Source organism: Myotis yumanensis, unplaced genomic scaffold (assembly GCF_028538775.1).
Source record: "Myotis yumanensis isolate MYYU_CA2020_CCGP unplaced genomic scaffold, mMyoYum1.0.hap1 SCAF_9, whole genome shotgun sequence".
Lineage (NCBI taxonomy): Eukaryota > Metazoa > Chordata > Mammalia > Chiroptera > Vespertilionidae > Myotis > Myotis yumanensis.
The window spans coordinates 54,552,738-54,624,826 of NW_027223760.1; positions in this window are offsets into that span (position 1 = coordinate 54,552,738).

Here is a 72,089-nt window from a genome sequence, read left to right on the forward strand (position 1 = left end):
GGCAGCCAATCAATGATTCTCTCTCATCATTGATGTTTCTATCTCTCTCCCTCTTCCTTCCTCTCTGAAATTAATAAAAATATATTTTAAAAAAAGAAAAGATTGTCAAGGGAGATAAAACAGTATACATGGACTTGAGGATGGAGAAAATTGAAGATTCAACACATATTTAGCAAAATTGTTTGGTTAGATCAGACCACATTTAATTTGCAGGATGACTAATTTCGCGTCAAGTGAAGACAGAATGATTGGCTTTGCCTGAATATTCTAACAACCTTAGTTTCTTCAGAAGCCTAATTTTAGGTCTAAACCAAAACTTCTTGTTCTCCTTCAGGGGAGAAGGAGAGGAAAACAATGCATGTGGTTGTTATTTCCATGCACCCGATTAAAATAATGGTTTTTTTTATGTCCATTCAAATGAACAAGTAAATGTTAAACAGTATATTTTTAAAGAGTGCTGCTCAGCGACTACTGCTTTGTCTGAACTCAGAGGAGAGAACTTGAGGGTGAACAAAGGCCTCTGAAGAGGGATCTGCAAGTTTGGGGAAACTGTGAATTGAAGTTAACTGCTGCCACTGGTACGGACAGCTGCGGCAGCAAGGATGGAGCACTGATACAGAAATAAGTCAGTAAAAATAGCAAATAAAATAAGAGTAGTCAGCAGATACAAAGGAGCACATCCCTTCTTCCTATACCAGTTACTCAGGCTCTTTCTAGCACTCTGTATTGGCAGAGCCAAAGAGGGTCAGGTGCACAGGAGAAATGTGGTTTGTGAAGTTCCTCCTCTAGGATCACACAGCAAAGTAAGACGGGTGGATCCAGAACAGGCATACCATAGATTAATAAGTGGCATATCTGTCAAATATATAACTGTCTACATACACTGTCTGAAATATTAACAGACAGGTTTTTTTCAACTAATATAATCACAATGATTTAGGCATAATGAGACAAAAATCAACAGCATTTCAAGATGTGATATCCAATTTGGCTATCTAAAAGATAGGACAAATCACACAGTTTAATAAATGACTATGAGCCTATATATAACAATAACAATAACACATAATATAAAATACTTATATTTTATAATACATAGCAGTTATAATATATATTATATATTAATATGTAATATATAACAGTTTTATGCTTATATCTCTATATAGAGATTAATATCATTGTTTCTTTTTCATGTTCTAATGATAGATAGGAAGTACATATAATCCTATCCTATATAATAAAAGGCTAATATGTAAATAGACCGAATGGCAGAATGACTGGTCACTATGACTCACACTGACCACCAGGGGCAGATGCTCAATGCAGGAGCTGCCCCCCTGGTGGTCAGTGTGCTCCCACAGGGGGAGCGCCGCTCAGACAGAAGCTGGGCTCACAGCTGGCAAGCGCAGCAGCGGTGGAGGGAGCCTCTCCTGTCTCTGCAACAGTGCTAAGGACTCCTTGGGGTTGTCTGCCTGCCGGCTTAGGGGTCCCGGACTGCAAGAGGGCTCAGGCCAAGCTGAGGGGCCCCCCCTCCAGTGCACAAATGTTGTGCACCAGGCCTCTAGTATATGTATATACAAAAGCCTAAGCGACTGACTGACTGACCAGCTGGCTGGCCGGTACCTATGATGTGCATGACCACCAGGGGGCAGACACTCAACACAGGAGCAGAAACCACAGGCATGGAAACATGGAACAGACTAATGAATCTTGGAGGGAAGAAAGGAGGGCGGAGGGTGGGAAGAGATTAACCAAAGATATTATGTGTGTACTAGATGCCCAGTGCATGGATTCGTGCACCAGTGGGGTCCCTCATCCTTGCCTGTGGGGATCAGGCCGAAACTGGCTCTCCGACATCCCCTGAGGGTCCTGGATTGTAAGGGGGTGCAGGCCAGGCCAAGGGAACCCACCGTTGCACAAATCCGTGCACCAGGCCTCTAGTTAATAATAAAACCCTGTTAAAAGATGTAAAGAATGTCTATTAAAGAACAACCACATGGATTGGGAGGCTCACTATTATAAAACTATCAATTTTCTGTAAATTGATCTAAAAATTTAATGCTGCCCTAGCTGGTTTGGTTCAGTGGATAGAGCCTTGACTGGGTTCAATTCAGTCACAGGGACATGCCTGGGTTGTGGACTCAATCCCCAGTAGGCTGGGGGGGGGGGTGGGGGGGAGAAGAGTGCAGGAGGCAGCTGGTCAATGACTCTCTCTTATCATTAACATTTCTATCTTTTGCTCCCTCTCCCTTACTCTCTGAAATCAATAAAAATATATTTGAAAAATAAATAAAAATAAAAATTTAATGCTATTGTAACCAAATTCTCAATAAATTCTTTTCAAGAAACTTAAAATAGAACAAAAAATGTACAAGAGAAAGAAAAATGTAAATTTTATTTTTTAAATACATTTCTATTGATTTTAGAAAGAAAGGAAGGGAAGAGGGAGAAGAAAAAAAATATTGATGTGAGAGAGAAACATCCATCAGTTGCCTCCCGTATGCACCCCGACAAGAGATTGAGCCTATAACCTGGTCATGTACCCTGACTGGGAACCCAACTAGAGACATTTTGGTGCATGGGATGGTGCTCAACTTTAGAACAGAGCCACACAAACTAACTGAGCCACAGCAGCCAGGGCAAAAAATGAACAATTTTAAAGAAAGAAAACAAGATGGGGAAACTTACTTTAGCAAATCTAAAAATATTTTTAAGGCAGTATGATTAAGATGTTATGATACTGACGTGTGGGTAGACACACCGACAAATAAGACAGAAAGGATATCTAAAGTCAGTCCCATGCATACTTGAAAGCTTGATCATGTCAGAGGCAGCATTACAAACGAAAGGGGAAGAGATTTACCATACTGTAAATGCTATTAGGGCAACTGGGAAAACAATGAAATTGGATCACTATTTTATAGCATGCACAATGACTAATTTTAGGTGAAAATAAAAACATTTTAAACTTTGAGAAGAAAATATAAAACATTTCCAATGGCTTCTTCTGACTCTATTCACATATACAGCTGAAATAATGTAAAATGTGACAATATTATCTGGTCACATTACAGGAGACCTCCTGTATTCTGAGTTTCCAGCTGTGGACTTTTTCTGTCAATTGAGGGGAAAAAATTATGTTGTGAATAATTGAAATCTGGTAAAAGTAATGGGCTTATCAGAAAACTTTCAGTAGAAAAAAAGAAAGAAAAAGTATGTACTATCCCATGTGATTCACTTGTCTTTGTTCTACACTGACTCTAAGGTATAGGTTTCCATGGGCTCTAGGCCCAGTATTTTTAAGCAACCATCATGAAAGCCTGCAGAGTTTTTGGAAGGTGAGGGTGACAGCAAAGTATGGTACCTAACCAAATGACTAAAATAAGCAAGACATAGAGCAGATGAATGTTAAATGTTAATGAATGAGTGATATATTGCATCCAGACTTCTATTTACATTAATTGATAAAGCTAATTAAAAATAGGTATAATATGATAATGAATTTCAAAAAAGAACACTGATATTTTTTGGAAACATTGCTTTTTATTTGTGTGTTTTTTTTTTTAAACAAACACTGTTTTTGATAGACATTCAAGCGTCTTTCAGAAAACACAGACATTATTTCTTCATATGCAAACCTAAAGGGAATTTGGAATAATTTTCTTGCTCCGTAGGAAGATGTTCCTTAGGGAAAGCGTATTTAATAGAGGAAATATGTTGATTTCAGTAATCACAGATGTTTATTCCAGTCTATTTATATTTGACTACATTTTTTATAATGTAAAAATAAATTTCATAAAATGTGGTGCTAATAGGAGTATGTGATGCTGATAATCTTGACTACAGTTAGAAAAAGTGCATATGGCTATTCTCCAGGTTTGCTCACACATCTCTACCCACACACACTTTCATACCAAATCTGTTAACATTCCTGCTATTCAGTTTCTTGGCATGTATTGTGCAAAGACGGTAACCTTACTAAATTATATAGTACTTTGGGGGAAAAAAAGACAAATTTCTCTCAAGGAATAGCTTGAGATCACTGTGCTTAAAAGCTATTACAGACTTGTTTCTTTCTTTATTATTTTTTAAATATTTTTTATTGATTTCAGGGAGGAAGGGAGAGGGAGAGAAGAGATAAAAATATCAGTGATGAGAGAGAATCATTGATTGACTGCCTCCTGCATGCCCCACACTGGGGATCGAGCCCATTACCCAGGAATCAAACCAGTGACCCTCCTGGTTCATAGGTTGACACTGAACCACACCGGCTGGGCTGTTTTCCTACTTTAAAAGGTAAAATGTGTCAGTGGCAAGCCATGGTTGCATTTCAGTGTTGATCTGCATCAGATTTATGACAAAGGCGGTATTGCAGGTAGGTGGAGAAATGGTAATATTTTCTATATACGTTACTGAATAATTTGGACATTCGTATGGAAAATATAAAACATGATTTTTTTCTTCATATCATAGAAATTTAATGCTAGTGAGACTATTAATGATCAAGTGAAAGAAAGAATAATAAATCTCTTGAAGATTAAATAAGGAAAAAATCTTTATAAACTTATGTAGATAAAAAGGTCCCAAACAGACATTAAAAACACTAAATGTAATGATTATAACTTACTTTTTATTAAAACCAATAATTATTGTTCACAGTAGAGAACCATTAAGAATGAAAAGGCTAACAGTAGAGAGAGTGAAGGCATAGTGTTTAGGAATGTATATTTACATTGGTAAACCTATCATTTATAGGAAGTTACACAGGATTTATTTTTTTTATCTTTGTCGTGATTGAAATGTTCTTTTTGTGAACATTTATTGAGCATACATTTCATTTTATACCCATTAATTTATGAGCAAATATTTTACTATAAAATGTTTCATGAAAAAATTATACAGTACTTATTTCTAGAATAATAAAATTTAGAGATTAAGAAGAAAAATATAAAATTAAAATTTTTGAAAGTGAGATCAAATACAATTTGAAATTACCTGTAATTGTAAGCTACGAACACTAAACGAAATCTTAAAAAAATAGTTTGTTTATTGGATGCAAAAAAAATATAGCATCCAAATAATATCTTCACATACAAATTATAAAAATGAAGAAAATAAATTTGTTTTCATAAAGAAATTATAACAGCTTTGTTCTTTCCAATATATTAATGCTCTAATATATTGACTGGAATAGTAAGACATTTTGGAAGTTTAATAAAAAGTCATGTTGCACTAATCAGATTCAGAAAACAAAAATATATCAATTATGACAAGTGTAGATAATTAAGTTATAATTGTAAGTTATCAAAGCAGAAAAAATATAGTTTTCATTTCTCTGTAGCCAAATATCCAGTTTCGCTTCCCACTACTACCACCACCAGAATCAGTTTTAAAAAATTGTGATTTATTTACCAAGTTTAGCAATTTTTATAAAATTAGCTATCATAAATAATGGTCTTTAATCAATAGAATGTTTCAATAGAGTGTTGTTCTGTTGAATGACAATTGTTATTTGTTATACACCACCACCCAGTACTGTGTAGTTTCCAGAGAGTTTTCTGTTACAAACTTGAATTTGCTTTATTTAAATCTTAAAACTGAAAATTAATCTGCCATTAAATTTAAAAAAATGATTACCTACATATTTTCTGTGGGTCCACCATATAAATATTAAAACATGATACTGGAATTGGATGAAACATAATTATGTATCAATTAGCACTGCCATTGTAAGGAAACACACATCTTCTTAGATGAGCAAAAGAGATGTACTCACCCAAAGTAAAATGAGTATTGATAGGTTCTTTTCACTTTAATTGCAATAAAGGTTCTAGAAATCATATAGACAAATACTATGAAGTGGTCCTTTTAAAATTATAGGCTATATCTAAATGTGATGAGTTAACTCTTCTCATATTTTTGGGGTAAAAGATTTTGTGGGCTTTATCATGATGGAAAGAAGTATGTTTCCAGGGCTCTCCCAGTGGATCAGGCTGACAATAACCTATCTTGTTATTCAGAAAAGCTCAGGAAGAGGTCTGCAGCCTTGAGTGTCAAATCAGCCTTTTAATCCAATTTTTATATTTTTACTTTAATCAAAAAATAGAGTTAAATCTCTACCCACCTTTTTTAAATACTCTTTTTCAAATTTCTTTTGAACATATATTTTTGTAGTCCACTGCTTCCCCCCCCCTCTATTTACCCATTTAAAAAATATAATTTGGTGATCCCCTAAGAGAAAGTGAAATTTTAGTTGAAAGAAAAGAAAATCTGCCTTGAAAGGCAGGACTTAAGAACTTACCTTTAAGTTGTCATCATGTGCCATAGCAAATATGTTTACAGCATAAACTATGTACTCTCTCAAATTTGCCTTTATCTTGTGTTCTCAGTAAGACATCAGCTCAATAGTGTGTAGTTTTTCTGTTTTTGTTTGTTTATATTTTGTTTTTCCTCTTACTAGAGTTCTACTTTATCAGGCAGGACAAATGTCATATCCCCTGGCCCTTTCCAAAACATAATGAAAATAGACCAATTTCCAGCTACACCTTGCTGATTACTTCCTACCTACTGCTCAGGGTAATTTGTTCTGTGTAAATGTAGACTTCAGCAGTTATTGAAGAAAAAAGGCACAAAAAGATACTGTTGTGCGGCATCTATACGAAGCTGTTGATATAAAACCAGTCCTGATTGAGCCAACCTATCTGAAGTCTATATGAGGTCTTTAGGGTTTCACAATTCTAATTAGAGCAGCCATCATCATAATTGCTACAATCTAGAAGATTAATGATATCTGACAAATTAAAATGCATTTGTTTGCTTGATTTTGTAAATGTATTTTTTACTTTCTTATTTCAATGTCTTGAAGTCAAATGCATTTGTTTTAAAAATCATTCCTAAAACTGGACCAACCTAAAATAATAAGAGTAATCACTGAATTGACAAAATCTTGAAAATTTATGAAAAAGAAGCAAAGTGATTATAAGCATTTAAAGCAGTAAACAGCATAATTTTACTTAGTAGATTCCAGGAGATGATCTGTACAGTAGACCCCCTTATCTGAGGAAAATATGTTCTAAGAACCCCAGTTGATGCCTGAAACTATGGATAGAACTGAACCTTCATATACTATTTTTTTTCTATACATACATATCTATGATAAGGTTTAATTCATAAATTAGGCAACTTAATAATATCTAATCATTAACAATAATATCTAATAATAACAGAATAATTATAACAATATACAATAATAAATGTTATGTGCATACGATCTCTCTCTCTCAAAATATGTTATTGGTCTGTACTTGCCTTTCTTCTTGTGAAGATGTGAGATGATAAATCTGTGTAACCATCCCCTATCTGGCAGTTAATGGCTTGCAGTCACTTGTTTCAGGGGATCCCTTGCAAAAGTCTTTGTTTAGGTGCAATGCTTTCTGGTATACAACGTTGTTGTCAACTGGGACACAACTTCCACCCTCAAAGTTAATTTCTTTTCTATCTTTTTTTTTTATTTTTTTATTTTTTTATTTTTTTTTATTTTTTTATTATTCGCTTAAAGTATTACAAAGGGTATTACATAAGTATCCTTTTCACCCCCCCGCCCTTGACAAACCCCTACCCTCCCTTACCCCCCAGTGTCTTATGTCTATTAGTTATGCTTATATGCATGCATACAAGTCCTTCGGTTGATCTCTTACTCCCCTCCCTCCTGCCCCCCAACTCTCTCTGGCCTTCCCACTGCAGTTTGACAATCAGTTTGAGGCAGCTCTGCCTCTGTATCTATTATTGTTCAAAAGTTTGTAATGGTCTTTATTATCCATGAATGAGTGAGATCATGTGGTATTTTTCCTTCATTGACTGGCTTGTTTCACTTAGCATAATGCTCTCCAGCTCCATCCATGATGTTGCAAATGGTAGGAGTTCCTTCTTTTTAACAGCAGCATAGTATTCCATCGTGTAGATGTACCACAGTTTTCTAATCCATTCATCTACTGATGGGCACTTAGGCTGTTTCCAGATCTTAGCTATGGTGAATTGTGCTGCTATGAACATCTGGGTGCATATATCCTTTCTGATTGGTGTTTCTGGTTTCTTGGGATATATTCCTAGAAGTGGGATCACAGGGTCAAATGGGAGTTCCATTTCCAATTTTTTGAGGAACCTCCATACTGCCTTCCATAATGGCTGCACCAGTCTGCATTCCCACCAGCAGTGCACAAGTGTTCCTTTTTCTCCACATCCTCTCCAGCACTTGTCGTTTGTTGATTTGTTGATGATGGCCATTCTGACAGGTGTGAGATGGTACCTCATTGTTGTTTTGATTTGCATCTCTCGGATGATTAGTGACTTTGAGCATGTTTTCATATGTCTCTTGGCTTTCTGAATGTCCTCTTTTGAAAGGTGTCTATTTAGATCCTTTGCCCATTTTTTGATTGGATTGTTTATCTTCTTTTTGTTAAGTTGTATGAGTTCCCTATAAATTTTGGAGATTAAGCCCTTATCAGATATGACGTTGACAAATATGTTTTCCCACGAGGTGGGTTTTCTTGTTGTTTTGTTGATGGTTTCTTTTGCTGTGCAGAAGCTTTTTATTTTGATGTAGTCCCATTTGTTCAGTTTCTCTTTAGTTTCAACTGCCCTAGGAGCTGTATCAGTGAAGAAATTGTTTTGGCATATGTCTGAGATTTTGTTGCCTTTGTATTCTTCTAGAATTTTTATGGTTTCCTGTCGTACATTTAAGTCCTTTATCCATTTTGAGTTTATTCTTGTGTATGGTGTAAGTTGGTGGTCTAGTTTCATTTTCTTGCATATGTCTGTCCAATTTTCCCAACACCATTTATTGAAGAGACTATCTTGGCTCCATTGTATGTTCATGCCTCCTTTGTCAAAAATTAATTGAGCATATTGGTTCGGGCTAATTTCTGGACTCTCTATTCTATTCCACTGATCTATATGTCTGTTCTTGTGCCAGTACCAGGCAGTTTTGAGAACAGTGGCTTTGTAATACAGCTTGATATCTGGCATTGAGATCCCACCTACTTTGTTCTTTCTCAGGATCGTTGCAGCTATTCGGGGTCTTTTTTTATTCCAGATGAATTTTTGGAGAGTTCGTTCTAGATCTTTGAAGAAGGCCATTGGTATTTTAATGGGAAGTGCGTTGAATGTATAGATTGCTTTGGGTAGTATGGACATTTTAATGATGTTGATTCTACCAATCCAAGAACATGGTATGTTCTTCCATCTGTTTATGTCTTCCTCTATCTCTTTTTTCAACGTCCTGTAGTTTTCTGAGTAGAGGTCTTTAACCTCTTTAGTTAAGTTTATTCCTAGGTATCTTAATTTTTTTGGTGCGATGGTAAATGGGATTGTTTTTCTGATCTCCCTTTCTGAAAGTTCACTGTTGGTGTATAGAAATGCCTCAGATTTCTTGGGGTTAATTTTGTATCCTGCTACATTGCCAAATTCATGTATTAAGTCTAGTAGCTTTTTGATGGAATCTCTAGGGTTTTGTATGTATAATATCATGTCATCTGCAAATAAGGACAGTTTTACTTCCTCTTTTCCAATTTGGATGCCTTTTATTCCTTCTTCTTGCCTAATTGCAATGGCTAATACTTCCAGTACTATGTTGAACAGGAGTGGTGAGAGTGGGCATCCCTGTCTTGTTCCTGTTCTTAGGGGAAATGGTGTTAGTTTTTGTCCATTGAGTATGATGTTGGCTGTGGGCCTGTCATATATGGCTTTTATTATGTTGAGGTATGATCCTTCTATTCCCACCTTTCTGAGAGTTTTTATCAAAAATGGGTGTTGGATTTTGTCGAATGCTTTTTCTGCATCAATTGATATGACCATGTGGTTTTTTTCTTTCAATTTGTTTATGTGATGTATCACATTTATTGATTTACGGATGTTGTACCATCCTTGCATCTCTGGGATGAATCCTACTTGGTCATGGTGTATGATCCTTCTGATGTACTGCTGGATCCGATTTGCTAAGATTTTGTTGAGGATTTTGGCATCTATGTTCATGAGGGATATTGGCCTGTAATTCTCTTTCATTGTGATGTCTTTACCTGGTTTTGGTATTAGGGTGATGCTGGCTTCATAGAATGAGCTTGGAAGCGTTCCTTCCTCTTGAATTTTTTGTAGTAGTCTGAGGAGGGTAGGTTTTAGTTCTTCCTTGAATGTTTGGTAGAACTCCCCTGTGAAGCCGTCTGGCCCTGGGCTTTTGTTTGCTGGAAGCTTTCTGATGACTGCTTCAATTTCTTCCATAGTTATTGGCCTATTGAGGTTTTTAGATTCTTCCTGATTGAGTTTTGGAATGTTGTATTTTTCTAGGAATTTGTCCATTTCCTCCAGGTTGTCCAGTTTGTTGGAGTAGAGTTGCTCGTAGTATTGTTTAACAATCATTTGTATTTCTGTGGGGTCTGTTGTTATTTCGCCTCTATCATTTCTGATTTGGTTTATTTGGGACCTCTCTCTTTGCTTCTTGGTGAGCCTGGCTAGGGGTTTGTCAATCTTGTTTATCCTTTCAAAGAACCAGCTCTTGGTTTCATTGATTTTCTGTATTGTTTTTTTGGTCTCTATTTCATTGATTTCTGCTCTAATCTTTATTATCTCCTTCCTTCTGCTCACTCTGGGGTTTTCTTGTTGCTCTCTTTCTAATTCTTTGAGTTGTAGAGTTAGATGATTGACTACCATTTTTTCTTGTTTTTTGAGATAGGCCTGTAGAGCTATAAACTTCCCTCTCAGGACTGCTTTCATTGTGTCCCAGAGGTTTTGGATTGTTGTGTTTTCATTGTCATTAGTGTCCAGGGTGTTTTTAATTTCTTCTTTGATGTCATCGGTAACCCAATCAATATTTAATAACATGCTATTCAGCTTCCAAGTGTTTGAGTATTTTGGGTTGTTTTTATTGTAGTTTATTTCTAACATTATGCCATCGTGGTCTGCGAAGAAGCTTTTTATGATTTCAATCTTCTTGAATTTGTGGAGACTTTGCTTGTGACCCAATATGTGGTCTATTTTTGAATATGTCCCATGAGCACCTGAGAGGAATGTATATTCCGCAGCTGTGGGGTGAAGTGTTCTGAAGATGTCAATTAAGTCCATCTGATCTAGTGAGTCATTTAGGATTGCTGTTTCTTTGCTGAGTTTTTGTCTAGCGGATTTATCCAGTGATGTCAGTGGTGTATTAAAGTCCCCTACTATGATTGTATTGTTGTCGATCTCTCCCCTGATATCTTCCAGAAGTTTTCTTATGTATGTGGGTGCTCCTGCATTGGGTGCATATATGTTTACCAGGGTTATATCTTCTTGTTGTATTGATCCCTTTAGTATTATGAAGTGGCCTTCCTTATCTCTGGTTATGGCCTTCACTTTGAGATGTATTTTGTCAGATATAAGTATTGCTACCCCAGCTTTCTTTTCCTTTCCATTTGCGTGAAAGATATTTTTCCATCCCTTCACTTTCAGTCTGTGTGAGTCCCTTCTAATGAGGTGGGTCTCTTGTAGACAGCAGATGTATGGGTCATGTTTTTTTATCCATTCAGCCACTCGATGTCTTTTGGTTGGAGCATTTAGTCCATTTACATTTAAAGTTATTATTGAAAGGTATTTGTTTGTAGCCATTTCTTTTTTTGTGTGTGTGTGTGGCTGTTTTCTTTCTGAGCTTGATATTTCTTCTTTTTACACCAGTCCCTTTAGCATTTCTTGCATGGCTGGCTTGGTGGTGATAAACTCCCTTAGCCCTTTTTTGTCTGTGAAGCTTCTTATTTCCCCTTCAATTTTGAATGATAGCCTTGCTGGATAGAGTATTCTTGGATTCAGTCCTTTGCTTTGCATCACTTTGTAGATTTCCGTCCATTCTTTTCTGGCCTGATGTGTTTCTGTTGAGAAATCATTTGATAATCTAATGGGAGATCCCTTGTATGTTACTTTCCGTCTCTCTCTTGCAGCCTGTAAGATTCTCTCTTTATCCTGAACATTTGCCATGGTAATTATGATGTGTCTTGGTGTGGGTCTTTTCGGGTTCACCTTGTTTGGGACTCTCTGGGCTTGTGTGACTTTTTTCTTCCCCACCTCAGGGAAGTTTTCTGATATTATTTCTTCGAATAGGTTTTCTAATCCATGTTCATCTTTCTGTTTTTCTGGCACCCCTATTATTCGTATGTTGTTTCGTTTCATGTTGTCCCAAAGCTCCCTTAGGCTCTCCTCCTGTCTTTTAATTTTTTTCTCCATTTGCCGTACAGTTTGAGTGTGTTTTGCTTCCTTGTCTTCTAATTCACTAATTCGGTCCTCCGCTTCTCCCAGTCTACTGTTGATACTTTCAATGGAGTTTTTTATTGAAGCTATGTCACTCTTCATTTCTTCTTGGGACTTACTTAAGTTGTTGATTTTTTCATCTGTTTCTTCTAGCTTCTTGCATAAGTAGTTGAGTTTTTCATCTGTTTCTTCTTGCTTCTTGAACATGTGGTGCATGTACTCTAGGAACCTTATTCTGAATTCTTTTTCCGTCATGTTGCATATCTCTGTCTCACTTAGCTGCTTTTCTGGCGAGTCCTCCTTTTCTTTCCTTTGGGGGTTTCTTTGCCTACCCATGTTTGATCTCGCTGACATATGTAGATGTTGAGATGTTCAGTGGCTGCTCCCTGGGTGGCAGGGGCTCCTTGGTTTGTGGTTGCTGCTCAGACGGTTGCGGTAGCAGCTGCTTTCCAGTTGGCAGCAGCTCCTCTGGTGGGTGTTGTTCACAGCTGTGTTGGCTCTTCTGGCTGGTGGGGGGAGGCTTCACATACAGTTGCTGTTCCACAGACAGAGGGTGTGGTGATCAGGAGGCTGTGGTGATCAGGAGGCTGCGGTGATCAGGGGGCTGCTGTTGCTTGGATCTGCTGCGTTGATTTAAAGGCACAAAATACAACAGAGCAAGGCACAACGTACCAGGCACTGAACACAAGTATATTCACAATATTAATAACCCCAAATAAAGGTGACCACCCGAATTAAGAGAATTAGGGGATAAGGGAGAAAGAAGAGAAGAAGATAAAAGAGAGAACAGAAAAGAAAAATAAGAAAAAAAACAAACAAAAAAGGAGTGCAAAAATAGAATTGGGAAAAAAGAGGGGGGAAAAAAAGAGAGCGAAAAAAGAGAATGAAGTAGAAGCGGGGAAGAGACTCCCCGTATGAGGAGCAAACTCCAATAGAACTGCCACTAATCTCAACAAATTCCAGCAACAGATCCCTGGAGATGAATGCAAACTACAAACCACCAATAATATCCAGAGGGGTAAGGGAAAACAGAAGCACAAAAATAACTGGGGTGGGGTGGGGGAGGGAAGGGAAAAACCAGCAGAAAAAAAAGAAAAAGAAAAAGAAAAACAACCTCACAACCAGTCCTAAAAAAGAAGAAAAAACACAAAACAAAACAAACAAACAAATTAAAAAAAAAAAAAAAAAAAGCCCAATATATTCAACAATCAAGAAAACAATAGAAAGATAAGAGAGAAAAAAATGGTTGGAAAGTGAAGAAGGATAAAGAATAGGTGTATAAGGATTTAGAGCAGTAGATTGGAAATAGGATATATAAGTAGGGTGGAATTAGACAGGGGGTAAAAAGAGTGAATTGGGAAAGTCTGGAGCAGGAATAGGGTAGGAGAAACAGGACACCAAAAGGGGAAAAGTAAGGAAGAGGGTTTTAGCAAAGAGGTGGAATTGAGATAGGGAAAATTAATGCTAAAGGAACGATGAAAATAGAATGGAGAACACTAATCCCAAAAGAAAATAAAGAGAAAATAAAATGGCACTTTAAAAAATGGTAAAATGGTAGCAGTAATAATACTGGTTAAAAATAAAAATGTGGTAATTTAAAGGGTAAAATCAGGTGATGGAAAAAGAAGAAAAAGAGAAAAAAATAATTGGTTTCTTAGTAAAAAGGTGAAAAAATTAAAAAGAAAAAGAAAAAGAAAAAATTTGCAGTAGTGATGGTCTTTCGGTTCTTCTACTCTTCAGCCTGGTTCGCCTTAGTCCTGCCAGGTATTTAGGAGAGTGTTGAATTTGCCTGCATTACACTGTTCCTCCATGTTGTAAATCACAGTCCTGATTTTAAAGCAGGCCGTATTTGTGATCCAGTCTGCCTTAATTTGTATTCCCCTAAGAGTCAGTTTGTGGCTCAGCCTCTGGGTGGCAGTGTTTTTGGGTTGGCCTCTGAGGCTATACAGCTTCTCTATCCTTTTTTAATCCTTACCCTGCTCTGTGTTGTTGGTGGGACTGAAAATCCCTCTATAGGCCAGACCCTGGTAACTCCCAGGGACTAATCAGCTTGTTTTAGTCCTTTATCTCATACAGGGTGGAATCTGGGTGTGGCTGTGCTCCTTGCCTGGGGGGCTGGGGGGAGGAATTCCACCCTCTGGAGGAATGGCTGCCCCAGTCCTGGGCCCAGTGGGGTCTCAGCACTCAATTCGCTGCCACCTCCTCCGGCTCCCCCTCTTTCCTCAGCCTCTCCCCAGATTCCCCTCGTCTGCACCTTCACCCTCTCTTCAGCACAGGTGAGTGTCTGTATCCGAACTGTCCTATGAGCAGGGTTCAGTGAAAACAAAGAAACAGACAAATGCCGGCCGGCCGCGGAAACGCTCCTCTCTTACCGGTCTGGGAAACGCTCTTCTCTTACCAGCACTGCATGGTCTGGGAAACGCTCCTCTCTTATGGGCACTGCATGGTCTGATCAGTTCCTCAGGATGCCCCCTTTAGTCTCAGTTCTCCGCAATCACAAAATCCAAATCTCAAATCTCCTGGCGCCAGCAAACCCGCGGAACTCCTTACCCTGGTCAGGGTCTGTGTCTGTCCCAAGAGACGCGGCTGTCTGCCATGCGGTCTCCCTCCGACCCTCTGGGCTCAGGTCTGGCAAACTTTCCTGCCCAGATCCCTGGTTTTTAACCTTTCCAGGGGAGGTCTGCCCTTCCAGGCTGCAAGCCGTCTCACCAGCTGAGTAAATTTGCCAATTCGGGGTGGGTGTTATTAGTTTCAGCTGCTTACTCCGTTTGCTCTGGGTCAAGACCTGGGACGCGTCTGCCTATATCGCCGCCATCTTTATTTTCCCCTTCTTTTCTATCTTAAGTAAGCACTTATCATATACTATGGCCATAGTTTTTGCGCTTTGAAATGTGAGGCAAAACTAGCACAAATTTCTTTTTCCTTCTTCATTTTACTCTTTAGAGAACATTTATGATTTCAATTTGGCTTAATCTTAATAAGCAATATTATTTACTATATGCAGAAAGTTCAAACCAACATATTTTGAAAAAATCATTTTTAAAAGGTCACTGTAATCAGAAAGCTCAGAAACAAGGGCCATCTGATTTGAGTGAAAAATCTAAAGAGAGAATTCATGGATCCTAAATGAAAAGTTCTATAATATTTGCAACCCAATAAAAGACTGACATATTTCTTTTCTGGGGGAAATTTATTTTATTTATTTTTGTTTATTTTTAAAATATATTTTTATTGATTTCAGAGAGGAAGGGAGAGGGGAGAGAGAGATAGAAACATCAATGATGAGAGAGAATCATTGATTGGCTGCCTCCTGCCCGCCCCCTACTGGGGATGGAGCCCGCAACCCAGGCATGTGCTCTTGGCTGGAATCGAACCTGGGACCCTTCAGTTTGCAGGCCGACGCTCTATCCATTGAGCCAAACCAGCTAGGGCTTTTATTTTAAATATATATATTTTTATTGTTGACAGTATTATAGATGACCACCATTTTTCCCCATTTACCTCCCTTCACCCAGGCCAAGATGAACATATTCTTAACCTAAATCCATTAATACTCATTGTGAACTTGACAATGGAGAGGGCCCCTTAGTAAATATACTAAGTTTCCTACTTTCAATGTATATAATTTTATGTGGGAATATATGTAAAAGTACTTTCTACCAGTAGTGTTGAGGACTACATAATATTTTTACACTAAAAATGACTTTTCTGGTAGAAATTAAACTTTGTCTATGCAATGAATCGATACTAGGAACATAATTGTGCTATTTGTAATAGTCTTTGTTTGACTATATTTTAAGTCAACATCAAATAACCTCACTCTCAGTTTCCTGACCTAGTCATTTCCCTAATTATTTAGAAGACATAAGCTCAATTTCAAGATACTGTAATTAATGATTTTTTAGAAAAACTGTCACCTTGTTTCCTAGCATTGTTTGGAATAGTGTAAGTCTAATAATATTATAAAAACATGCGATTCACCTAACTTAAAACTAATAAATAAATAAATAAATAATTAAATAAATAAATGGGACTTAGTCTTCATCTGGTTTTAGGCTTTTCCTCAGCTTCAGTGCGGAAAAAGTATTTGTTTTAGTCAAGCGCTATTAACCCAGGTTACTGAGTGCTTTCCGATTCTTTTACTTTCACATATACTATGAGAGGTAGAAAATAAGCAAGTCTTTGAAAAGCCTTATTCTATTAGCTATGCTGTCCTTTTGGATTTGTGATATGTACAGCAAGAATTTCCTTTAAATATTTGAAATTAGACTTTGAGTCTTCTCAGATGCTGGCAAAAAAAAGTGATTCAGTTTTCACCGCGGCCTCCCGAAGGACCATTCTAAAGTCTCAGGTCATTCTGCAGGGCTGAACCTTGGGCAGGCCCTCTGGTGGTCAGTTGTCATTCATTGATGCTCAAATGCCTACTGTCACAGTGCAGCATTATAGTAGCAGCGTGCCCTGCCTGATTTGTAGACTCCAACTTAACCTTTTTGGTTCTTTCATCCTGATATTTGAGGCCTTGCCGATTGTCCAACATTCTCAGATAGAGTGATACCTCTTCACCCACTAGACATGGAACCCAATCTCTGAAAACATTCTCTTGCTTCCTTCTTCAAGGCATATGTTTTCATTACACACTCTCTGACTCCCCATACACACACCAGGTCTGATCTTTACAGAGAGTTTAAGCTTTTACAAAGTGAATGCGTTTCCTTGTAAAATAAGCCCTGGAAAAAAAAATCCACAGGCAAAGGAATACAAAAGACAGAGCTAACCTGAGAGAACATATCCAGGTATCTCTGTTTGATACCATTTATGGAGGCAAGTACCAGGAAATAATAAATTGAGGGCCCCATCGTACACAGTAGCAACAGACCTTTCTTCCCCAAAGAAAATATAGCAGCACGAAAATAAGTTACTTAATAAAGATGTAAAGATCAAAATAGGAACAGCATAATAAAAATGGTTATGGACAGCTAAGATCAGTTTTGTTCCCTAAGTGTGCTTAGCTTAGATTGGCTTTATAGCTTGTCCTGGGGATTTAGATCTATAGAAAAATGCAGTTTGAGATTCATTTAGCCACCTTACAGGAAGAAGACTAGAATGCAACTAGTTCATAACATTGAAACTGCCAATCTACATATGGGTAGATGAGCCACAAAATATTTTATTTATTCTTTGTGTTTGTGAAGCTGTTTCAGCTAAGAAATGTATTATTTAAAATGTCATAATTCCTATGGAAGATATCTTACTTAAGTACTTAGATTAAGGAGAAATATGCTTAGAAGCCCAGAACAATAAAAGGAGGAAGGGAAGGTGACAAAGCAAAGAAGGAAGTATGAAAAAAGTAACTAAAACACAAATATCAAACTGTGTCTGTAAATATATAATTTCTAAAAAAAAGCAAAAATGTTAAAATGAGGATGATAAACCTAGGAGAAAGAACAGACAGTCAAGGAAGCAATGTAAAAATCAATTACTATATTCATTTTACACTCAATAAAAAAGATAGTAAATATTATAATAAACAAATTTCTATGTGATTTTATGATAAGGAGACCATTGGGTAGAAGCATCACTAAAACAAGGAATTAATTATAAGTTAAAAAATAATCATTTGCATGTTTTTTATAGTTTCTCTTTTCCAGTGTCCATAGTTTATAGTAGATACAAATAATAAAAATGAATCCAGAAGTATAAAAATATAAACCTTCTTTGTTGTTGTTTTTTTTTTTTTATGAGCTAAATTCTGTTCTTGGATGAGTTTTATATATTCTATCTAAAGTCAGTAGGGGTGGTGAATGTCCCGCCAAACACTTATTTGGCCTCTGATTTTAAGGGGAAGCAGATGTCCATGTTAGCATTCAAGAAAAATGATTACATTTGTGAAAATATTGTAAAACTTACATAACTTATATGGCTAAACATACTGGAAGAAAACATGTAGGCATAAATTATGCCCAATGTCTTTATGTTAGAAGCATACTACACCTAGTTATTATAAATAATGAGGAACAAATGATAGCTGGAAAAAAATATAAGCTTCATAGGTTAGTGACATATGTGTAAAGTCTTATTGGGAGCCAAGGAAATGAAATCAGTTGACATTAAAATAGTAACAGAAAATATTTTTGTACTATTAAAAATTTAGCTACAATTGAAAATTATATTAACTTGTAAAACAATGTTTATAAACATGTATTATTTTATTCCATAAGTTCCCACTAGAGTCAAAATACTACAGGCTAGCATTTGAAGAGGCAAAAATATGTTTTAAAGATATTTGAAAGACATGCAATCTCCTTCATAAATTAATTTATTCAAAAATCAAATTACCATATAATGAAACATTTAATTCATCTATTCATTTCTCCTTATTCTCTCATTTTTAGAAAGAGAACAACTGACTATTATGCATTTATTTATACTTAAATAAATAACTTCTGTTATTCAAGTTAAGCACTTACGTGTTATCTCTTTTATACACGTTAAAATATGATCTAATAATATAATTAAGTATAATGGGAACATATTAGTCTAATTAACTCAATTTTTCTAAGTATAGAAATAAAGCAGTGAATGTATTGATAATTTATATGGAATAATGTGAGATTAATAAAAAGGATTATTAAATTGACAAAAGACAGAAATATAACTAGTGAAAACTGCAGAAAGTCTTTAATACCACTACAAATCAAAGAAATATAAATTAAATAGTTACCCTTGTGTGTCTATCATTGTTAATTGGCACATGATTGTACAGTGCTGAGAATTTTCAAATGTATAATATGTATAATATGGAAAAATAAATTGTCAACTAGTTATATGTGGTACTGATGCCCCCAAATACATTATCACCTTAAATCATATGTCCTGACGCTAACATACATGTTAGCTTCACATACTTTATCATATATATGTATATATATCTGTATTTTATTATAAATATGTACATATGTATACACTTATAGGAAAACTACTATATATACTGTCTTAGCCATGGAGAGAACTTTGATTTTATTACTTACACATTATGCATAAATTAAAAACAGGGTGTGAATTTATTTATCAGGTACCCAATCACAGGGATAAGAATATGACATTTGATGGTGGTAGTTCAATAATCCACTGTGGGCATCAGATCTATGCTAATTTTAATTTGAAATGGTATTTTAATCAATTACCAATTAACTTATCAATACATTTTATTTTCTGTACTCCAAGGACACATCCCACATTTACTCTGTGGATCTGTATGTGCCGCAGCACAATATCATATATCCCTGGGGAACAGGTGTTCCAGGTTTACACTACTTACTTTTAAAATAGTTAAACATTGACTGATGTTTATGCCACTGTGCTGTTTTACGCCTGGTTCTCGGGTCGGGTGTTCTTTCTCAATCACAATGAGTCCTAATTACTTTTCTTCTGGGAAGATGATAGGCTTCCCTCCAGAAGCAGTGCTCCTACTTCTGTGTAAGCCCAGGTATTAACATGAAGCCCCCCCCCCCCCCACACACACACACCCCCACACAGGATCTGAGAATAGCTAGGAAGTGAAGGTAAACAGGTGCACATCTGGATACCGTGTGCTTTTTTTAAAGAGTTGAACCAATTTGTTAAAGATTGATTCCATTTTCACTGTCAAATTGAAGGACATGTCCCAGAGGACTTGACCCTGGATTCGTATTACCTGCCTGTACGTTGAAGGCCTTGTGGCACGTTGATTGTCTTTCCTTTCTTTCCAACTGTAGCCTTTTGTTGTATCTGTGCAGACTTGGGTGGGAAAGCTTTGGGGCATTGTTTAAAGAAATTGCCAAGTCCAATAGACAGTTTATGGGAGTTGGGTATCAGCCAAGTCTCTGAAAACATTTAAAAATTATAAAAGAGCCAATTTTTTGTGTTTTCTTCTTGGCAGAATACAGCTCAGCTGAATGAGAACAAAATGAGAACTAGGAGTAGGAGGAGCTGCTTCAATGAGTGAATGTGTACAGAATTAGCACAAAACAAGATAAAGTAGCATGTGAAGCCTTAAGCAGGATGTAATTCGCCTTCCTGAAGTAGTTTCTCTAATTCCAAAGCCTAGAACACAGGAAAGTTTAGTTGGGTGCATTGGGAGAGAAAGGAGTTGTGGTCACATTTAGTGGAGGGTCTTTCTGTTTTGTGTTACGATGTATTAATTTTCACAACTGAAAATCTCAAAAGTCCTAAAGGGGTATCTAATGAAATCACACCTAGTACGACTTCACATTTTCTCCATGTCCAGACATTTAAAAGAAGAAAGGAGTTTATGCCATTTTCCTTATTTTTAGAAAAAAAATGAACATGACATGAAAATCTTAAATAAGAAACTTATAAATCTTAGAATCCATGCAATAAATATATTTCTGGGGATATGATAAGCTCAATACAGAGAACTTTAAAGGAACATGAAATAAAGAGCTTTACATTAGATTTGAATATTCTGAATATAATCTGAATATTATTTTTACACATATTTTAGATAGTTCTAATGAAAAATAAAAAAGAAATATAAGCATATCCTCTAACCTTAATATAACAAATTATATTTATCTTATTATTTTCTCAGTGTGTTTACTTGAGTCATAATTAAATACTATATTTGTAAATAATATTTTAAAATTATGTATTACCTTTTCTAATATATATTTCACAGAAATGCTCTGTATAAATTAGGCAAAAAAAGTTATTGAGTTAAAGCAGAACTTTGCTGTTATATGGTTACTGATATATTAACTATTTTAATAAAAATAATTTCTAATTTATTTTTTAATATGAAAAATTATTTGTATTGTGCAGAATTAAAAATAAGACATAATAAATTTCAGATATAAGAAAAATAGCTGTTTAAAACTTTTTCATTCTCTCTGGATTCTGTGATTTGAAAAATGCATTTGAGAAATTAAAACGACTGTCTTTTTTTGAGGACACAAATAGTAACCTATGCTACCTTAAGTGACTTAAACTCATTTCAGGACCAAATTGTTTCAAAGCAAAAATACCTTTACTCTTCTTACTGTACTCATTAGTAGATTTTGAACAAGTATTAAGTTCAAGCTAGTGTTTTGCATTAAAAAAAGATGAAAAAGATAGTGGACTTGCCTTCTAAAGAGGAATAGAATGTATAAACATTTCAAAAATTTAAAAGTTCCTATAGACATATTACTTGTTCCTATTAATAATAGATCCATTAATTTGTTGTGAATGTGAAATTTCGTAGAGGAAATAAATGTGCACAAATAAACACAATACAAAACTAATAAGTGAAAAGTGCTATGAGAGTTATAAAATGTCAAGGGAAATTGGAGGAAATAATAAAATAAGCAAAAGCAAAATATTGGTGAGGGGAAAGAATGAAAATATGTAGGAACAAAATATTTGATAACGTCTAATATAAGCCAGAAAAAATATAGAGTACGTGAAAAATAGTCTGAGATATAAGTAAAGAAACAAGATATCATAATAGGTACTTTGAGAGGAGACTTTTTCAAAGAAAATAGAAAGGTAACCATGTCAGACTTCAGATGGACTTAGGAGGACAATAGCAATAGATTCAGTTGTTCTTGTATTTGAGAATTAGAAGGGCATTATGACTTTAAGGAGAGTAAATTCAATAGTTGGTTAGGATATGTGAGATTGCAAAGCATTAAAGAATGAATACATCGTGACTAAATATACCTAGGGAATGTTGCCAAACCGGTTTGGCTCAGTGGATAGAGCGTTGGCCTGTGGACTGAAAGGTCCCAGGTTCGATTCTGGTCAGGGGCATGTACCTTGGTTGCAGGCACATCCCCAGTGGGGGGGTGTGCAGGAGGCAGCTGGTCGATGTTTCTCTCTCATCGATGTTTCTAACTCTCTATCCTTCTCCCTTCCTCTCTATAAAAAATCAATAAAAAATATTTTAAATATACATAGGGAATGTAGACATCTTTTTAGAGAGATTTGTGAATTGGAAAGTAATAAAAAAATTAGCCTTGACATAATGATACACAATTAATAGATTTACAAATCAAATGTGTCAGCTCGAAACATTTTTTATTTTAATCTGACAGTGCTGAACAATTCCAATAAATTGCATATTATTAGCAGCAATGGCATTGACTTCAACATAAGTTAAAAAAATAAAGCACAGATTTCCCAATTCACTTTACTGCAATCATTTTAAAATATGATTTCAAAAGGATTTTTATCTAAACACATGTATATTAACTCATACTACTTTGCATTAATTTGCATCATATTTGCACTTGGCAACTTCTTTTTTATTTCACAAATATTTTTAAACTAAAGATATTATTTCTCAGAAAATGCTATGGATTGTTAGACAATGATAAAATATGGTATCCTTCTGTTATGTCTGAAACAAGACATGTCAAGTATTGTGAGTTTAACCTTGCACAATGCACCATTTTTTTCCATGCAGCACCAGAAACAACACATCACGAGTCATGCCTAGCACTCATTTAAATGAGACCTCGGAGTCACACTGCATGTTACAAATATCTGGGAGCTGTGTGATTAGTTAACATCTTGTGCATAACCCTTAAAATTATAGCAAGTTCTCAGGAGATAATTAGCTTACTCTGTTTCTATAATAAAATGAACTATGTTTTAGCAATGACTCTTAGGAATAGTAGCAGGAAAATGCCTTTAAATCAGATAAATTGAAAAATCACAAAACATTAAAATGGAAGAAAAAATATCATAATGAATATTTTCTTTTCCTGATACAGCTGGATTCTAAGGTAGTGGAGAAGCGAGCTGCTGAATATAAAGCAATTCTTATTTGACTCCACTATAGTATCTTTTGCTTCAGGATGAGAAAGCTAAGAAATATGTAAGAACTTAAATTCTTCTCTATGTAGAACTCTACATAGAACAGAAACCTCCAAGCTGAATGATGCTTTACGTTCACAAAAGAGTCTGATTCCAATTAGAATGAAGTAGTATTTCCAGAGACAACCTGCTTCAGGTTCCACTCCATTGATACATCTTGAGAGTGAGACGGATACAGTGTTGTCATAAGAATTGAAACAGTACTTGAAAGGGGCAAGAAGATGGTTAGCTATTCACCTGCCATTCTTCTTACCAACATCTTATGTGGTTGCTTTGGGACTTCAACATCTCATGACACACAGCAACAACAAGAGCAATGCAAAAAGCAAACCAATAAACAAAAAAGCAAATGTCACATATCATACAGATATATATTAGAGGCATATGAGGCTTAGAGGAAACATTTGTGCAAATCTGCTTGAGTTTTGTGAGTCTAGAAAAATATGAGACTTTTTCCCAATCACAGGGTAAATCCTTTAAAGAAAAGAGAAGGTTTGATAGAAAAAATAAGTATAAATTAAAGGCTCAGTACCATGCTTCCCAGTTCAGTTTCCTATTTTTAAGTAACGAGAATTCATCATAGCATCTTTTAGCATTAGAAGGTGAATAATATTTACACTTAATGGCATAACACACTTAATAGTGTGAGATTTATTCACAACAAACAAGCCACTAGACAGCACTAACCTAAGGGCTCAAGTTACATCAGAAATCAAGATACCATGTAGTCTAGTTGCAAAATTTTCACTCAGTCCTGGCTTATGTGGCTCAGTTTGTTGGGCATTGTCCTGTGCATAGATGAGTTGCTGGTCCAATTTCCAAATTTATGAGTGATGGAAGTAAAGCACAGAAATAAGAAAAATTATGACTTGAGTTAAAATTAACTTGGAGAGTGTTTGTTACACTGAGTGATTGACTCACTTTTAGGTTGTTTCTAATAGTTTTAATGATATCAGCCACTAACTGGGCTACATTTAGCAATATTTATACCCATTGTTTACAATGAAAGGACAAGTCTCTGTTAAGTCTTTAATGAATAAAAAATGCTACAAAGTACACACATACTAATTGACAGAGACTTGGATTTAATTTGGTTTATGCCATTTACTCTCTATGTGAATGTCTCTTATTAAAATTATGGAGCTCAGTAGTTTGTGCATAGCTCATTACTTTCATTCTGAGAAGAATAGTAGAATTCCCTGACTAAGCGTTTCATTATATATGGACACTCAATGTGTCTAATATAGAACCTTATAATATTGCCTAAAAACTTACTTGATTATAAAAAAAATTTATTGATTGGTTAAGCTGATTGATCATATATTACCTTTCCCCAAACATGGTCCATGGTTTGATGTATCAGGCCTATGTATTGCCATTCTATGTTAAGGTGTAAGTTTGTTAAGATATGTCTGAAATGCTGTAAAAATAGAAACAGTAATACATGAAAGAAAAAATCTCAATTATAATAGTTGGCCTCTTCCCTAGCAGTTGAAGTTCAAGTCTGATATATAACTCTATTAAAATATTTAGCTCATCATGTTTAGAGTACATTGCTATATTGTCACCTCATTTATGATTTAATATGAAGATTTCTATGCATCAATACATATTCATTGAATTGTACTGATATTTTTATCAATACATATTCTTATGAAACTAAACATTTGGCAATGCAATTCATGTGTTTGACCTATGCCTTTGTTAAAAAATGCATATTTGCTGATTTTTGTTTTGTTATGGCTAATCATCTATACAGGGGAGAGCAAAACCAGGTTTACATTTGTTTGAATGGAAAATAATGCAATAATTAATAAATAATAGAAGGATGAACTGTTTTGCATACTCACAATTGTAAACCTATTTTTGCCCACCCCTGTATTTTTAAAACCAGACACAAAGTTCAGACACTTAGGAATTTATTCTCTTCTCAGACTTTATAGAATTGTGCCTTAATCTCTTATTTTTTTTATAATCTCCTACTTTTAACATAATTTTAAAATGATACTTATGATCAATATCTGTTTTTATTTTGTTTTCTTAAATTACATTTCATAGAAAACTGTATATAAAATTAGTGGGCTTCAGATATAAATAAATATCATTAGAAGATGATGAAAAATGCATAGACTTAGTCTCAAAAATACACCAAACATCTATAAAGAAGTACTCCTGTTTCAATTTTGTCATTTCATCAAAGACAGTTGAGTTCACAATGAATTAAAATGACAGACTCAAGTCAACCTTTTATTTAAAGAGAAGGCCTCATTCCTTGTATTGTTAGGTTCAATAACTAATAAGCACTATGCCTCTACATCATATCTTACTTTTCTCTCATTTACTCTGTTCAACTTATATTTTATTATTAGGGATTTCAAGTAAAATTTTTCACTAGAATTGAAAGTTCTTACATATGGCTATCCTATGGGGCACAGAGTGCACAGTTTCCAGTACCTCTGCTTTGCTCAAAGTCTGTGCTGAAATATTTTTGTTTCATTTCAGGGTGAAGGGATTAGTAGTATGGTTCCACAGACAGAAAATGAATGGTAAGAAAGATTGCTTTTCTCAAAAGGAGAATCGCAGATCTTCCCAGAGTCCAAGGAAAAGGTGTCAAGTTTCCAGGTCACATATGTAAATTATTCATTTTTCTCCTCTTAAACCTCCAACTTTTCCAATCATCAATTTTCCCCAAATAAGTTATCAAATTTCAAGATAGCCTTTACTTCCCAAAGCTGCTCTTACACATTATTTGGAAACATTTCCATATACTTTACATCCCTGAGCCATTTTCACAACCCGCCCCCCTCCCACCCCCAGGACAAATGTATCATTTTTCCATCTCTAAGTGGCCATAAGAAGAAACATAGATTGACAGTCTATTATAATCCGGAATAGCACCAGACAGAAGTAGAAAGAGAGACACCACCCCTTTTTGTTAAAACAACAACAAATCAAATTCATTAAGAAAAATAATATAAGAAAAGTACATGCTCATAAGTAATATATTCATATGCAAACATTATGCAAATAACTTACCAGTAAATAATGTCCAGTTCTATCACTGATCATTTTATATTTCTTTCCTGTGATTCTTGTTTGGGAAATGAATTTAAATTCATTATGTCTTTAAATGTATTCCACCCTGTAATCATCTTCAATGAAGAAGGAGAAGAATTTGCCCTTTTGTCAGTTTTTGTCTTGACCATGTGACATTTCTTTACTAAAAGGCTTTTGTTGAAGAAAGGATTGGGTGACCTTATGTAATTAGAATCCCTTAGTACATGCCTAAAGCAAAGCAGAGCTGATATGGAGGAAATATCCATGTATGATATTCCTAGGGGAAGTGCATCAGCTTGTTTTCAAACACATCTCGATATAATTGTGGTGAAGCCCATTCGGAGAAGCACCATTGACCTTTAGTTTCTAGATATACCAAACCAGTCTAATAGCTTTTCATCATTCATTCTTCAGCCTGCACTGAGGAAGTTAACTTTTTCGTCTTTTGGTTTGGGGCATGCATTAAATAGACATCTCCCTTCTCCATTTTTATTCTTAACATTTTAAAATAATGTTGTTTGGTGTATTAAGAAAATAGACTTTTGGAGGAATTGGGAAACTTAACCAAATCTGTTAGCATAATTCTGAAGCATCGAGAAAAATATTATAGTCATACCTTGTGGTTTAGCATATGTAGCTAAAATATATGGGTAATTGCTTTTTAAATATTCATTAGAGTATGGGTTGTATAGTTGTCTAGAAAAATGTTCATACATAGAAAAATTATGTATGTTAATCTTTTGTCTTTCCCATAATCAACTAAACTTCTATCAGTGATCTACTTATGTTAAATTATTGAACAAAACAGGCCCAGAGATTAATTCAGCATGTGAACATACCAATAACAACAATAAACACTTGGGATTTACTGAGCATTTTCTATATTCCAGATTGTGCTAAATGCTTTCTAAAACTAGCCCTTTCATTTTATCTTAGCAATGGTTAAATTAATTAGGTTGTATATTTACCCATTTCTCTGAAGAAAAAACAGTTCACAGCTATAAAATAATTTGTTTAAGATCATATTGATATAGTCAGTGTAGTGATTAAATATTTTTTTTTAGTGGGTGGGAACAAAATTTCTGATCAGTAGATTTTATGGACTAAAGTAAGAATAATTTAATACATATTCAAATTAAAGTATTACACAAACACATTTACACACACAGTAGAAATGCCTGGATGTTTGGTACAAAACTTTAGAAAACAATGCAGTATTATATTTTAAAATTGAACATTCATCTGCAGAATGCAGCAAATCCATTTATATTTATGTACCTTAGGGAAATTGCATTTGTGCATGAGAATAATATATAATGTTCATACCAGTACTCATCAAAATAAAGAATTATTTTAAAAACCTCAAATTTCCACAAAAAATAATGAAAAAATAAACTGTGGTACATGTCCACAATGAAATGTTATACAGCAGTATAAATGAATAAACTCTATCTACATGTGATCACAAAGAGTTTTAGATCGATAATATTGGTAGAAAATAATCCAAGAAGACTAATAAATTATGATACCATTTTAAATACTCCTTGGTAGTTATGTATCATTATGTATATTATACACTAAGTAAAGGGAATGATAAATAAGGTCAAAATAGTGGCTACCGCTTAGCTGAAAGCAGGGTGATGAGATATGGGAAAACTGTACAGGAGATGCATTCTTATCTATAACTATATAGCTTTTAGACAAATCTTAAATTCAGGGTGATTATTATATTTTTGTGATTCATAATATTGCACCTATCCTTTCTTTAATTTTGTTTTACTTATTGATTTTAGAGAGAAAGGAAAGGGGGAGGAGAGAGAGAGAGAGAGAGAAACATCAAATTGTTGTTCTACTTATGCATTCATTGGTTGATCCTAGTATGTGCCCTGATCAAAGATCAAACCCCAAAATCTGGCATATGGGGACAGTGCTCTAACCAACCACACTATCCAGCCAGGGCTGCATTTATTCTTGTTATGAATCAACTATGATATTGTGGGAGGTGGGTATAAGCCAGAATGCAAAAATTCTATAATTTGTATGGGGGAAATGTCAATAAACTTTTTTGGAGTAAAAGAGAGGAAATGTAAAGAATCAGGGACTTGTCCTGGTATATATTAAAATATACCATAAAGCTTCTGAAATTCAAAGTTTAATATATTAATAAAGAAAAAAGTAGATAAGAGAAACAGAATAGAGATGTCAGAAGCAGTTAGATGTATATGGGAATTTAATATATGATGAGTTTTGCAAGTAAATCTAGTGATTTATGCATGGGATAAATGATGTTGAAAACTTATTTATTTAAAAGAATATAACATTAGATTACTATATCTGATTTTTTGGGGGAAAATTTCCAATAGATTAAAACTATAAATATAAAAATGAAAACTATAAAGGCTAGGAATAAACAAAAGTAATATTTTTATGATCTCCATGTGGAAAAGTTCTAAGAAAAGCTAGAAATTCGGCAGCTATTAAAGAAAATAAAAGGATTGATTATGCAAACATTTTTAAAATACATCTATTAAAAAAAGAGAAGCTAGAGATGCAGTAAAAAATAAGCTTAAACAAATACTTTTGTTTTAGACATTAAACAAGTGGCAGTAAATCTTTCTCCTGAAACATTTAGAAATAATAGCTATTTAAATTCAGTGAATTTATTTCTATTACTACAAACATGTGTATTGATCTCATTAATTAAAAGGAATTTTATTTCAACGAATGAAGCATTTTTAGTATTGAGAGGGAGCATTTTTGAATATACCACTTTTATTGATTAGAATGCTGTTAACTGAATTTTCATAAATTTAATCCAGCGAGGTGTTAGAGTAGTTTTACAAAGATATGTACAAATGATCCCAATCTGGGCATCAATTTGGTCTTTTCAACAAACAGCCATTGTAAAGAACGGGTCACTGAATAATGAGTTAGTCATAAAAGGGATCAAATTCTAGTTAATAATTATCTGCAAAATTAGGGTTAGTGTCATAAAATTGGGAGGGTCATTTCAGATTAGGACTAGGAAAACAAAAGTTTTCAACCCCAAATTTCTACTTGATTTTGGAGGGGCAGCATGAAAATAGTGTAGACAATGGCACCATCAGTTCAAGCTGTGCTCTTACAAGGAATACCCAAATTTCTAACACCTTCTTTGTCACAAGTCATCTGTTTAAGAATTAGAATCGAAGTGTTTTACTGACAATGATTTTGCTGTTGTAAATTAATGATCAAAGTGATTTATTATTCAGTTCAACTGCTGCTTTCTTTCTGTTGATCTTTGTTTTTCTGCTTAATTTCTATAAATTACTGTATAGTTTCCCATAAGGTATAATTAAGCAGAATTGCTTAAGTTTTAATTATTGTGTATTATAGATGTTGAAAGCAACATTAGCACTTGGCTTTTAAAAATGTGATCGTATATTTATAAGAGAGCATTTATAAACACATTTACATATAGTTAAGATGAAAAAGGTATTTGAATTGTAGTCATTAGCATTTCTTCAAACATATGGCAGAGCAGCGGAGGCCATGGGCCATGCCTTCATTAACCGAACACTGTTTCATCAGCGTCTCAGCTTCCTGCTGTGCCACCCCGTGGCGTCCCCTTCTGTCCCCGAGGTTTCAGTGACAAGGGACAATATGTCCCCAAGGTGAAAACCTGGAAAATATAGCAGATTAGCCCTTAGAGAAGTTCTTATGATTATTTAATCGTACTTAGAGAAGAAACACACAGCACCATTACACTGGTTTCGACGCTTTCCTGTCAGTCTCCATTTCTCAGTTGCAGTGGTTGAGACTGTCTGCAATGCGCAGGGAACACAGTAAGGTACAATGGGACGTGCTTTTGCTGCCATTATAAGGCTGACCTGCTTCGAATTTACTTGCCTGATGGTCAAGGCCGATGTAGGTACTTACAAGTATCGTCGGTTCACTATAATTTGCTGAGTAGAATGTATTTCAGATGAGAGATCCAGGTAAAACTTTCCTTAATAGTGTCACATATGACAATTTCACTTGATTCTCTATAAAAAATTAGGAAATTAATAAAACCTTGTCTTATAAATGTCATGATTATGTTTTCTATGTACGTTTCTCTGGCACATAGAGAGCCCTAAATGAATCTGAGAGACACAGGCATCTGTCTCCTGGTATGAGCCACGTTCATGTTGCACCTGCTGAACACCTCACTTTATTAGTACCTGTAATATTTCTGATTATAGAATACACACATATGTATCATTTTATTAGCTTTTCATTTGAGATTTAAAATTTTAATAAGCTCTGATGACACCTGAAAAAATATATTTTATATGTGAATATTTTGACCATATGTTTATATTATTATGCAATTGTCATTAGTTTTCAATAGTTGGGAACATAAAATCTTAGAAAATTATCCTATTTCCCCTTTAATGAATATCCTTATTATTCTACTTAGGACATTCTTAGGGGAAATGAAGTAATAGGAATAAATGGAAACATTCTGAGGTTTCCCAAAGAAAGGGAAAGAAATATTGATCCTCTACTTCTGATTATACAGGTTTTTAAGATTAGATTGGTAGCAATCTAATCTTAAATTCAGGAAACTTTCCAGTGTTACTTAAATTAATAGTCCTATCAAAAATGCTGCTAATGGCATGAGCAGATTCCAATTGTATGCAAGACATGTGTGGACATTCAATGGAATAGCAATTTCTTACAAGAAATTGTCACATTATAAAAGAAATTATTGTCTTGCTATTTTTTTTCTTTCACATTCTCCTATACAATACTATATATTATAAAATGTATTTTGAATTTTCCTTTAGATCTGTAAAATTTCTTCCTTACTGTTCTGGTCATTGAATTTAATTTAATTTTAAGGCAGCATATTATACTATAGAGAAAACAAAAGAAATATAAAGACAAGGAATACAACACAATCCTTTTCTTCAAAGAGGTTTAACTCTTCTGTTAGATGCCAAACCAAATTTGTTAACAGAAGTCAGATGATAACACTTCACTTTCTTGTGTCTAGAATAGTAGCTAAAACACAAAATGAAGCCAAACGGCTAGAGAAGGAGAGGAAGAGAGAGATAGAAACGTCAATGATGAGAGAATCATTGATCAGCTGCCTCCTGCATGCTCCTAATGGGGATTGAACCCAGAACCTGGGTATGTGCCCTTGACCAGAATCAAACCCGGGACCCTTCAGTCTGCAAGCTGATGCTCTATCCTCTGAGCCAGACTAGCTAGTGATAAGCCAAATTGCTTTACTTTGAAACCCAGCTCCACCACAAACCAGGTTTGAGACCTTGAGCAAGATATTTAAGGGTCTTGCACCTCAGTTTTCTCACAGAAACATTGTTAGTTCCCACCTCATTCCTTTGTTCAGAGCATTGAATGAATAAATTAACTTTTGTAATGTCCAGAAGACTGCTTGGAACATACTAAGTGCTTTATTATTTAAAGGCTCATTCTTCCATTAAAATAAAATCTTCCTGTATCATTACCTGCCCTCCAGCCCCCCAACTAGGCAATCCAGTTTTGACCCTATCTTTTGCCTCTTTCTCCAAACCAAGGTTTTGATGGAAGCCACTCAGTGGCTTCAGGCAATGTGAGGAAGAAGGAATGTACTAAGATAGAATGAAAAGTATAATAACAGACTCTCTGTAGGCAACAACAAATTCCAGAAGCTAGGAGCAAGTAGGAAAAGTCACTTAGAGTCATCAATTGAGAACATCATGAAGGTGAACTTTTGACACAGCAAACTCCACCGAGTCCCCTTTCACTGGCATAACCGTTGGTATCCTCTGTGAAAGTACAAGAAGTTACCGCTAAGGTGGTTCCATCTGCATATTTGAACAAAGGTGAGGATAAAGAAAATATAAACAACCAATGAGCATATGATATTAACTACCAGTGTTCCAAAGTATGCTCAATGGTACTGTTAATATTTTCCAGAATATGTTTTAATGAAACATTAATTAAATGTAATATATATGATGAATGACCAATCAGTAAGATAGAGTTTCAAATCATATAAATATATTTTCTTTGGGGAATTCCCTTTTGGACCCTTTTATTTTTCATCATCTCATAGCATATCACAAGTCCCCAGAAATATGCCATGCTAATATTGCCAACTGAGTTCTTGCAAGCAGAGATGACATCAGCCATCTGTCACACAGTACTGATGCTCAGAAGCAAAGCCAACTATAGAGAAAATAACTACCTTTCATATCGATTAGCTAAATATTTATGTTGAGAATGAAATGATTAAAATCTCACTATTCAAGCTAATTACCCTAAGTGAATATTTGCCTCCAAGTAAATGACATACCACCAATGTACTTGCCTTATTACTTCCTAAAACCAAATTTTATTGTGCACATGTGTAGAGCATGAGGGACCTGTGCTAGACTTTGCAAGCTGTTGCAATACACTAGGGTAGCAATCTTTCAGCCTGCAGGTGTGTCTCTTGCTGCCTGGGAAGATTCGATCTCTACACTGTGCTGCATTGGCATCCAGATGGCTGCTCTCTGGTTCTATTTTAAGTTACTCAGTCTCTTGAAGTCTGATATTTTGGAGTTGGTCATTGCAGGGTTGAATAGTCCGTGTTCCCTAACTCTGACTTCAGGTTGAAGCATTTATTTTTCTAGACATGCTTATTTCAAGATAGGCTTAATAGCTACCTGGCTTGATTACAGTAGATGCATGCATTGTTTTCTAAATTGGGTAATCCTACTCAAAGACTTGAGAAGGTTTTCTAAATTCACTGCTGTTGTGGTTACACTGAGTCATCCAGTGTCAATTAGAGAAGACATTGCTGACTGCTATGTCACCTTTTATAGAATACAGATATATATCAGGGGACAGAATTTGTTTTATATTACATGGGGAAATTAGCAATTTCATAATAATGTTATTGTGTATTTTTCTCTTGGAAATTAAGTGAAATTCAGTGTTTTATGACTAGATTAAGCAGTAAAAGGTGTTTTGAGCCCTTTCCAGTTGACTTAAAGGTCCCAGTATAGAATGCTTCTGTACTCAACTATTTCCACTTAGCTTGGCTTGAAACAGTATCATTTTCTAAAATAAATGAAACATGATGATCCAAAAATATTTTAGGAAAGTCTTAAGCTTTTTATAGTAACCAAAGTCAAAGGGTTATGTGACCAATATAAAAGATCAATTACACTTAAGTCACTCTGGGTAGCTAATCTGTATAGTTTTCAGGGGAACTCCAAATACAATTGAATTAAATAAACACTTATGTCATCTACTGTTTCTTTTAAGCTTTCAATTCTTCTGAAGTATGAAAAATGTGAGTAAAACTATCACCTTCTTAAATATTTGTCCCAGCCACTAAACATTTCATTGAAAAATTGAATGAAGACCTGCTTAGGTATATTTGAAAAATCAATTTTATGAAATATATCATTTTGCCTAGCAGGATGCTACTAATTATTATAAGAAAGGCATTAATCTATCATAAAATATATTTGCAAACTATATATTTAAGAATTATTTTGTTCCTTTTTTTCATGATCTTCCAAGATTCTCCTAGTGTCATACAAAGAAAGGAAGGGAAATAAAATGCATTATAAATAAAGACATTAAAATGGTATATATAGCAGGAAAAAATTGAAACATACCACATTATTATAGTTTTCACTGTTGGGTTATAAAATATTGGCATTTAAAAAAACTTTTCTTCTATACTATTGTCCAAATTTTCAGAATAAGCATGTTTAATTTTATTAAAAATATTACAATGTTGGTTACTTAAATTTTTTCCAGAAATTACTAATAAACTCTTACTTAAATAACCATTTTTCTATTTCTTTATTTTGAATTATCTATTTATTTCAAATAAACATCTAATAAATTTTGAAATAAACCTGCAAGAACTTACAGCATAGAATGTAGTTTAAAGATGTTAGACATTTTTAGAAGAAGGAGAGAGCGAGAAAGAGAGAGAGAGGCTACCGGAATCTAAAATAAAAAAAGAAGTAAATACTACCAAGAGCATTCCTTCTTTTTTAGACAAATATTTTTTATTGTTTTCAGACAGGAAGGGAGAGGGAGAGAAAGATTGAAACATCAATGATGAGAGAGAATCACTGATCAGCTGCCTACTGCACACCCCCTACTGAGAATTGAGCTGCAACACAGGCGTGTGTCCCCTGCAGGAATTGAATTATGACCTTCTAGTAAGTTCATACATCGATGCTCAACCACTGAACCACACTGGCCAGGCAAGCATTTCTTCTTTTTTAAGTTAAATTTATTGGGGTAGAATTGGTTAATAACATATAAGTTTCAGGTGTTCAGTTTTATAGTACATCATTTGTATATTGCATTGTATGCTCACCAACCAAAGCTTAGTCTCTTTCAGTCACCCTATATATGACCCTCTTTACCATTTTCCTCCTCCCACCATCCTCTTCCCCTCTGGTAACCACCATACTGTTGATTGTGTCTATGAATTTGTTGTTGTTTTTTTTGTTACTCATTTGTTGCTTTCTGTTTTATATTCTACATATGAGTTAAATGATATAGTTCTTATCTTTTTCCATTTGACTTATTTCACTTAGCATGATATTCTCCAAAATTCATCCATGTTTTTGTAAAGGGCAATATTTCATCATTTTTTATGTGTGTTTCTTTCATGTCTTGGCCACTGTTAGTAGTGCTGCAATGAACATAGGAGTACATATATATTTTTTAAAAATATATATTTTATTGATTTTTTGCAGAGAGGAAGGGAGAGGAATAGAGAGTTGGAAACATCGATGAGAGAGAAACATTGATCAGCTGCCTCCTGCACACCTCCCACTGGGGATGTGCCCGCAACCAAGGTACATGCCCTTGACTGGAATCGAACCTGGGACCTTTCAGTCCGCAGGCCGATGCTCTATCCACTTAGCCAAACCAGTCACGGCAGGAGTACATATATCTTTACAAATACATGTTTTCAAATTTTACAGTAGATACTCAGAGAAGCAATTGATAAGTCATATGGTAGCTCTATTTTTAATATTTTGAGGAACTTCTATATTGTTTTTATCCATGTGGCTCACCAATTTACATCCCCACCAGCAGTGAATAAGGGTTCCTTTTCTTCACAATCCCTCTAACGCTTGTTATTACTTCTCTTGTTGATAATTGACATTCTAACAGGTATGAGGTGACATCTCATTATGGCTTTGATTTACATTTTCCTTATAGCTAGTGGAATTGACCATCTTTCCATATATCTGTTGTTCATCTATATGTTGATATAGATGACAAATGTTCAAGTCTTCTGCCCATTTTATAATGAGATTGTTTGAGGATTTTTATTGTTGAGTTGTATATGTTCTTTATATATTTTGGATATTAGCCCCTTAGATATAACATTTTTAAATATCTTTTCACTTAAGTAGGTTCTCTTTTTGTTTTGTTGATGGTTTATTGTGCTGTGCAGAAGCTTTTTAGTTTGATGTAGTCCCAATAATTTATTTTTATTTTACTTCCCTTGTCTTTGTGATCAAGTTCACACAAACCCCTCTGAGACCAAGGTCCTTAAATTTAGTACCCATGTTTCCTTCTATATATTTTGACATTTCAGGTTTTGTCTTTAATCCATTTTGAGTTAATTTTTGTGGATGATGTCAGATAGCAGTCTAGTTCCATTCTTTTCAATATGGTTTTCCAATTTTCCCAACACAATTTATTAAAGGGTCAAGAGCCTTTCTTTCTGTAATTAAATACTAAATTTGGCTCAAGAGCTGAAAGTTAAAGTAGTTGGAGACATAATCATCTTATTTAATTTTTGTTTTCTCCCATAAGTAAGGAAACATTTTTTGTCTATACATATAAACCCTTTCTGGAATCAATCTCAAGTAAGAATTATTAAATCCTTATAAGAGAGACAATCAAGTAGAACACATTCCATAAAAAAATAAAACAGATACAAAAAAACAGAGAAATACTGTCTTTAACCTCATGACACTGAATTTCTCTTCAGGGCACTAAGATAACAGAGTCCTAGACGTTTACTTTGAAATGACTTAAGAATATGAAGAAAAATTTGGGAAGGCCAGATATTTTTCCTATAGTGTGTCTTTGTCATCATTGTTTTAAGTCAGTTATCAGCTGATGATCTGTTTTTCACTGATTTATATTTTAAGTAACTTTAAAATAAACAGTTTATCTCTCTTGGTTAAAATGATTGTTACATGTTTTAAATATTATATGTGGCCTGGCTTTGACTCTAGGTTGCCATTGACAACCCTGTGCAATAACATACCTTCATTGTGACTCTATAAAATAGTGTCATTTATTCATTCATTCAACACGTATTTATTGATTATTACACCTGTTGAGACAGGACGGGTTATGCTGTGGTCATAAACTCCCTAGCTCTCAGTGGCTGCACACCACAAGTTTACTTTCCTGTCTTGCAAATCCGTCTGGGTTTGGGCAGTTATCCAGCACAGCTGTCCTCCATGTGTACACTCAGCATTCCAGGCTGCTTCAAACTTTGGCACCTCCACATGAACATGAGCCTCAAAGATCTTCACACAAGGAGGAAGAAGAGAGCTGAAGAGGCAAGAATCGACCGAATCTTCATTCACATTTCTTTGACAAATCATATGCTATGTCCACCTCTATCTTCAGAGTATAGAGCAAATCCCCCGAGTGACAAAACAACAGAGTGGCTCTCATTAGGCAGTAAAAATCGCTCTAAAGGTGTTAGATGCTGATCTTAATTTAACAGATAGAGCAGTGAACAGAAAAGTCTAACTCTTTGTGCCTCGTGGATCTTAAGTTGTAGTAATGGTGACGTGGGCAGGACTATATATACAATAAACAAGTAGAAATCTATAATACATCACAGAATTCTAAATGATGTAGAGAAGAGCTATATGGTCTTAACAGGGGTGGCATATACAAGAATGAAGGTGGCAAAGGTGCTTATGTTTTCTTTTCTAAGGTTGAAAGGCATGGAAAACTGTTCTGATAAGGTGGTATTGCAATAGGGACCTAAAGTAAGTAAGGCAGAAAACTCTGCAGACATTGGGGAGAATGAATAGCAAATAAGTAGATAAGGCTGTAGCTTAGCATATCAAGGAGCAACTTGGGTAGAAATGAATGAATGAATAAGAAATGAGGTCAGAGTGGCAGTGGGAGGTGAGATCATGTACAGCTTTCGAGGCCTTGGTAAAGCACATTGCTTTTCCTTTGAGTACTACTGAGAATTTGAGCAGAGAAATTACATGATTTGAATTAAATTTAAGGGATCACTCTTGTGTGGAGTATAGATGTTGGCAGCACAGTAGAAATGGGAATAAGAAGCTTGTAATAAAGTAAGTAAGAAGTGATGGTGATGTATTCTAATATGTGTGGTGGAGGTGACTGTTGGGCAGTGGACTAATTCTGAATTTATTTAGAAGCTACTGACCTCAAAATTTCCAAATGTATCAGGATGCTCAAGTAAGAGAATAATGAAAAATGATTCCAAGTTGTGTGATAAGAGAAACTGGAAAAGTGGAGCTGTCTTTCATTGAGATGAAGAAGCCTACAAAAGTAGATTACGAGAGTTGGAAAGGAAACGTTTCTTATTGGACATGAGCTGTTTGAAATGCCTACTAACTATATATGTAAAGATGTTGAGTAAGTTGCTAGATTCACAAGTCTGAAGTTAAAATGAAAGGTCTATGGGAATCACCAGCATTTCAAATATATTTAAAGCCAGGAGACTGAATAAGATTATCTAAGAAGTGATTGAAAATAGAGAAAATATTTGATAAGTAAGGCTTCTTATACTTCAATGTATACCAGTATAAGAAGAAATTCTTTTGTGGGGGGGGAGAGTAAGAAAGGATATGAATAGACAGTAATGCCTGGAAAGATATTTCAAGAAGGAGTTTGTGACTAACTGTGCTAAATGCTGGATAACTCAAAGATAGGCAAACAGCAAAGTCATCAGTAATAATGGCCAGATTATAAATATTCTTATGGCAATAAATTACATGTTACATGCAAATCACTGTCTAGCATTTAGTAAGCAAGAATTCAATAAATGCTTATTATTACTATTTTGAGGCTGGTATTACTGTATTCTGCTTTGAAAATTTACTCACATACTATGATTGACCCTACTGACATTCAGTGGAATAAGACTCATAGAACTAAATAGGGAGAATACCAATTTCAGCACATTATTTTCAATTGGTGCAAGTACATTGAAGGAAAAGAGAAGTTATGATTTTACATAGAGGACAGATTTTACATGCCCTACCAAAAAAAAAAAAGCTTGACATTTGTCCTTTAATGCAAAGGAGGACCACTTGAGGATTTTAAATGAGAGGGAAGCATAACCTCTCCCGGTGAGTTATTAAAGATTCACTCTAGCAAAAATAAATAAATAAATAAAAATGGAGAAGGTATTTGAAATATTAAGAAATGGCATCTAAAAGTTAAATATGATTTATGACAATAATTCAGGTTAAAATATTTAGTACAGAATTACATTATTAACAATACTAGAGGTCTGGTGCACGAATTTGTGCACAAGTGGGGTCCTTGGTCTGGCCAGCTGAGGGGGAGGGACCACAGGAGGTTGGCTGGCCCTGAGAGGTTGGCTGTGGGAGTGCACTGACCAACAGGGGGCAGTTCCTGCATTGAGTGTCTGCCCCCTGGTGGTCAGTGCGCATCATAGCTACTGGCCAGTCATCTGGTCCTCCAGTTGTAACAGTCACTTAGGCTTTTATATATAGAGATGTTTGAAAAAGAGAGGAGAGATTTGAAAGTATTTAAAAGTTAAAATCAATTGGATTTGATAAATTGGGTATATGTAGATTAAGTAATCGTGAAGAGAAAGCTTCTTAGACAATTTCTAAATTTCTAATACATTTTATGGAATAATAATTTTATGCATCAATATAAAAATACATTAAGAAAAACTGTAAGTTTAGAAGGGAATAAATGAATTCTTTTTTGACTGATTGATTTTAAAGAGCCTAGAGAATGGACAGAACACTGTTGGGGGTATGAATTTTAAATCCAGGAAAGAAGATGTGGTTTTGATTATGGTATTAGGAGACATCAGCAAAAGAGTGGTAGCTGAGGCTGTTGTGTTTTTTTTTCCTTTGAGGAAGTTGCCCAGTATAGGTAGTGTGACAATAGAATAGAGTCAGGGATGAACCCCATTATTAAATCTTTTCTAAGACAGGGTATGCCACCTCAACTTGTATATTACTTATTGATTAACTCCATACTATTCTAAGAAAATAGTTTCAGTTCTGAGTCACTAAGAATCAATAATTGAATATTTTAGTTAATTTAAGAATAGATAGTCATTGGAAAGTGACCAATAGATGAGTATGTTACAAAAAAGGATAAAATACCAATCAGAAAGAATGCACCCCTATGTTCAGAGCACCACTATTTACAATAGCTAGGATTTAGAAACAGCCCAAGTGCCCATCAATAGATGAGTGGATAAAAAATGATGTGGTACATTAATATAATAGAATACTATGCAGCTATAAGAAAGAAGGATCGCTTACCCTTTGAGATGGCATAAAGGGACCTGGAGTGTATTATGCTAAGGAAATAAGCCAGTCAGAGAATTATAAGTATCGCATGATCTCACTAATATGTGGAATCTAATGAACAAAATAAACTGATGAACAAAATAGATCCAGAGACATGGAAGTTTGAAACAGACTGACAAATCTCAGAGGGAAGGGGGTTGAGGGTAGGAAGAGATTAACCAGAGAACATATATGCATAACCCATGGACACAGACAATAGTTCAGTAGGCCTGTGGGGGGAAGGGAAGAGGGAGAGGGATTAGTGAGGAAAATGGGGGATAGGAATGCCTCCCAATGCAGCACTATTCATTTTAAATTATATTAAGAGGAAAATTATTTCTTAAGAATTAGGAATTATATCCATCTGTTTTCAAAGATTCTCTTTGGCATTGATAAGTTTATTCCATATGTCTAAAATTAGATGAATATTTTCTTATTGGCTAATGTAGAAAAAAATGCATATTCAATTTACTGCACAATAATACTAGATACTCAGGATATCACTGCTGTAGGAATGGCTATCTGGATTTAAGAATACAGACACAGAACAGAGATGTGATTCTAGCTGTTAAAGTGATTTTTTTTTTTTTTTTTTACTATATTGAACAGGTCACTTTAGAAATCAAAATGTGTGAAGAGTTTCTAAGAATATTAGGTAGTCAAAAGGGTGGAATGTGTGGAATAATTCTCCCCTCTCTCTTAACACACACACACACACACACACACACACACACACACACACACGGCAACCCAATCAGAATATTAGTTCATTCAAAGAGCAGAATATGTCACGAGGTAAGCCAGCTGGACAATTTGGCCATAATTAGGGCAGTGATGCAAAGGCCAAATAAACAGTTGTCTTTCATGCTTAGGTCAGTTTTCACACACAGAGGGTTCTCACCAAGTTACTTGTTCTGTGACGTTATTGTTGGGGTTCAGGCTGACTACGTGTCCAGATGTCCCTGACGTTTTGACCATTTTTTAGTCTGGGGTTCAATTAGTTTGTGAGCCACCAACATTCTCCTTATAGGTTCCTTTTGCTTAAGTTAGTGTTACTTTCTGTTCCTTGAAATTGAGACATAGCTAAATGGTTAAATATTCAAGCATTTGTGCTCTGTTGTAAATAAAAACGCATACATAATTTATTATTAAACTTAATTTCAGAAAGAGGGATATTCTTAAAAGTCACATCCCACAATATTTCTCTCTGCTAAATTTGCTTTGGAGGTGAAAAAGGAGGTGCTTTCGTCAATCAAAATATAGATTGGTTGATTATTGTCACTATTTTAGAAACTAAATAAGTAATAAATACTTTTTTAAGTGGGCCAACAACTGCTATTCAATTGTAACGAAGCTATGGTTTCAAAACATATGTCCTGAGATTAATGGTTATTTTGCTGTTCTCTCTGAAAATCTGCTTTATTTGGAATCAGTTGCATAGCTGGGGTTCTGATTGCTTTGGAGCAGCAGAGGTTCCTTGGCTATTTACAAAAGTCTCAGAATGTTTACCTGGGGGAGCCAGGCAGATTTGGTAAAGAGAATGTATCTAAATTCAAATGATTTTCTAGAGACTTTACTGAACTTTTTCTTTGGACAAGCGTTTGTTTTCCACCTTCGTTTTGAGGCCAAATTGAACTACCAAGGGATTAACTGGTATTTCATTAGCTACCATTCATAGCAATTAACTTTAAATACTGGGAATTTTTTGTGTGGGTACAAGTTATCTATTCAGTCTCATGGTGGGTCTCAGATTTATAAACTTTAAAGATATGCTCCGTATTTCTATAGAGAATTTTTTTTCTTAGTTGCTTAGAGGAGCAAATTTCACCCATGTCTTTGAGCTTAACACTTCTACTTCCTGGGGTGGGTTTCTGGGGATGGAATGGGTTTTGTTCTTTTCACCTACAAGTAACATTTTTTGTTTTTCTCTTTTAAAGTAACATTTTTTAAGTGTAGTAAAAGAATTGCTTTTTGTTGTTGTTGTTTTTTTATCTTCAAGCACAACATACCACCATACCTATAAGAAAAAAATTTTTCTTTAAATAGTGAGAATTATTCTACACAGCTTTGGAGGTCACTTCAGAAAACTACTGCTAACATTGTATCTGCAAGTAAATATGACTTTTAAATTTACACATTATTTTAAAATACAGCTCCTCGTAGAGGACCCATTGATCTGGATTCATTTGAAGAAGATAATTCACCTTACTTAGAAAATAACTAATATATGCAGACTTCCTCTTATTGTGACAATCTGTTCCTATTTGGGCAATCTGGAGGACTTTCGCAGGTCTTGAGCAACAAGGGCTGTATGTGGAGATAAGTTTTAAATGACACCATTCTGCCGATGATTAAGAACACAATTTGAAAATATTTAGCTTTCATTCCATTCTTAATAAAAATATTCTCATTTTAACAAAAGTGTGACTTAACATACAATTAACTACTATCTCTGACAAGAACTAAAATCAGTCTTTAATTGGCTCATAAAATTTAAATGTAAAATGTAAATTTTACAACAGCCAAACCACTGTCTAAATCAGAGTAGCTAGCTGCCATGATAAGCAAACTCTAAAATCTTAGTGGCCTGAGATGCTGTCTGGTCCTCCTGCTTGTAGTGATGTCCTCTGGGACCAGGATGCTACAGAAGTGCCTGGAGAATGAAGCACAGGGGCTCCTAACCAACTCAACCTCCAACCCCGGAGTGACAAACATCTCTTCTGTTCACTCTTCACTGGTCAAAAATGCTCAGGTGGCCCCAAACTTACTCTCAGGCTGCTAGGAAATTCAAAAGAGTACATGCAAATTTCTATGAGAACACCAACATTAAGAAAGTCTCTTTCTCCAAAAAAGCTGTCCCATTGACTGAAAATTTTTCATCAAAAAGGGATATGGTACCTAACCCCACAAATGCAAGTAAAACATTGTTTATTAGGGCAAATAATAGGAGAAAACACTGAATTATAAATATCCAAAATATACGATCACTAGTTTTATCTTTATCAGCCTGGAAGAGCAATCTGTCAGTACTTAAAGTCAACATGAGTCATTGTATCAACACGTTTTATATTAAAGAGTTCAGTTCTTTTAGAATTTGACATGCTAACCAATATGTTCCAGCCATTCTGAAATAAGATAATAAAATTGAAAAACTGGGAAAAAAGATATTTGGCAAGTTTAATATATATATATATATCTACACTAATAAAAGAGAAAAATGGTAATTAGCGTACGACCGCTACCCTTCCCATTGGCTAATCAGCATATCCTTATGCAAATTAACTGTCAGCCAAGATGGTGGCCGGCAGCCAGGCAGCTGGAAGCAAGCATGAGGCTTGCTTGCTCCCGTGACTGCAGACTCCAATGTTCCCCGCCTGCCTTGCAGGCCTCTGAGCTGGCAGTTTGAAACTTTTTAACAAATATAGCGGGCTGGGATCTCAGAGCTGAAGTTATACATTGTTTCGATTATAGAACGGCAAACAAACCAGCAGCGGAAGCCTCAGAGCTAGAGCCAGACCTAAAGCTGGCCCAGAAGAAAAAAAAAAAGGAGCGGTTGGGAGCTTCAGTCAAAACCGCCAGCCTGAAAGCAGCCCTCAGCCCCTCACCCAGACTGGCCAGGCACCCCAGTGGGGACCCCCACCCTGAAGGGTGTGTGACCAGCTGCAAACAGCCATCATCCCCTCATCCCGGCTGGCCCGGCACCCCAGTGGGGACCCCCACCCTGATCCAGGACACCCTTCAGGGCAAACCAGCCGGCCCTCACCCGTGCACCAGGCCTCTATCCTATATAGTAAAAGGGTAATATGCCTCCCAGCACCGGGATCAGCGGAGCCGCGAGGCCTCCTGGCACCGGGATCAGCGTGACGGGGCAGCGCCCCCTGATCGCCCTGCGGCTCTGTGTGTGACAGGGTGCGGCGGCCCAACCCCCTCACCCCCATAGGCTCTGCTCTGTGTGTGACAGTGGCTGTGCCCCAACCCCCTGATCGGCCCTGCTCTGTGGGTGATAGAGGGCGGTGCCCTAACTCCCCTATCGGCCCTACTCTGTGCGTGACAGGGGGGAGCTCCCCTACCCCCTGATGGGCCCTGTTTTGTGCATGACAGGGGGGAGCTCCCCAACCCCCTGATCGGCCCTGCTCTGTGCATGACAGGGGGCAGCGCCCAACCCCCTGATTGGCCCCGCTCTGTGCGTGACAGGGTACGGAGCCCCAACCCCCTTGATGGGCCCTGCTCTGTGCAGGGGGCAGTGCCCCAACCCCCTGATTGGCCCTGCTCTGTGCTTGACAGGGGGTGTCTCAGCAACCTCCCCATCGACCCTGCCTTGAGTATGATAAGGGGCGGTGCCCCAACCCCCCAATCAGCCATACCCTGAGCGTGACTGAGGGTGGCATCGCAACCTCCCAATCCGCCCTGCTCTGTGCATGACAGGGGGTGGCGCCCCAACTCCCCAATCGGCCCTGCTCTGAGCCTGACCCGGGGCTGCACTTAGGGATTGGGCCTGCCCTCTGCCACCCAGGAGCAGGCCTAAGCCAGCAGGTCGTTATCTCCCGAGGGGTCCCAGACTGCGAGAGGGCACAGGCCGGGCTGGGGGACCCCCCCTCCCCCCCCGAGTGCACAAATTTTTGTGCACTGGGCCTCTAGTATACTAATAAATGAGAAACATGCAAATTGGTGTCATTCTGCTACGCCCACCAGCCAATCAGAGCGACTATGCAAATTAACCCAACAGAGATGGCGGTTAATTTGCATATGCAGGCATGGAGTGAAGACTGAAGGCTCTGGCTAGAATGAAGAATGAAGACTGAAGACTGAAGACTGAAGAGGCTTGGCTTCTCCACTGCGGCCACAGTGGAAAAGCCAAGCCTCGCTGCAGCCAGACCAAAGGCCTAGGTCCGGGTGCTGGAGGAAAACCAGTGCCATCAGGCAGGGGAAGAAAGGCCTATGGCACGACTCTTCGTGCAATGGGCTTCTAGTATGTACATAATTATCTTGTATTTAAAGGAAACTATTAATGCAGGACTATTCAATGAAGTTGTAGCTCAGACCAAGAACAATGGTTTACTCAAAGCAGGAATTACAGAATATCTGGGAATTTTAATACATTTAAAAGATATTGTATAGACACATTTTTTTTTAATTACCTCTAACTTCTCTACCTACTTATACAGGAGAGTAATGCAAATAAATATATTGAAAACCATTTTTCTCAAAGGGAGGGAAAAGCAAGCTAATGTTTATTAGGGTCATTACATGCTAGCACAAAACATAAATCTTCTCACATAAACTTCACAGAAAGTAGTACTGCTATCATCAGTGTATTTTAATAAATGAAAAAAATACAATTAGGCCTTAGAATAAGTAACCTGTCCTGAATGGGTAATGAAAATAGAGTTTCTAATATTTTCCTCCTATATGGCAATAGGTTTGCTTGCATACTTTTTGACAGAAATGCTCTGAGAAAAAAGATTCTCTTTTATAATTTTTATTCTGAAATAATTGTAAGCTCACAAGAAGTTGAAAAAACAATAAAGAAAAGTTCCAGGTACCCTTCCAGCTTCCCTTAATAGTGACATTTTACATTTCAAATTAAGGAAATGGCACTGACACACTGCAGTTATTTTAAACAAAATGATCTGGTCATTTAGAGAAATAATAAATAATCCATGACACTTTGGGAACGTGCTTTTTAATTCACCAAGCCCTTTGTAACTTGCCAAAGCCCTTAAAATATATAAACAACCAAATGAAAGTGAAGCATTCAGGATGTTAGTACTTCATAGTTTCTGTGAGCATATGCTCTGCCTTAGAATGAAACCTCCTGTAAACACTTATTCTGTGCCTAAGGTTATTCACTTTATAATGGAGCTAATAATTATATATACTTCACAGAATATTCTATCATAACAGTAGTAGTCTCCAAGTTACAGATAAAGAAATGTACTCAGAGAGTCAATCCAATAGCTGAAATCCAACTCTTCATTAAATTGAAAGATGGACTGAAATTTGGTTCTTTCCACCAAGTCATGTGTCTTCTACCCAAACAAGGAGGAAGGAATGACTAAAAAAGACTACACAATAACTCTCATTTCACATCATACAGGACATTTTTAGACCTGTGTTCATAGTTTATTGCTTATTTTTTGTTAATTATCCCTATTGAAAACTACAATATTTCTCAAATAGTCAAAGGTCAATTTGAGTCAATTATTAATAAAATACATTATTGTAAATAGTATTCTCCTGATCTAAAAATCACACACATTACAAAAGTAATCAGATATCAAAAACATTTTATTTTTTTGGGATTAATTATATCCTGAAAAATCTGTTTTTCCATTTAGAGAAAAGATTCAAAATATAGTTGTCATTTTCATTTAATTACTTTCTTAAATATTAATCTTATAAATGCTTTCTTTTTCAACAACAATAAATCACACGTGTGATACAAAACAAAACAAAAAAAAACAACTCATTATTATTACTCAGAGGCATCGTCTAAGGTTGCTGGGGTACTAGCATAAGTTCTAAGTTAAAGACAAAAAGATTGCTCTAGTCTAGATCAATATGAAAACCAGAACATTCAGCACCAATTTTTCTTGTACAAACTTACTCAACCCGAGGTTTTAGGAACACATTTGTATTAAACATAGGCTTATCTGTTTAAAGCCACAGTATGAAACTAAAGCCAATTTCATTTCAAAATCACATGTTGAATATTTTTTTCCAGTCATAGGGATAATTTTTATTTAATTTTTGAACATTTTCTTAAAGTAATCTTCACATTGTTTTGATAAATGTAAACATTAACTGTTGCTATTATCCCAGTTTTATTTTAAAAGAATTGTATTTACTATACCTACAAATAGTTCACATGAAGCTAAAAATCTAATATTTATATTTTACAATAAATATTATGAATATCTCTCTCAGGGAAAGAAACTGTTTAGATAATCTGCTTTTCACAGAAAATCTTGCTTCTAAATTTCAGAGACTATAGTTTTTTCTTTTTAACTTTTTTATATTCAAGACAGTTTTTACTCTAAAAGTAAAGTAGTGCCTTTTAGCTGTGGTTAGGGAACTATTTTTTATTTGCAAAGGGGGGAAATTATGGAAGCTGTAAATAAGTAATGATTGCCAAAGATCAGAGGAATTATACATAAGACCAAAGCAATTTAATCTGCTGCTTTGATACAAGTTTGTAAATAATTCAGCATAATGATAATAATGACATCTTGAGAATTCCTAGCAGCTGAATTGCCCTTGAAGGCATTTAGAAGATGATTAGAAATTGAATAGTTTTAAGTCCTGAGTTAATTTTTGAATTTTTTCAATGTGGGGGGTGAAGTGTATTCTTTTAAATTGTTGCTACCCAATCTCTTTAGTGTAAATACAAAAAATGTTAATATACTGGTCCTTTGTGTAGTAGCAGAATCCACTTAGCCAGAGGCAGAAAAGTATAGTTGTTTCCCTAAGAGTCAAGAATTCAAAATCCACAGGGGTTTTTAAACTTCTACTCCACACACATTGCCTTCTTCATCTAATTTTTCCTTATCTTAGAAATATGCCTACAGATTGATCCAAAAAGGACTGGTTCTCAGACTTTAGTAAACCCATCCCTGCTCATTGGATTAGCGTTGCCAGTTTTCTGACTAGTTTCATCTTAGGAGGTAACATTTGTTTTTCCCAGTTTAGATTTTCTCATGGGTAAAATAAAGAAGTTGGACTCTGTAATCTCAATGATCTCCTCTAGATCTGAAATGCTTCAAGCCCCTTGCTTTCTGAATAATTTCTAAGAAGAGATGTCCACTCTTTATCAGCCCCTTCCTATTTGTCCAGCCAGCCAGCCAATTGCTGCCAGTTCTGTAGGCCTGAAGATGCTTCATAAACTGATGCTGATTCTTGTGTAAATGGAAAGTCCTTGCTGCTTTACTTCATAAAGAAAACACCTACTCATCCTTTAAAACTCCCTTAATTGCCTTCCCTCTGGAAAATCTCCTTATTCTAGCCTTTCAGAGTTCATTATTTCCTCCTTCAAACCAAAACTTTTTCTGGTGTATCTCTGTTTTTACACCAATTGTTCCAGGTGTCAATACTCTTTTATTATCAATCCCTAAATAAATTATCATTTTCAAAAATAAGAATCATATGTTTGAATCTCCACAGACATTGAATTATATATTGTAAATACTCAATACATCTCTGGTAAATGATAGATGTTTGAGTGGCTCATAAAGCAAGAACAGATGAATGATGAAAAGACTGGGAAACATAAGATTTTTATGGTATAAGTTCTACTAGTGATGAATTTGGTAACTTTGTATAACTCACTACAATTTAGTGAACCTCTTTGGTTAAGTATCACTAATAATGCAAACAATGCCTATCTTATTAGGTTGGTTTTGTAATAATGCAGCATAATAATTAAATTACATAAGTAGATGTTAATTAAAATTATATACTTATAAACTACTTTAAAACTGCAAAGAGATATACAATTGTAAAGGATCATTATCATATCTGGTCACCAGTACAAGGTCATATAATAGTGATAATTCCCTGCTTTTGAGCTATCAATTATATATTTATTCTTTAGTCATAAAAAATGCCTTTTGAACATGTAAGTGGGAAAAACAGATTCAAAGTTCCCACAAGTAAATGAGTCGGTAGTAACTGAAAAGTCATAGTAGTTTTTCAAATATCAAAATATTCTCTAGAATGGACTTTCCAGCCAGATCAGTTAACATTGTTCCATTCTTCCTTAAGAAATCATCATCTTCTGCAGGCTATGAAATTGAACTTTTTTAAAAACCTTAGTTTACATATTTAACTAAAAAAAACCTATTCTCTATGAGAAAGTGACATTTTCTCCATATGTTTATAAAAAGCTGAAGAATAGAAAACGTGAACGTGGTTTGTTGCATTGTCTCAGGCAGCTTAATGGAAGATTACAACTCCACACAAGCCTTCACATTAATAGCAAACAGCAGAAATGGTCAGAATGCCAGTGCCCAGGAGGTCCAGCCAGAAGACATCTCCACCTTAGGGTGCCAGACTCGCAGTTCTGACTAATCATACAATGTGTTTGCAATTAAAATAGCACTACTTAAACTCTGCCAGTGTGAGCTTCCCAATCCTTCGTATCACGCTAAAATTAAAACAGTGGATGTAGATATAATGAAATAAACCAGGTGATTAACAACATGAGTTTTACTTAGTACCATCTTCAATGTGATATTAATAATCTGAACAATAGGAACAACTAGAGAGTTACATAAATCCATGTTTCTCATTGAAACAAAAGCAACAAATACATGCCATTTGTAAGTAAAGATCTTTCTCATTCCAATGCAGAATATTATGTTAATTTTAGAAATACTTCATGGATGTGCTCACTTCATATCTAATGAGAAAAGCCATTCTCATAATGCTATTTAAAATGAAAGTACAAAACACACACACACACTCACACACACCACTTTAAAGTGAGGTGATATACCTGTATATGTGCAAAAGTACAAATATATAGATAAATAACTATGGGTGTAGTTATAGAAATAAATGCAGACATAGATATTCATTACTAAATCAATGTATAACTTTAGGAATAGTATTGAGCTCCAAGCTCCATCTCTTGTAACATTCTATAGATTCTCAAAGGCCATGTGACTTTTCAACAGTGCCTCCTTTCTCTCCCTGAGCTCCCTGTTTTCACTTCAATTGCTCTCATCTATTCCCATATAGACAACACTTTCTGATACGTTGTGGGTATTTGTTTTCTCTAGTATTGCTAAACTACTGTTGGATTGCATACCAAGAACAGTGTCATTGCTCTTGACTCTGCCTGAAAGCCCACTCAACCTTTATTTCCTTCTCCTTGAAAATGTTATAAGATGGTGTAGACTTTCTAAATGCCCAAACTTAGGTCCTAAAGATTACTGCCTGGCAGTCTTTCTCACTACATAAGAAATATCATATCTGAGAGAGAATCACTTTTTTTATTTCTATTTCACTGAAGTGTTGCAAGATCTAAATTATAACCATAAGTTGCTCCAAGTTATCTTTCATCACATCCGAGGATTTCTGTTGGTGTCTGAGAAAACTTCAGGTTATTCATTTTTAATTTACCCAAAGACATATCCATGCTTATTCTCATTTAATAATCAAATATTTTAATCTGCAGTACTGTCCACTCTTAATTATTCAAAAGAATAAGAGAAAGATTGTCCTAGAACAGTAAATTAAAAAGACCAGTAAATAAATGAAATTTTGTATTTAACTTTGAACTCAGTGTATTTTTTTCAGCAGGCTTGTCTTCCTAATTAGGAACTGCTTAGGTTAAAATTAAGCCTAATTTTTCTCTTGGAAAGAAAAAGGATACAATAGGGGACAACTAAAATAAACTCCACATATCTTTTTTGAATACCTTATTTTCCTTACTATGAGCAGTTAGCATATAAATCACTCATCCAATCCTATTATATACTAGTAAAGTCTGCAAATAAAGATCCATTAGTGTTTGGTTGTGGGTCAGGTGAGGGCGGTGGCACTTCTTTTTCTCCCTTCATAGTTCCCTTCACCTGGAGCAAATCCTTCTTGGTTAATCTTCCAAGTCTCTCTCTAACTTTCTATTTCCATTTTCACAGGGGAAGTGAGTGATTGGCTAGTTGGGAAGGAGAAAGAAGTTTGATTAGCCTAACTTTTTCTTCTGCTCTTTGCAGGAAGGGCACAGGTTCTACTCTACTCATCCATGCCATCAGTTTTATGGGGGCCATCTCTGCCTCTGTGGTGGAAAGTCCATACAGGACTCGGTAGGTAAGTCTTTCTAGTTTTGGGTTTTATTATTAGGAAGTGCCTTTGTCTGCAGAAATAACCCATCCTCCCAAGGTCTTACCACTTCCTCTTATCTGCCTTACAGTTTGTCTTATTTCTCCAGGTAGCTCAACACTCATGTAAGGAGATGAAGGGTAGTAATCTTTGAACTCCAAAATCCCAAGAATTTAAATGTATGCTTTTATTTTTAATACAGCTTTTCTTTTGTATTTAGAACATGAATTTAAAAATCATCTGATCAAAATACTGATTTAACTCAAAATTGTATTTATATTTACTTAGATGACTGCTCTGAAATGCAGAATCATTCTATATTCTCTGCAAGTGTAGCAGATATGGTTGATAGAAATACTTAGGTCTCCAGCCTCTGACTTGTCATATTCTGCTTCAATTCTTCAGTCTTCTTTCTCTTTTTCCTCAAGCTCTAGTGTGAGAAAGAGAGCCTTAAGGTCCCATCTGCACGAGTAAACTCTAGACAGGCTTGTTCTTAACTCTAGGACCCTAACCTCCCTTTTCTGAGAACATTTGCTTTAGACAACTTGTCATTACACATTCTTTCTCTGCCCCTTTGAGATGTAAATCTTCTCACAGCCTCTTTCCCATTTACAACATAGAAATATCTTTTATCAAGAATCCCATTGCTTTGAAATGTAATTATTGAAAGTGATAATCTGAGTTCAGTCTCCCTACCATATTGCAATAATCTTAAATATAGTTTTCTTTGCCTGTTGAACTGGTGTTGTACAATTTTTCTTTCATACATGCCACAGGGAGTATTTAGCTCCTCACAGAGGCCAACATGCACACTGTAGTAGACATCAATAGGTAAATTTCCTGCATGTTTGCAAAAGCAGCTTTCAAAGCTGACATGGCTAAAATCAAACTTTACCAGAAAGAAGATATTGTGAGATAAGTACCTTTTTTGTATGAGACTAGTCCATTCCCTGACAAATCTAGGAGCTCTGTTGAAATCTGAAATCTAGAATTAATTTGCTAAGCTCAGCTTATCTATACTAATAATAGAGGAATATGCAAATTGTCCAGGACACCGTCAGAGTAACAGTAATGACCAGTAGGCTGCATGGGTTGACCAGGCCAGCAGGGGAGTTAGTGAGGGATGACCAAATGACTGAACAGCAGGCTTCTTGGGGCAACCAGGCCGGCAGGGGGATTAGTGAGGGACGACCAAACGACTAAACAATAGGCTGTGTGGGGTGACCAGGCCAGCGGGGCGGGGGGGCAGTTGGGGGGGGAGGCCAGCAGGAGGGCCAGTAGGGGGTAACCAGGCCTGCTTGTGGGCAGTTGGGGGCAACCAGGCTGGCGGGGGGGGGGGCAGTTAGGGGCGGGCAATCAGGCTGGCAGGCAGAGGTGGTAGGGGTGATTGGGCTGGCATGAGGTCAGTTGGAGGCGATCAGGCAGGCAGGCAGGTTATCAGTTAGGAGCCAGCAGTCCTGGATTGTAAGAGAGATTTCTGACTGCCAGTTTAGGCCCCGTCCTGGGGATACCCCAAGGAGTCCCGAATTGGAGAGGGTGCAGGTTGGGCTGAGGTCACCCCCCCTCTGTGCATGAATTTCATGCACAGGGCCTCTAGTCTTATATAATAAAAGCCTGCTATGCTAAGTGTCTGGTCATCCGGTCGGCCGTTCAACCAAAGCATAATATGCTAATGATATGCTAAGTCTGCTCAACTGCTCGCTATGATGTGCACTGACCACCAGGGGGCAGACAGTCGACTGGTCGACCAGTTGCTATGATGTGCACTGAACATTAGGGGCCAGACACTTCCACCGGTAGTTTAGCTTGCTGCTGGGGTCTGGCTGATTGGGACTGAGCAAGACAGGCTGGACATGCCCTGTAGCCCTCCCATGGTCCCTCCCTGGCTGGCCAACCTCCCGTGTCCCTCCCTGCCCTGATCATGCACCAGTCAGGTCCCTCAGCCTGACCTGAACCCTCTCGCAATCCAGGACCCCTCGGGAGATGTTGGAGGGCCGGTTTCTACCCGATGGTGGAAAGACTGGTGGCTGTGACATGCACTGACCACCAGGAAGCATATGCTTAACGCAGGAGCTGCCCCCTGGTGGTCAGTGCACTCTCACAGGGGGAGTGTGGCTCAGCCAGAAGCTGGGCTCACAGCTGGTGAAGGCAGCAGCAGTGGTGGGAGCCTCTCCTGCCTCCATGGCAGTCGGACATCCCCCAAGGGCTCCCAGACTTTGAGAGGGTGCAGGCCAGGCTGAGGGACACCCCCCGCCCCCCTGAGTGCATGAATTTTGTGCACTGGGCCTCTAGTTTCTTAGAAGAGTTGAAAGATATCATAGAAAACTTGATTTTTCTTTTGCCTAGGAGGAAAATAGCTCTCATAATAGAGAGAAAAATCAAATGATAAGCACTTAGTCATTTATACCTGAACATTGACCTCCTTCATGTATATGGTATAATGAATTAGTGTTCCAACTCTCCATTCCCTCCTAGGTAATAGGATTATATATTTATTCCTTCTGTCATGTAATTGTGAAGGGACCTACCATTTCACAGAGTATCCATCCGAGGCCCTTGATTCTGGACCCGGCCATGTGACTTTGTCCAATGAATTTAACAGGCGTGAAGCTAGTGGAGACTTAACTGTGGTTGTGCGGTTAGGCTTGTTCTCTGTCACCACCATGAGAGGAACAGCCTGCAGGAAGACAGCTGGTATAAAGACAATAGAAGCACCTTGGAAAGAACCATTTGATCATGCCCATCAATCATCAATGAAAACAACCATTTCCCAGTTCACATCATCCTAGATCAATTAAGCCCCAGGTGACATAAGTGTTAATGACAATTAATAAACCCTGCAGATTTGGGGGTTGACCATTACATACACAGCATAATTATAAGAATAACTTACTAAGAAAATTTGCTTCAGAGACCACAGTTATAATAATGAAAAAAAATCCTTCAGTTCTTTTCCAAGAGGATTGTTATTCATTCTGCAGCCGACATTAATGTGAGGGGCCTCTGTGTTTTACACTGAAAGGGAGATGTTTCATGTGGTTTACCTTTCTCAAAATGATTATATAAAATGAATACGCTAATGCTGGCCATACAGTTTGAAAGGCCATAAAAAATTAAGGATTTGGAGGAAAAGAATGAACCTAATAACAGTGTTTAGTGGCATTTAAAAATGAGAAATGGACTGAATAGAGAAAGAGCGTCAGGTGGGGATCAAATCATGTGCTGGTGCTGATGTTGCGACAGCAGTGTGACCCTGAGTGACTCACTTAATCTCTCTAGACCTCTTTCAGTTCTATCACCATCTTATATTCCAAGCCTAGAGAATTACAAATGAAGGATTATTAAATATTGACTCACATTTTACTCAAATATATTGAGTAATATATATATATATATATCTGTGTACATATATATATAATATATATATATCTGTGTACATATCTGGCATGATATTTGCTCACATTTTTCCAATTATATTAATGTTGGCCTCTATATAGAGAGACAGAGACAGAGACTGAGCCAAATATACATATACAGATATTTTGATGGTGACACGGTGGTTATAAGACAAGATGGCAGAATAGACACAAGGGATAAAATTGGAATTTATAAAACTTAAATAATATTATTGGTCCAATCATAGATGAGGTTTGCCCCTTTTGTACATCTTAATCTTAATTTCAGTTTGCTCTCCTATAAAAACAATAACAGAGCTGCTCAGGCTATTTCATTCTCTGCCTTGAAAGCACCTGAGGCCACATTTATTAATGTGCTTTGTAAATCAAAGTCAGTACATTGCTGTTATTGTTTTTTAAAATGAGAATACAATATAGCTCAGGTGCGAAGGACCATTGGCATTTTTCTATAATCATTTTTTCCTAAGAAAAATAAAATTTTCTATCATTCTACAAAGGCAAAAATAAATCCTTCAAGAAATAGTTTATTAATAATAAGTATACTTTTCCTTTTATATATTTCTCCAAAGTACAGTACTCTCAGTGAAATATATATATAATATTAAATTTCTTTCATCCTTGAAATTATAACCCAATGTGATTAGGCTAAAAATAATCCAATTCAAAATAAATAACTAGAGACTCCACAAGCAAGGCTAATAGGCATTATGAGATTTTTTTCTCTTCAATTTAATCAGAATTCTACAGATTGTTTTCTAAAATCCACAATGTTATTTTCCAATCAGAGCAACTGGTTACAAATATTTGCAAATGATTTGATTAGAAATAAATTTCTATTCATGGAGAAGCTTACAATATAATCACTATCCAATTTCTGAAAGACCAATGAATTCAAGTTCCAAACAAGGACTCTTTCACTGAGATGCTGCCGATAAATTTGGTGTATTCTCTAATCTTATATTTTCATTTTTATTGTGAATCAGGAAATACTTAACAGCTAAACTTTAAATTTAATCTTATTGAGTGTCATATGATTTTTTTATTTGCAAGTTTATGGAACATCTGGTTATGTAGACATTTTCTCTGGGAACAAATTTCAACAAAATCCCATGTGAGTTACAGGAGATTTAGATTGTCACATAAACCTGTGATGCAACTACGGATTCAGAGATAAACATGGATTCTTAGGTGGTTCTTTTCACTATGACATATTTTATATACATAAGTGGACAAATTCAACTTGTTTCCAGGAATCTACTAAGAATTATTCTGTGACATGTTGTAAAGTTTTAAACTGAGTTCATGATGTGTTTAATTTTTGAAATGAAGGATACAGGAGATTAATTGTAGCTTCAAATTTTTGAATGGATATCTTTAAGAACTCAATGCTAACACTTGTTACGATTTGCTAATATTTTAACAAGCCTGCTTTTAAATTTATTTCGTTATACTATCACCTGCTGTGGAGGACTTCCACTCCAATTCATTTGAGCCTTATGATTTCTGACTATATGATTCAAATAGTAGAAGAGACTTTAGAGAGTGGGGCATAAATTTCCCTAAACATCATAGAAAAGTATTTTATTATGAGGATTAAAAGGAGAAAAACAAGTAAAAGAATCTTTGTAAGCTGGTCCCATAATCAAATTCCCCATTTCTATGACATTGGCCAAGAAAATAAATTTGAAAATGTTGAGGGTCTATAACAATATCATGGTTGAGTTGTAAAGTGTATTAAAAATAGGAGTTATACTTTTTATGACAATATCTTGGTGTATTCCTTGGGTCAAGGCTATAGATCCAGTAGTTACATTCTTGGAGTATAACGGTTATACTGTTTACTAACAGTTCAGTAAAGCATATATAACAGTTAGTTGTTTTTGTTTGTAACCAAGGGAAGGGTTGATTGTATTGGTCATTGTCAGAGACAAGAGAGATGCTCATGTTGCATGCGGGGAGTAGAAGGCACTAGCCCGTCTCCAGGGCACAAGGTCTGGACCAATATGAGACAGTTACCTCCTGGAAAAAGCAATATTATCTGTGCCCTTAGTTTTTAGAATGCCACAAAGAATAGTACTCTCTACAAGATTTCCCTTTAAGCATGGGGATATTGGAGTGTATCTTTTGACAGAGAGCATACCAAGACCATATTTATGAAACTTTCTCCTCCCTTGTCCCAGTTACCAGATACCCTTATCTCTAGGTCCCGGCCACTTACTCAATGGAGAGTCCTTGGCTACCACATTGTTGCCTCTTTTCCTAATATCACCAGAAGTTTGAGCCTCTCCCATAGTGAGTGCTGGCCTGTGGAACAGCCCCACCTCAACTGTCATGAAGGGACTGGAACAGGTGAAAGTTTCCTCCACCATGTCTAAATGCAGGTAGATCACAACACAATTGAGGTGTGCGGTCTCTTCGAAAGAGCACAGCAGCACGAACCAGAAATGTGGGCAATTGAATATCCCCATGAAAAAAAATATTTACAAGTAAGAGATAAGAAACCGGCCAGCACTCCTATATGTCTCTTTCTCTTCAGTGATAAACTGCTGTTAGATACAAAGTCCAATAAGGTCTACACAGAGGTATCTCATGTGGCTGAGCAACCTGCTGTGTTGACATGTGAGGCTGTGGTCAGCTTGGTAAAACATTCCCTGGTTTTGCTTTCTGGCATTCTCTACCTCACTTACTTTTTTCCCCTTACATTTTGTCTTTAGAGTTGTACCCACCAATATTTGGGATGCCAGCTTTGATTTAGGCACTGTGTGTAGGAAAACTTAACATCAGAGGTCATATAATAAGACAAAAAGAATTGGAGAAGAGGGTGGAGAGTGGATGGCAGCTATCAAGACTATTAAATGTAGCAGCAAGGCTTATAGGGATGAGGGGGCAATGAGACATTTAGTATATTGATTAGAAATCCCTCAGAGACATTTGAGAGGGTGGTTTTAGAGTTAGATATTAAAGGAAGAAGTGACTCAATATGAAAGAACCTAATAGTACTTATTGCTTTCTTTAAAACCCGCCTTATATTATTCAGGAAATTCCTCTATATTCTACTGATTTTTCTTAAATAGTAGAAAAATATATTTTTATGATAATGAGACTTACCTAATTTGAAAATAATTTATTATCTTTTTATGTTCCATTTACAAGGTAGCTTTTATTTTGTTTAAAAACACATACATACAAATAAAGAGCAGTTGTTAATTATGCTCAACCAACATATATATTATATACATAAACATACATGTGTATATGTGAGTAACTAGCCCATGTACAAATTAATGTTTAGGTTCTCATCAAAAGTAGAAAAAGAGGGTTCAACCACAAATTTATTTAATCAAGCAACACATTTCTTGATTGCCTCCGAAATAATGAAGTTTAATGGTTGTTCAAGTTTTATCCAAAATTTTCCATATTAAATTAAATCATTTTAAGAATCATTGAACATAATGCCATTGGTGTATAAGAAGCAGCATGTACATGTTACCTTGATGCTTGTTAAAGACAGAACCAGTGATGGTAATAGCCAATGCATGTGAACTTGGTCTTTCCCCACAGTGCACATGGGCTTGCAGCTGCAGCTGCTATTTGCAGAGCCTGGTACTATTTATGCCTCTGCCTCGTGTTCTCTTCAGAGACCTTATTCTCAGTCACCCATCGCTGAGTGCCAAATGCCAGGTTAAGCTGTCTGCGGCTGTTTTCCCGAGCCACTCACCTCTCTTCCCTGACTTTGAAGCTGCACTTCAAATGTGCCGTTAAACCTATTCTAACCTCTTTTATGTCATAACACAGCTTATCATGCAGCCGTTACCAGGTTATCTTGCTGTCGTCTGTCCTCTACACTCATCCTGAGTTAACTGCATTTGACATAATATTAAATATGGAATAACTGCCCTTTCCCTTCATATAGTACTTTATTCTACACAAAATTCTTTAAAATATTTTATTACCATTATTTTTTGTTTGATTCCCACAAATTTGTAATGTTAACAGCGAATTGTATATTTTTAACATTTATTGAATTGGCAGATACTGTGGCAGGTAATTTCTATGTATTATGACATCACATTGAATTTAGTCTTCTCAATATACCATCCGCCACTGAACTAGTGAGAAGCCAAGAGACTAGCAGGTTCACACAGTCCAGAAGTAGGACCCAGATATTTGGTCACCATTCTCACTGCTTTCCCATGACTCCAGGCCACCTTCTTTGTCCTGCAGGTGATTCGCTTAAACCAGCCAGTTATATAAAACTTAAATCACTGAGTTGCATAACAATTTACATGCATTTTCTGTAGTATTATTGCAATATATAATTATTATTTGGGGAAAACCTGTTTCCTTTGAAATTTGGAGTATAGCATTGTTATCTTTTATCTGTAGTACTTAGAATGTGCATGATAAATATTTGATAAATAAATGAATTAATGACTATGACACAGTACAGCACTTAATCTAAATACTTTATTTGGAATGAAAATTTAGAGCTATGTTGACAATCCACTTTTTAAAAAAATATCATCCCAGCCAGGTGTGGCTCAGTGATTGAGTGTCAACCCAGAGGTCACCAGTTTGATTCCCAGCCAGAAAATATGGCCAGGTTGCAGGCTCAATCCCCAGTAGGAGGCATGCAAGAGGCAGCCAATCAATGATTCTCATCATTGATGTTTGTATCTCTCTCTCCTTCTCCCTTCCTCTCTGAAATCAATCCTATATAATAAAAGGCTAATATGCATATTGACCAAACAGTGGAACAACCAGTCACTATGACACACACTGACCACCAGGGGGCAGATGCTCAATGCCAGAGCTGCCCCCAGCGGTCAGTGCACTCCCACAGGGGGAGCACCACTCTTTCAGAAGCCAGGCTCATGGCTGGTGAGAGCAGCAGGTGTGGCGGGAGCCTCTCCCACCTCCGCAGCACCGCTAAGGATGTCCGACTGCTGGCTTAGGTCCACTGCTTGGGAATGGGCCTAAGCTGGCAGTCAGACATCCCCTGAGGGCTCCTGGATTGTGAGAGGGTGCAGACTGGGCTGAGAGACACCCCTGAGTGCATGAATTTCGTGCACCAGGCCTGTAGTAAAATATATTTTTAAAAAATAACATTAGTTTCTATTAGTATAAGTCAAATTAGGAAAATGACCCAGTAATTTGAAAAGTGAAAGTTTCATGTAAAGAATTATTGACTATACAGGGGATTAGAGTTAGGAGAGATTGGAAAATAAGAAGTAGGAGATAGTCTAAGGAATATAGGCAGGAGCAGACATTATCCGCAGAGAGAGACCCTCTGTGTCCCAGGCTGACATCAAGACCTTGCTGTAGAGGGCACAGTTGTGGCTCACTGGTGACAGAGAAATCACTGTAGTGTCACACTAACAGGACTTGCTGGAAATGTGCCCTCTGGACCACACAGGAGATCAGCCCTCTAGGGTGCTGGGAAAAGTGTTCAAAGGGAGATATCTTACCAGAGGCAGTCAACAATGAGCTCTTTGATAGGAGGTGGACCAGGGAAACTTCTGGAATCTGAGTATTGCTGGTCTCTATGCACTGCAGAAGCTAGGCATTGGAGAAGCTGCTGAGAACCCCTCACACTGTAAGAGTCCGGTGCTGGAATAGTAAAAATCTTCAGGACCTTTCTAGTGAGCACACCCAACTAGAAAGAAAACCCTTTTTTCTTTCAGTGTCTCTCCATCGCCCTCTACTGACAAAGCTTAACATCCTGCAGCTGACAATGGAAACACACACACACACACACACACACACACACACACACACACACATTAAAAAGGCCCAAATCCATTTTCACAGAGCAGGCAAAAAGGGTGAGTTTATAGCTGAGAGGCAATAAACTAATAATTAGCATAATCTTTCTGATATCATTTTGAAATATTAACACATTTTGATGCCATAAGAGCAGAATGAAGTGAGGGTTTTTGTTCTTACTATTTTAAAAAATGGTGAGAAAAATTTCCCCTTAATTATGTTAGTCTTGATACAGATTATTCATTAAATGATAAAAAGGAAAGTTTATGAGATTTAGATTCAATCTTAGATTTCTTTTTGATTACAGCTAGTTTGACTTTGGATCAATTAACTTTACTGAACCATAAATTGTTTATGTAATAAATAAAAAATTTCTTTATAGTTTGTAGAGAGATTTAAATAATCTTTTATAAAGTCCATACCTAATCTATGACACATAATATCCCCTTCCTTATATGGTTAATAATGTTATTTATATTGTGCTTACAAATGTAATATGAAAAGTCATAATGTTCTGGTTAGTTTCTCAAACTTTTTATTCAGAGAACTCAAATATATTTGTTACCAAATTTGTCTTCTAGCCAAAAATAGATTAATTTAGATTGGGTTAATTTAGACATTGCATTCTCTTGTTAATGAAAGCGCCAAAGATATTTTTAGATTAGGGATACATCAGATCAGCCAAATCTGTTAGGTAACTGGCAGGGTTTAGCATATCATCAATAGGCCCCTGTGTTCAGTGGCTACACCTCTGAGATTGGTATGTTGTTCTTTGCACCTTTCTTGTAATTGATATAAAACATGATACCACTTTGTTCCGTAACGTCATATAACAACCACATCAACATTTGGTGACTTATGGTACCTGGGATCTTTTCCAGAAGGGAGCAAATTAAAATGTTAATGCAACTGATGGAAAAAGATGTGCTATAATTTGCATATGGGTTGAGTCAGATAAATCTGCTTTGGAGAAATGGATATAGAGCTGAAAACGTTATATCTTATTGGCCAAACAAGCACAGTACCCACAAGTATATGCATATCAGGAAGGATGACTACACAAGGCAGGAGAAAATGTAATTTATCTCACTCTAGTTTCTCTTGGCCTCAGATCTTCTAACATGGAGGATATCTGCCACTGCAAGGTAGAGTCTCACTGGGTCTGGAATGCTAAATACTTGCTGAGCCACTCTTTTTATTTTCAGGGTCACATCACCATTCCAGAAAAATTTACACTATATAATCTACATGCTTTCATTTAAGGTGATGATTTAAATGTTAGCCTCTCTTAGTGCATGAAAAAAAAAAAACACAACAAAAAAAGACTACCAATAGTGAAACTCTATCCCCAGAGAGTCAGGAATAAAGGAGTAGAAATAAGAGCAGGTTTGGTGGCCTAGTGCCTTTGGATAAGAATTTTGTCTCTAGTTTTCCAACACCTATTGCTCACATTTATTTTCCAGACAATTATAATAGGTATATGAACCATACACTGAAGATAAAATTTATACAGTTGCAAATTGGCAAGTTTCCTGTCATTAAAATGAGTAGTCATCTGCACAGTGATAACTGGAATATTGAAGATCATGAAAGTACTTTTTTTCAAATTAAGATTTCCTTTTGGACAATCCATTAAACAGGTTAAGTGTCAAGTATTAGGATGTGCACCAGGCATAATAAATAATAACAGCTTCTGTTCTCAAGATCTTATAATCTAGTTTCTGGGCCATAAGTGTGTTGAGAGATTGGGACAAAATAGGAAAGGAGGATACCATGTCTTTCTATGAACTGTGGCAGGAAGAGGAGTTATTAAAAGAGATAGTCTCTATACAATGTCATGAATAAGTATTATTACTCTGTGTTGCCCTTGCACCTCCCAACTAAGTGTACCCAAGCTTAATCCTTATTCTTTTTTTTTCACATGTATGTTCTTTATCTACTTCCCTGGAAGATCGTAAGTGTTGTTGGATTTATCAACTGTATTTTGTACTTGCAACATAATTTACCTAAAGCAATGTGGTAACCACAGAAGTATTTTGAGATTATCAAATATGTCATAACATAAGTCTAATGAAATAAAAATAATTACATTCTTACATCATTTCTAAAAAATTAGGCCAGGTTATGATGCTAAGAACAGCATTCTGGATATGGTTCTTATCCTTATATCTATGGTTTAGCACAGCCAATCTGAATGTCTACGATGTGATTTCCAGCTTGTAAGAATATCTGTTATATTTTTCAGCTTCTCCTGTTGGCAACGGTTATATCAAGCCTCCAGTTGCACCTGTGTCTGGGCACACAAGGAATCCTTATTCTTTTCTCCTTTATCTTTACTCATGTTTCCTGGCTATATTCTAGTTTATTACTGGTAATTGTTGGCATCCTATAATATATATAATCACAATTCTGTAATCTCACTTAGGGCAAGCACTAAAGCGCCCTAGATTTGTGGACACCAAGGGCAATTTTTTGAATACCTGTTTTTGTGGAAGAAACACATTTAAAAAGAATCCAGTTTGGAGATATTTAAGAGGTTTAGGGGTTTAAAATCCATTCCCATTTAGCCAACAGTTCTATAGCGAAAAGCTGTCCAAACTCCAAATTTTCCTATCTGTCCAATTGGCTTCTACTGGTCTCCAAATACTTAATACATAATAAGCACTGAGCACATGTGTGAATTTATGAGCTCTATTTCTCTCTCTGATGCTGTCCCACTCAAGAGGTATCAATGACTTTTTTATGACTTTTAAACTACTCTAGAATATAGACTCAATATGCTTATCATTCTCAATATAGTCCCTGTACTAGTCTGCCCAGTCTCCTTTTCTGCATTTTATAGATCATATTCTCGTTTTACACTAACAATTACAAATATTAGCATGTGACACCGCCACTAGCCTCTTTTTTTCATGTTATTCCTCATGAGGATAAAAACAATAGCTAACCTTTATTGAGTGGTTGCCATTTACCAGGCACTATGCTAAGAGTCTTAATGTCTCAGCACCTTTAATCCTTGAAACAACTTCATGAGGTCAGTATTTTATTTTTCCTGCTTTATTGACAAGGAAATTGAGACAAAAGAGGTTTGATGACCCATCAAAGGTTACCCAGGATTTATATAATAGAGCCAGCATGACCTTAGACAGGAGTATCTCAAACACTTTTCCTTGTTTGTTTGTTTTTTAATCCTCACTCGAGGATATGCTCATTGATTTGAGGGAGAGGTGGAGAGAGAGGGAGAGAAAGAGAGAGAGAGAGAGAGAGACCGACCATAGATTGGTTGACTTCCATGTGTGCCCCAACTGGGTATCAAACCCAGGGCAACTGAGGTATATGCCCTGACTGGGAATCAAACATGCAATCTTTCAATATACAGAATGAAGCTTCAACCACCTGAGCCACACAGGCCAGGGCAAACCTTTTACTTTTTCCTTCTGTGTTACTAGCCTTCAAAGATCAATCCAAAGCCCACCTTCCCTTTGAACTTTAGTCCACATGTAACGTCTTCTGTCCCAGTGTCAAGGGGCTCTGTATATCTCATAGCCTAAAGATAATCACCTAACTTCTCAGCTGTTAATACAATTCCACCGGTGTTGAGTCTTAATTCCCACCATTTTTATTTGTGAGCAAAATTAAGTCTGTAAGAATCACCTTAAATTTGTGAGAAACTTAACAAGGAGAAAGAGAAAGGGAGACCCTGTGTATTTGAATATAATGTATCTATTGACTGTCAGTACCATTGGTCAAGATTAGTAATGCCAAAAAGTTAACATAGGATAGAAAAAGTCCTTCTGTCAGTAGGCCCCAGTTTAGATGAGTTCCTCATAGAGTGTCCATTGTTAGTGTGATATACCATTGTAACATTCAGTATTGTGCTCCCCTGTCAATGCTCTGCAGTGAACTATAACATTAAAATGTTGTGTAAATTCTGTCTTTCCTCTTCCACCCTCTTTCTATCACCTGGTTGACTGACGAGGTTTATGAAACGTGTTTTCGTGTACTTTTCCCAGACAGGCTTCCTTAAGCCGCCTCTTGTTTGCTTTTGGCTGCTGTTCTGGGACTCCTCCCCAGCTTCTCCCTCTTTCTGCCTGTGGCCTTCATTGCTAGCTGCTCATTCTGAGCACAACTCTGACACTTCCTCAAGCAGTGCGCACACACTTTGCTGGAAAAAGCAAGATAGCTTATGTGACAATCAAGTCTCCCACAGATGTTCAAATGAGTGTAGGCAGGAGATGTTGGTTAGCTTCATTATCATTGCTGTTTATTAGGCATCTGTTTCCTAAACGACACCAGAAGTGCTTGAGAATAGGGGGAAATGGCTTCATTTATTTACCTGGACTCTCTGGATCTAGTTCAGTGATTTCCAACCTTTTTCCTCTCATGGCACACATAAACTAATTACTAAAATTCTGCAATACACCAAAAGTATATATGTTTTGCTACTATGACAAAAAAAGGTATAATTTTGATTTATTCAAACTGGATGGCTATTGTTGTATTGGCTGTTGTTATTTTTTTATTTGACAATCTAAGGCGAAAGAGGTCAATGCCCCTGACTAAATAGTCAGGTATTGCATGTTTTAAAAATTTCTGAGGCACACCAATGTGCCAATGCACAGCTGTTGAAAATTGCTGACCTAGTCCATAATAGATGTTTAATAAATGTATAAGCATATGAAAAATGTAGACTAAAAATTATTTTATTTTGTCAGTGCAAAAACAATTATTCCATTAGCTTGATTTTAAAATTAGGAGATTTTAGAAACAGCATACCTTTCTAGATCCTTGGTGGGGGTGGACTCTTTGGTCAGAAAGTTGAGTTCCCTTGTGTTGGAAATTTTAGAGCCCAAGAAAGCCTATTTTCTACATTAAATATGTAAGTATTTCAGGGTGAGCCTAGAAGTATTACTAAATGTATAATTTAAAAAATCACAAAATATACCATTGAAATAATTCACAAGATATTTAGGCCAATGGGGTAAACAAAAACAGGTTTTAACCCAAGAATGATTTTCATGTTCCTAAACTTTCTCCAAGATGAAAGGTAAATAATCTTGTTGTAGAATATAGCACCTTCCTGTGTCCCTGTTTCTGCATATAGAATATAAGTATAATAACATCCATCTGGGAGGCTGCTGCAAAGATAAAGTTGGATAATGCATAGAAAGCATTTAGCATAATCCCTGTCAAAATATAATGGCCTGTTAATTGTTAGTTTATTATTAAAACTAATATTATCTCAGAAAATTCCAATTAAACCAGCCTTTCTTAAGTCCATACACTGGAAGTTGACTTCTGATCCTGGCACCCTTTATTGGAGTTCATTTTCTTTCCAGCCCTGTTATATAAGAAGTGTCTGAGGTTTATTAGCTGACTCTTTTATGAATAGTCAGGTCCTGTTTAGCATGTTTTTCCAGGAAGAAAACTGTATTTAGTTTTCATTTGTCTCTATGTACAAAATAGCAGCTTGAAAGTTTAAATGAAAATGACTTTTTTTTTTAGTGAACATATGTGTGTGTGTGTAAGAGTGTTTTGTTGTTGTCATTGTTTAATTTCAACTGCATAGATATTTTTCTTCCAAAAATGTTCTATTATAATGATAGATCTAATGTTGACTTAAGTAACTTTGGGACCATTTTATGATTTGTTTTTCATTGCACCCTTCCATTTTCCTCTCCAATAATATTATCAACCAAAAACCCCTCTTTTGAAGCAAAGAGATACTTTGACATAGACACAAATGGTCTGCTCTTCCATCAACTAAGTTCTCTGTGAACTTGTGCAGATAGTCTTCACATGTCTACAACCTTAATGTTCTGGAAGTCATTTTAGAAGCCATTTAAGGAATGGAAATAGCATTCTTGCGTCTAAGGAGGGCATGATTTACTTGTAGTGACAACATTGACATAGACACACAATGAACTCACTGTATATCTGTAATAATTCTGTGTTGTAGAGCAATTGTGTTCCTTAATAATATTCTTTGTCATCATTTTGGGAGATGAGTCTTTGCATTTCCAGATAAGACCATGGATAGACATACTTCTTGGATAAGGCACATGCCCGTTTCATTTATGTAAATGAATTTATGTATTTATTCAGCAAATGTATCTCAAGTCTTTCTAGGACTTGTCCCAGGAAGAACTTTCTATCACATCATATATTACATTTAGTTTATGACAACTTTTGTTTTCTTTTGGTAATCCTCACCGGAGGATATTTTTCCATTGGTTTTTAGTGAGAGTGGGAGGGAGGGGGAGAGACAGAGAGAGAGAAACATCGATATGAGAAAGACACATCAATTGGTTGCCTCCCGCAGGTGCCCCACAAGGGCCAGGGATTGAGCTTGCAGCTGAGGTAGGTGCCCTTTACTGGAATCCAACCTTCAACCCTATAGTCTGAGAGCCAACTCTCTATCCATTGAGCCACACTGGCTAAGGCTAACAACTTTCTTTATAACAATTTTTTTTCCTAACTTCTCACTCTGTCAGAAGAAGAATGAAGCCCTTCTATGGCATCTAAACATTTTATCACTCAACTTGATGTTACCTTCTCTAGAAAAGTTACCCTAATCGCCACCCACACCTTTTACAAGTTCTGGGCTAGGTTTTCCCCTGGAAGTCATGACACTGTACTTGCCTTCTGACACTCCATGGTCATAAATTCTGCTTATGAAACTGTCTCCTTTATCAGACTTGAAAATTGTTAAGAAGAGTTTCTGTGTACTTATGAACATTGTATTCACAGTGCCTAGCACAGAGCCCAAAATGTAGTAGGCTTCCAAAAATGCCTGGTAAATACACTAGGTGATGCTTTTGTCTTTCTGAATATAGATTCTGGGCCATGCACTACCCTTTCTTTATACTAGCAGATAACAGGTAAGGCCAACATTTACTTCAACTGCATCGAAAGCCACCAAGAAGTTCAAAATCATGGAATCTGGCTGCAGAAACCATATTCATGTCTCAGAATGCAAAGTCCACATAATCACTCTAATGTTAATTCTTTGAATTTAGGCTGTTTTATTTTCTCACTTTATACTCCTGAATAGGTATGCCCCTAAATGCTTTGATAGCTTGAAGTGCAAGTGACACAAAACTCTTGTCTCTATATGCTTGAAAAAAAATGGCACTATTTTTCCTTTCCTAAATCAAAGTTGAGCTTATTCATACTTTTATCTTTCTTTTTGCTTATTTAGTTCTTGGTCTTGTCAATGACTCTAGATGAAAACCACATCTGTTTTTGTGTGTGGCTGTGTCTGAGAGATGTCTGTACACCTCTTATGTTAACAATTGAATCAATGTTTTATTTTAAGTTTACCCTTATGTGTCAGCTTTGATGATATTCTCTCACACATCTTAAGGGATAAAGTGAAAATATTGGACAATTTTTGAAAACTCTCTATCAGCTTCAAGTTTGCAAATGCTGATCTCCTTGAGGCTGGGGGAGAGAAGTCTCTTTGCCCATTTTGTCACTGTTGTTAAAAATTCCACCCCCACCCCCATTTAAATCTCAGAGGTGCCAAAGAGTCAAGCTTTTTAGGATAAAAAGAAAAACTGACTTGTTTTCTCTGGTTTTTGGCCGTGACTTTAACTGTTTCTTTGTTTTATTGTAATCGGAGACATTGGCATGGAAGTCGAAGTGGATTCCAAGAAGTATATACCGGGCTTTTTATTGGCATATCAAACAGGGAATCATTCAGGCCATACATTTGCAAGCAGCCAAGTAATTAATAATAACACACGTGGAAGAAAATGAATGTTTTGGTTAAGAAGGAGAATGAGAAGTCAGACAAAGGCCTGAGCTTCTTGTCCTTGCCCTCAGCAGCAGCAAAAATAATGTTATGAATAGCATTTAACTTGAATTTGCAGCAAACTGCTGCTTTTATCATAAACAATTGCCAGATGGTATACATTATCTTTCTTTTTTCTCCTTTCACAAAAGCGGCATTAATTGCAGAGCAGCCCAGGGCTCCACTCAGCTCATCAGTGTGATAACACTTCATGACCCTGATTAGCCGTCAGTCTCCTCAATTAAAAAGATCATTTAGACATTCACCCAATCATTTGCCTATCGAGCCACCTGGGCCTCAACCAGGGGCTCCATTTTTAACATTCTCCTGCCCTCTCTCATCTTGCCTCGCTTTTTTACATATCTCCAAAAGACGTAATTGAATTAAATAAAGCATCTCAGGGGCAGCTGCAACATCTGCTGTTTGTGGTATGTCAAGCCTTCAGCATTAAAAACAGTTACATATGCTCCAAATTAGCAGGTCGCAGAGATGAAACAGTCGATGATAGTGTTTTCGTGCCAGCGTGAGAAGCAGCTCACAGCTGTGTGCAATTTACAATTAAAGGCTTTATCAGAGCGCAATTGTACTAGTGAATCAAGTGGTGAGAGGTCAGTTAGTGAATTAGACCAATTAGAGCTTGTACAGTTAAATTATCTGTCTTATTACCTACTGATAAACAGCCTTGTCATATCTTTACTGGAATGATGAAGCCGAATGAGTTTTATGAAGTGATAATACATGTTCACTATAGTGGAACTTAGTGGTTTGTGAATTCAAAATCTATAGCAACAAAACTGCTTCATAGAACCTTGGAATTGGTCAAAACACTTAAGTTGGTGATATCTACTTGTAAATTCATCTCCAAGGACAAGATTTAAAAAGCATTTTGCAGCAGAATGATAAATGGATCCCCAAACTTTATTTTTATTTAATATCAATTTTTATTTCAAGAATTGACTTCAATGCAAACAGAGGCCAAAACAAAACTGTGTCTGATAAATTTAATGAATAAGCACTTAAAAACAGTCCATAAAGAGCAGATTATTTTATAAATGCAATAATTTATCTCTCTGAGGAATACTGATTAGTCAATTATTCTTACAAGAAAAAAAGTATGCATAGTTCAGAATATCGACAAGCCACGCCCATTTTTAGCTTCTATAGAGTAAGGATGGAAGTCAATGAATAAAATGTGTTTAAATGTTCTATAGTAAAATCATCAGTGAATTATTTGTATTATGACTTTCCATTGAATGAACGCTTACCTTTTATCTGCTTTTACTCTCTCATGATTAGCAAATAATAGGAAGTTTTCATTAATACTGGTACTATGGACTAGGCAGATCATTGATATCAATCAGACCAAAAAAGCTAGACCCAGATTCCTTCTGGAGAACACATCTTATCTAGTATGTACTTATATCTCTTAGAATACTTTTTCTTAGAAAGGCAATTCAAATATTTAATATTTGAAAAAATCTCTGGAGACAGATTTTAAATTATATTTGTGAATTGACTCACTATTTTCTTAATAAATTTAAAAATATTTACTTATTTTATTAATTTAACTTTATTTTTATTGAAGGTAGAGAAACAGTTATATTTCTAAAAAATAATACAAGATTTTGCTTTGTAACAGGTTTCCACTTGGAAACAAAGTTTACTAATTCCAACATTATGGATTATAATGACCATGTTCAATGATATACATAAGACAAAATTACATCTCTTTATTTAAAGAAAAATATTCCAAAGTTATTTATAATTAAGAACCAATAGCCTACTTATGAAATATGTTTATAGAGAAGCCTGATCAATACTTTCCTCTGAGACATTATAAAATTTTTTCAATATTAAGTAAATATGTGAATATATTGTAATGCTAATTAAAATCATCAAAGAGTTACTGAAATGTATTAGGATAACTTTAAAATTTATCTGGAGGAAAAAATGTGAATAAAGCACCATATAAAGTTTGAAAAAGAAAATTGAGAAGGAACATAAACAACAGCCACAGAGGTGAAAGCAGTATATAACTGGCATAGGCAAAGATAGAGTAAAATAATAAATTTTAAAAGTAAAAAGAAAAACAAAAAACAAACAAAAAAGTAAAAAATCAGATGGAAGTTAATTTAAATATTATATCATAAGAAAATGTGTTTTTTCAAATTCATGGAAAAATATAATTTTAATATGGTATTAGAAAAATGACAATTTTAAAAACAAAGTTAGAATTATATTTTTAACAAAAAACTTTTAGGTGGATAAAAATTTAAAGATTAAAAAGAAAATAATAAAGTCATAGAAGAAAATATAGAAGCCTTAAATATTCTGGGTTAGATTACCTTTCCAGGTATGACACAGTAAGAAAACAGAATCAGATTGGGATATAAAAAATGTACTCATATTTATACAAAATATACTGATATTTTGTATATATACAAATATTTTATTAAATAGGTATAAAAGCAAAAAGAACAGTACTCTTAAAAACATAGATCAGGCAACATTTCAATACCCTTATCATAAAGAAATTCACTGTAAATCATATAAATTTACTATTTACAAAGGTAATGGAAAAATAATTTGAAAAAATATATACATAAACACATAAAAATAAGTAAGTAAACATTCCTTCATTAGTAATCATAGAAATGAAAATTAGGACAAAGATTAGATGACATATTTTACTTTATATAAGGCACACTGTCTGATATAAAAATCTATGTCTTGAATCAGCAGAGAAAACCTACCATTACAGAGGGGGTGAAAAAGCAAATTTGTAATAAACTGCAAAAGAATAGCTATTTCATTATTGAAAATGGTGCAAAGTACCTGGCATATTACCACATCCTCACGACAATTTTAAAAAAGATATTAATAATGAGTCTCCGTATTTTACAAATGTAGGAACTGAGATTCTAAAAGATTACATAGTAAATAGCACAGCTTGCAAGTTAAAAAAGCTACTTTGAAATGAAGTATTAAAAACACTCTCCCAAATAACATGCATTTGAACAGTACAGTGTTCACTTTATAAAGTATGATTGTCTGATCACTATGTTGCACACCTGAAAGTAACCCTTTATAATAAAAGGCTAATATGCAAATCAACCGAACAGCAGAATGACTGGTAGGGGGCAGATGCTCAACGCAAGAGCTGCCCCCTGGTGGTCACTGAGCTCCCACAGGGGGAGTGCTGCTCAGCCAGAAGCCAAGCTCACAGCTTGGGAGTGCAGCTGCGGTGGCAGGAGCCTCTCCTGCCTCTGTGGCAGTGCTAAGGATGTCCGACTGCTGGCTTAGGCCCACTCTCCATGAGGACATCCCCCAAGGGCTTCTGGACTTCGAGAAGGCACAGGCCAGGCTGAGGGACACTCCCCACTCCAAGTACACGAATTTCATGCACTGGGCCTCTAGTACAAAATAACATTGAATGTAAGCTGTAAATGAAAAAAAATAAAGATTGCATCAAATACTTAAAAATAATTAAACGGTACAGTGTTCAGAAATGACTTGCACACTCGCACAGTCAGAATTAGTTTTAGAAGAATTTTGTATGATTCTTCTAAGAAGACTGAGCCCCTCCAAAAAGGTGTTAGTGTTATATATGAAAACAATTTTAAAATCAATGTAATTCTTTGGTTTTCAGGGTGTTTTGTTTGTGTGTGTGTGTGTGTTTTTTTTTCATTCAAATAATAAGGTATGCAAAAACATTGATTAATCCTTGATAAAGACCCTATATTATTATTACTGTGCTCACTCTGTAAGGCACTGGGAGCTTATGATGCAATTTAAACAAAGCCTTGCCCTCGTGGACCTTGCAGCCTTTGGTGCCATTAGGAAAAATTCAAATGCCCCTGTTTATGAAGAACTGTGTGTGCTCCTTAAAAATCACATACACACACACACATATATATGGAAATTTGTTTTCTATGTATATGTATGTGTGTGTGTGTATTTTTCTGGATTGGAAATGGAGATAGTTCTAGTTCAATATACAAAGCAAGAACTGTATTTCAAGGACCTTCCCCTAGTGGCAATTTCGCGTATGTCACACATGTTTATTATGGCTGAAGAATAGAGACAAGGGTTTGCAAGCTACATTCTATATTGCACTGACATTTTTTGTCAAAATGTGATTTAAAAATAGCAATGTTAATGTGATGATTCCTTTGGGCTTATTGTCCCATTTATTGTAACTATAAAAGTTATTCTGAACTATTTTAATAATTGTACTTCACCAACAAATTGTTTGAAATTATGTTACATTTATTATTATTTTTTTAAACATTAGTTTTGCCTCCAAACTCTTGGCTGGCTTATACAAATCTATTTGCTTCTTCGGAGGTACAAGATCAAGGATTCATATTGCACATAAAAAATTAATTCTTGGTCCATTATTATTTTCAGCCTGTGTTAATAATGTATTAGATGGGCTTATTGCATAGATATGGATGTATAGATGGGCATACTTTGGGTTAGGCTGGTCAGATGTGATTCTGAGATCACTCTTATTCCAAACCAAATCTATTGCTTATTGGT